We start from the raw sequence: 72,089 nt of genomic DNA, 5'->3' as shown, positions 1-72,089 counted from the left end.
TATTTATCGCTTTATGGACTGTTATTATACTTTCTGGAACCTTACTTATGCCTTTTCTCTCTTATTTTGCAAGGTTTATTTGAAGAGGGAGAATGCCGACAGCTGGAATTCTGGACTGGAAAAGGAGCAAGTCTGAGTCCTCTATTCTACGCAACTCCAAATGCCCTGAAAATCAACGTGGATTTTTTTGGGAATATATAAAAAATACTGGGCGAAAGAAGTGTCAGAGGGGAGCAGCCAGGGGCCCACAAGCCTGGTTGCCGCGACCTACCCCCTGGTCGCGGCAACAGGGCTTGTGGGCACCCTGGTGGCCCACTGGCCCCCCTCTTTTGATATATGAAGGGTTTCGTCCGGAAAAAAAATCAGGGTGGAGCTTTTTCGTGGATTCGCCGCCTCCACGAGGCGGAACTTGAGTAGATCCAATCTAGAGCTCCGGCAGGACGATCCTGCGGGGGAAACTTCCCTCCCGGAGGGGGAAATCATCGCCATCGTCATCACCAACACTCCTCTCGTTGGAGGGGAGTCATCTCCATCAACATCTTCATTAGCACCATATCCTCTCCAATCCCTAGTTCATCTCTTGTAACCAATCTCCGTCTCGCGACTCCGATTTGTACTTGTAAGGTTGCTAGTAGTTTTTATTACTCTTTGTAGTTGTTGCTAGTTGGATTACTTGGTGGAAGAGTTTATGTTTAGATCCTTGATGTTATTCATTACACCTCTGATCATGATTATGAATATGTTTTCTGAGTAGTTACTTTTGTTCCTGAGGACATGGGATAAGTCATGCTAATAATAGTCATGTGAATTTGGTATTCGTTCGGTATTTTGATATGGTGTATGTTGTTTTTCCTCTAGTGGTGTTATGTGAATGTCGACTACATAACACTTCACCATATTTGGGCCTAGAGGAAGGCATTGGGGAGTAGTAAGTAGATGATGGGTTGCTGGAGTGACAGAAGCTTAAACCCCAGTCTATGTGTTGCTTCGTAAGGGGCTGATTTGGATCCATTAGTTTAATGCTATGGTTAGACGTTGTCTTAATTCTTCTTTCGTAGTTGCGGATGCTTGCGAGAGGGGTTATTCATAAGTGGGATGCTTGTCCAAGTAAGGGCAGTACCCAAGCGCAGGTCCACCCACATATCAAACTATCAAAGTAACGAACGCGAATCATATGAACATGATGAGAATAGCATGACAGAAATTCCCGTGTGTCCTCGGGAGCGTTTTTCCTCTTATAAGACTTTGTTCAGGCTTGTCCCTTGCTACAAAAAGGGATTGGGCCACTTGCTGCACCATTCCTACTACTTGTTACTTGTTACTTTTCGCTTGTTACGCCTCACCTCACTACATCATCACTTGTTACCGCTACTTTCAGTGCTTGCAGTTATTACCTTGCTGAAAACCGTTTATCAGAGCTTTCTCCTCCTCGTTGGGTTCGACACTCTTACTTATCGAAAGGACTACGATTGATCCCCTATACTTGTGGGTCATCATCAACCACTGATGGCTACCAGGGGAAACTCTGTGTTTGGCCAACCGGGAGTTTGCACAATTTGTCGTGTCCTGAGAACGAGATACGCGGCTCCTATAGGGTTCATCGACACGTCGGGAGGTCTTGCCAGATTTGTCTTACCTTAGCGATATATCTTGCGTATAGGAATCCTGGTGAAACTTTGGGTCTCCTCAAAGTTGAGGTTTTCCTCTAAGGAGTTCGACAAGATCACGAGATTCGTGATACAGGATTACTTTGCGGCCCGTGACCGTTTGTGATGCACTAGTTGGAGCACCCCTGCAGGGTTTAATCTTTCGAAAAGCCGTGCCCGCGGTTATGTGGCAAACATGGATAATTTCTTAACATCCGATTCTAGATAACTTGAATTAACTCTAATAAAACTGCCAACTGTGTGCGTAACCGTGATTGTCTCCTTCGAAGACCTCTCTTCGATCGGGAACACGATGGGGTTATGTTTGATGTAAGTAGGTATTCAGGATCAATTAGTGATCATCTAGTCTTCGACCGCTCGCGTAGACCACCATATCAATAACTCTCATCTTTGTAGGTTAGCCACCATATAAGCTTAGGATGCTGCAACCTATACAATGAACCTTCCTCACCTAATAACTTGACTAGTTTCGGTACCAAGGTCATCCGATTGCTGAGTCCCCGTGGCTCACAATTTACTACAACACCCCAATAGGTACAGGTACGCCCGACGCAGGAGATCCAGATGGCATGCAGCTGGCATGGCAGTACGATGAGGAGAATGACCGACTGTACAAGAACTATCCACAGGACTAAGGCCATGGTCGTGATCGTGGGTTGATACATCTCCAACGTATCTATAATTTTCGATGGTTTCATGCTATTATCTTGTCAAACTTTGGATGTTTTGTATGCCTTTTATATTTTTTTTGGGACTAACTTATTAACTCAGTGCCAAGTGCCAGTTCCAGTTTTTTCCATGTTTTTGACCCCTTTCAGAGGAGGATTTTAAACGGAGTCCAAACGGAACGAAACTGCCAAAAAGATTTCTTCTGAAACAGAAAAAGATCGGGAAGCCTCAGAATCAGGGCAGGGGGCCTGCAGGGACCCCACAAGCCCCCTAGCCGTGGTCAGGGGGGCCCGCGCCTCCCAGGCTTGTGGGCTCCCTGGGCCACCTCTTCCCTAGGACTTTCGCCTATAATTCCCTAAAATCCCAGAAAAAATCAGGAGATCATCGAAAGTACTTTTTCGCCACCGCAAGCTTCTGTCTCCGCAAGATCCCATCTGGGGCACGTTCTGGTGCCCTGCCGGAGGGGGGATTCGGATACAGAGGGCTTCTTCATCAACACCATGACCTCTCCGGTGATGCGTGAGTAGTTCACCATAGACCTACGGGTCCATAGCTAGTAGCTAGATGGCTTCTTCTCTCTCTTGGATCTTCAATACAAAGTTCTCCATGATCTTCATGGAGATCTATCCGATGTAATCTTTCTTTTGCGGTGTGTTTGTCGAGATCCGATGAATTGTGGATTTATGATCAGACTATCTATGAATCTTATTTGAGTTTCTTGTGATCTCTCTTATGCATGATATCATATCCTTGTAATTCTTTTCGAGTTGTGGGTTTTGTTTGGCCAACTAGATCTATGATTCTTGCAATGGGAGAAGTGCTTGGTTTTGGGTTCATACCGTGCGGTGACCTCACCCAGTGACAGAAGGGGTAGCGAGGCACGCATCGTGTTGTTGCCATCAAGGGTAAAAAGATGGGGTTTTCATCATTGGTTTGAGATTATCCCTCTACATCATGTCATCTTGCTTAAAGCGTTACTCTGTTCGTCATGAACTCAATACACTAGATGCATGCTGGATAGCGGTCGATGTGTGGAGTAATAGTAGTAGATGCAGAAAGTATCGGTCTACTTGTCTTGGACGTGATGCCTATATGTATGATCATTGCCTTAGGTATCGTCATGACTTTGCGCGGTTCTATCAATTGCTCGACAGTAATTTGTTCACCCACCGTAATATTTGCTATTTGAGAGAAGCCTGTAGTGAACACTATGGCCCCCGGGTCTACTCCACACCATATTTTCAGCCTTACTCTTTTACTTCGTTGCACTTTCCGCCTTCAGATCTCACTTTGCAATCAATCTTGAAGGGATTGACAACCCCTTTATAGCGTTGGGTGCAAGCTCTTTTGTGTTTTTGCAGGTACTCTGGACTTGACGAGATTCTCCTACTGGATTGATATCTTGGTTCTCAAATTGAGGGAAATACTTACTGCTCGTGAGCTGCATCGCCCTTTCCTCTTCAAGGGAAAAACCAACGCAAGCTCAAGAGACGACAGAAGATCTCTGTCGCCGTAGCAGAAGAATTTCTGGCGCCGTTGCCGAGGAGGATCAAGTCAAGAACTCATCCACGTAAGTGTCGCAAACTCATCTCTTGCATTTACTTTGTTTGCCAGTTGCCTCTCGTTTTCCTCTCTCCCACTTCACCAATTTGCCTTTTTCGTTTGCCTTTTTCGTTCACCTTTTCGTTCGCCCTTTTCTCTCGCTTTCTTTCTGTTCGTCTGTGTGGGATAGTCTACATGTCCTCATGGATAGATCCACCACTTCGAACGATACTCCCGAGAGTGAAGTCCTCAACTTCAAACAAATTGAGGAAGAAATCTTAAAGGACGCTTGGTATAGGATTTGCAATGCTCAGAGTAGATCTACTCATAAGCAATCCACTACCGTCCTGCTTCATAGTTTTTTATGTGGGTGTTTCTCCTTGGAATAGGTATATTCTTGACACCATCGTAGGTGGAAATTTCTTGGGTAGCCATACCGTTGATTCTTATGGAGCTGTAATAAATTTGGTAGGCTCACCCCCACTCATGGTTAATGGAACTACCTTAACTCTGGAACATGTGATGCGTAGGCTGGACGTCATTAAAAATAAAGTTGCTACGATCGAACTCATTGAGAATTTGGATAAAAAGATCCACAATCAAATCACTCAGTACGGATCCAAGGTGGGAATTGTTTTGAAATTTTTTAAGGAGAAGGAACCCACAGTTAATGAAAAACTAGGTCATGATTCCGCTAGGATTGGCAAACTAGAGGATGTTATAACCAACTTGGGTTCCGCTTTTGCCGCTGTGCAGAATACTCCAAATTTTGCCCACAATAAAATCACCATGTCTGTTTTTGTTCCTAAAAGTAGTGGTGAATCATCCAGCAAGAAAGATGAAAACCTTAAGATGATAAGTGATCACGATACTTATGGTTTGAGCACCAAAGACGACGATACGTGATTTTATCACCTTATGCCTAGCTAGGGGCGTTAAACTATAGCGCTTGTTGGGAGGCAACCCAATGAATTTATTTCTTTTTCTTTCTGTTTTGTTGCGTCTACACTATCATAATTCTGTTATGATTGTGTCTTTTGTGTTTCTTTTTGTGTTTGATCCAAGCAAAACCTTTATGACTAGTCTTGGTAATGGTTGTTTAATCCTGCTGGAAAAAGACAGAAACTTTTCGCTCACGAGATGATTTTTCATTTTTATTCAGAAAGATATTTTGAGTTGATTCTTTTTGCGGCTGGTTGATATGCCTTTTTCCCAGGCATTCGTAATTTTTCAGAATTTTCGACGTACCAGAAGTATACGAAGTATACAGATTGCTAGAGACTGGTCTGTTTTGACAGATTATGTTTTTGTTGAGTTGGTTGCTTGTTTTGATGAAACTATGGTTAGTATCGGGGGGGTACTAGCCATGGAAAAGGGAGCATACAGTAGCCCAACACTAATATAAATAGAAATCAAGATTGCTACAGTACCTAAAGAGGTGGTAGTTTGTTTTCTTGTGCTAATGTTATCACGAGTTTCTGTTTAAGTTTTGTGTTGTGAAGTTTTCAAGTTTTGGGTGATGTTCTCATGGAAAAAGAGATAAGGAGTGGAAAGATCTCAAGCTTGGGGATTCCCAAGGAATCCCAAGACAAATCCAAGGACACCAAAAAGCCTAAGCTTGGGGATGCCCCGGGAAGGCATCCCCTCTTTCGTCTTCAATTCATCGGTAACATTACTTGGGGCTATATTTTTATTCACCACATGATATGTGTTTTGCTTGGAGCGTCTTGTATCTTAGGAGTCTTTTCTTTTTGTTGCATTACAATCATCCTTGTTGCACACCTTTAGAGAGAGACATGCACTCATCGTGATTTTGCTAGAATGCTCATTGTGCTTCACTTAGATCTTTTAGAGCACGGCGGTGCGTGACTTGGTACTTGGATTATGCTTTGAAAGTAGTCCCAAAGGTGATAGGTACATAAAGAGGATACAAAAACCTCCAATCTTCATGTGCATTGAGTAGAAAGAGAAGTTTTGATTCCTCACAATCAGTTTTGAGACGTGGATTTGATAATACTAAGAATTATGTTAGTAGGGTGTTGTGAATCTAGAAATACTTGTGTTGAAGTTAGTGATTCCCGTAGCATGCACGTATGGTGAACCGCTATGTTAGGAAGTCGGAGCATAATTGATCTATTGATTGTCATCCTTTGTGTTGAGGTTGGGATCGCGCGATGGTTAACACCGACCAACCATTCCCCTAGGAGTATGCGTTTAGCATTTTGTTTCGATGACTAATAAAAACTTTCGCAACAAGTATGTGAGTTCTTCATGACTAATGTGAGTCCATGGTATAGATGCACTTTCACCTTCCACCATTGCTAGCCTCTCTAGTGCCGCGCAATTCTCGCTGGTACACAAACCCACCAAATGTCTTCCTCAAAACAGCCACCATATCTACCTACTATGGCATTTTCATAGCCATTCCGAGATATATTGCCATGCAATTCCCACCGTTCCATCTCATGAATTGTGCCGTCACTCTCATATTGCCATTGCATGATCGTAAGATAGCTAGCAAGATGTTTCAACGTCATATGCCAAGCTAGACCGTTGCACATCCCGGTACACTGTCGGAGGCATTTCCTATAGAGTCATTTCTAAGCTTCGAGCTGTGAGTAAATAAAAGTGTGATGATCATCATTATTAGAGCATTGCCCCATGTGAGGAAAAAAAAAGAGGCCAAAGAGCCCAAAAAAAAGAGAAGATAAAAAAAGAGGCCGAGGATCCCAAAAAAAGAGAAAAAGAGAGAAGGAACAATGCTACTATCTTTTGCCACACTTGTGCTTCATAATAGCACCATGTTCTTCATGATTGAGAGCTTCTCATTTCGTCACCACCATATGCTAGTGGGAATCTTCATTATATAACTTGGCTTGTATATTCCAATGATGGGCTTCCTCAAAATTGCCCTAGGTCTTCGTGAGCAAGCAAGTTGGATGCACACCCACTAGTTTTCCTTTTGAGCTTTCACATACTTATAGCTCTAGTGCACCCATTGTATGGCAATCCCTACTCATTCACATTGATATCTATTAATGGCCATCTCCATAGCCCTTTGATATGCTGAGTCAATGTGACCATCTCCTCCTTTTTGTCTCACAACCACCACCACACTCTATTCCACTTATAGTGCTATATCCATGGCTCACGCTCATGTACTGCGTGATAGTTATAAAAAGTTTGAGAAAGTAAGAGTGCAAATATAGTTACTTGGCCAATGCCGGGGTTGTGCATGATTTACATTAGTTGTGTGAGGATGATGGAGGATAGCCAGATTATAGGATTTTGTAGGGATAACTTTCTTTGGCCATGTTATTTTGAAAGTTCATGATTACCTTGCTAGTTTGCTTGAAGTATTATTGTTTTCATGTCAATAGCAAACTATTGTTTTGAATCTTACGGATCTGAACATTCATGTCACATGAAAGAAGTTGCAAAGGACAACTATGCTAGGTAGCATTCCACATCAAAAATTCATTCTTTATCACTTCCCTACTCAAGGACGAGTAAGAGTTAAGCTTGGGGATGCTTGATACGTCTCCAACGTATCTATAATTTTTGATGGTTTCATGCTATTATCTTGTCAAACTTTGGATGTTTTGTATGCCTTTTATATATTTTTTGGAACTAACTTATTAACTCAGTGCTAGGTGCCAGTTCCAGTTTTTTCCATGTTTTTAACCCCTTCCAGAGGAGGATTTTAAACGGAGTCCAAACGGAACGAAACTGCCAAAAAGATTTTTTCGAAACAGAAAAAGATCGGGAAGCCTGAGAATCAGGGCAGGGGGCCTGCAGGGACCCCCACAAGCCCCCTAGTTGCGACCAGGGGGGGCCACGCTTCCCAGGCTTGTGGGCTCCCTGGGCCACCACTGCCCTAGGACTTACGCCTATAAATTCCCTAAAATCCCAGAAAAAATCAGGAGATCATCGAAAGTACTTTTCCGCCGCCGCAAGCTTCTGTCTCCGCAAGATCCCATCTGGGGCACGTTGTGGTGCCCTGCCGGAGGGGGGATTCGGATACGGAGGGCTTCTTCATCAACACCATGACCTCTCCGATGATGCGTGAGTAGTTCACCATAGACCTACGGGTCCATAGCTAGTAGCTAGATGGCTTCTTCTCTCTCTTGGATCTTCAATACAAAGTTCTCCATGATCTTCATGGTGATCTATCCGATGAAATCATCTTTTGCGGTGTGTTTGTCGAGATCCGATGAATTGTGGATTTATGATCAGATTATCTATGAATCTTATTTGAGTTTCTTCTAATCTCTCTTATGCATGATTTCATATCCTTGTAATTCTCTTCGAGTTGTGGATTTTGTTTGGCCAACTAGATCTATGATTCTTGCAATGGGAGAAGTGCTTGGTTTTGGGTTCATACCGTGCGGTGACCTCACCTAGTGATGGAAGGGGTAGCGAGGCACGCATCGTGTTGTTGCCATCAAGGGTAAAAAGATGGGGTTTTCATCATTGGTTTGAGATTATCCCTCTACATCATGTCATCTTGCTTAAAGCGTTACTCTATTCGTCATGAACTCAATACACTAGATGCATGCTGGATAGCGGTCGATGTGTGGAGTAATAGTAGTAGATGCAGAAAGTATCGGTCTACTTGTCTCGGACGTGATGCCTATATGTATGATTATTGCCTTAGATATCGTCAAGACTTTCCGCGGTTCTATCAATTGCTCGACAGTAATTTGTTCACCCACCGTAATATTTGCTATTTTGAGAGAAGCCTCTAGTGAACACTATGGCCCCCGGGTCTACTCCACACCATATTTTCAGCCTTACTCTTTTACTTCATTGCAGTTTCCGCCTTCAGATCTCACTTTGTAATCAATCTTGAAGGGATTGACAACCCCTTTATAACGTTGGGTGCAAGCTCTTTTGTGTTTGTGCAGGTACTCTGGACTTGACGAGATTCTCCTACTGGATTGATACCTTGGTTCTCAAACTGAGGGAAATACTTACTGCTCCTGTGCTGCATCGCCCTTTCCTCTTCAAGGGAAAAACCAGCGCAAGCTCAAGGGACGACAGAAGATCTCTGTTGTCGTAGCATGGGCCAGCATGAGGGATATCATAGTCTTTTCCTTGTTTCATGTAGTCCGTAGCTGGACTAACTTGTGTGAATAATTATGTGGATGTAAACCTTATATTATACCGTGTCAGATGGCAAATGTATGCCCTATTTGTCATTCTTCGTTTATGTATATGCTACGATTATCTCGCTAGCGAAACGCTTAGATGCGCCTCTTTCCCTTTTGGGGCATCGCCCCCAGAATAGGAAAGGGTCGCATCTTAGTCGTTACAAGTTGGTAATCAGAGCCTTACGACCATAGGAGCCTTTGTGTGATCGAACTTGGCCGAGTCGAGTCTAGTAAAATGTTTTGAGTCTTAGTTATATCGGAGAGTAGGTTTCTTTTTTCTCCTCTTCTATGCTCTGGTGAGGTTCTCGACTTAGGAAATCTTAATTCTACTCCTCTTCTCGCTCAAAAACAAATTTAGGATCACGCGGGTATTTTGAAATCTATATGATATCGATGTGACAGGGTTTTGTCTTGGTGCCTCCTGTTTGACTTGATTTCTTCCGGGGAGTTGAGCTCCAGGGGATTGTTGTGCACATCGCCATCATTCAGATTTCTTGGTATCTTAGAACGAAGGATGTTCGTAATTGCTTCAATACTACTAGTGGCGAGATAACCCCGATGTCCCCAGTACTGGTGCAGATTGTTCAGGACTACTGCCATTCTTTGTATCATTTTGATCACGAGGGTCTGTAGTAGATGAAGGTCCGAGATTCTGGTTATGTGTTGACGGATGTGATACACTGGACGGGTTAGTATATAAGTTGTGTGAAATATTACTCCTTGTATCCGTGTAGCAGATTGCATGACCAGATATTTCGGGAATTCATAGGTGGGATATCAAGTAGTGACTTATAGTACAATCTTCCTATAGATGCGTGATGTGAGGTTGGGATTCGACATTCAGTGGATACGTTTGTTCACGGTCGTCTTACAGCGGTTCTCGTTGTGTCTTAAAGAGTCCTTGTAGCTTGGTACGACTCAGGGACACTTTGTAAGTCGTTTGTACTGCCTTGCACAGGATGGCTACTATAAATTCAAGCCCATGCGATCATATCCACGATAATATCAGATGGAATCCCGATCATACGTTTGTTCCGAGCAGTTCTAGCTCATACTTGGTTTGCAAGTGGTCTTAATCAGAATTTTTTCGACATTCACTTTGAGGAACCATTCTTATTATTTTGTTTGAGTGCAATTGCTAATATTCCTGTTCAGATATTCCTGCCTTTTGATTCAGCTTTACCTTCAATATTATTCTCTGGGCTAATGTGTTGTCCGTCTTTAGGATGGCTCCTCCAACTCGTCAGAATCCGGGTCGTGAGGGTGCTGAGATGCCACCACCACCCCCTCCACCACCTCCTCCGCCGCCACCTCCTCCTGCAGAGGCTTGGCAAGCGGTGATGGCTGCAACAAATGCTAACACTCAGATGTTGATCCAGCTATTGCAAGAGAGGACTAATCAGCAGCAGGGCAATTTCAACCATGGTGGGAATCAGTTTGCATCTCTGAGTCAATTCCTGGCAAACCAGCCGGAGACCTTCACGTCGTGTGATCAGCCGTTTGATGCTGAAGACTGGATTCGGGACATGAACAAACACTTTGAGTGCAGCAATGTCCGTCAGAGGACTTCTTCAAGTTTGCAACATTCCAGCTCAAGGGGCAGGCAGCAGTTTGATGGTAGCAGTTGAAGGACTACAAGGGTGCCAGAGTGATCACTTGGGATGAGTTCTACAGAGATTTCAGGTCCCACTATATCCCGTCTAGCTTTGTGCAGGAAATGCGTGAGAAGTTCAAGCGCTTGAAGCAAGGTGGTTCCTTGATACGTCTCCATCGTATCTACTTTTCCAAACTCTTTTGCCCTTGTTTTGGACTATAATTTGCATGATTTGAATGGAACTAACCCGGACTAACGCTGTTTTCAGCACAATTGCCTTGGTGTTATTTTTGTACAGAAATCAAAGTTCTCCAAACATCCTGAAAATTTACGGGGAGCAGTTTTGGAAAATATCAAAAATATTTGCGCCAAGTTCCACCTCAATGGGTGGGCCAGTGGGCCACAAGCCCCTGCTCCGCCACCACCCCCTGGTGGCGGTGGGCAGGCTTGTGGGGCCCACACGGCTCTACCGCCCCCAATTCCATCTCTATAAGTTGCCTTTCGTCCCAGAAAAAATAAAAAGAGAAGTTTTCGTCGCGTTTGCGATATGGAGGCGCCGCCACCACCTGTTCTTCATCTGGAGGGCAGATCTGGAGTCCGTCTTGGGCTCTGGAGAGGGGAAATCGTTGCCATCGTCATCATCAACCTTCTTCCCTCTCCAATTCCAGGAAGCTCTTCGTCGTTCATGAGTAATCTATTCGTAGGCTCGCTGGACGGTGATGAGTAGGATGAGATCTATCATGTAATCGAGTTAGTTTTGATGGGGATTGATCCCTAGTATCCACTATGTTTTGTGATTGATGTTGCTACTACTTTGCCATGCTTAATGCTTGTCACTAGGGCCCGAGTGCCATGATTTCAGATCTGAAATTATTATGTTGTCACCAATATATGTGTGTTTTAGATCCAATCTTGCAAGTTGTAGTTACCTACTATGTGTTATGATCCGGCAACCCCGGAGTGACAATAACCGGAACCACTCCCGGTGATGACCATAGTTTGAGGAGTTCATGTGTTCACCAAGTGTAATGCGTTGGTACGGTTATTTATTAAAAGGAGAACCTTAATATCCCGTAGTTTCCTTTTGGACCCTGCTGCCACGGGAGGGATGGACAATAGATGTCATGCAAGTTCTTTTCCCTAAGCACGTATGACGACACACGGAATGCATGCCTACATCACATTGACGAACGGGAGCTAGCCACATATCTCTCCGTGTTATAGCTGTTGCATGACGAATATCATCCAAACAAATCACCGACCCATTGCCTACGAGTTTGTCCTACTACTGTTGCTACTGTTGTTACTTGTCTTGCTCAGCTGCTACTGTTGCTACTACTGTCGCTTGCTACTGTTGCTACTTGCTACTGCTGTCACTACTGCTACTCCTTGCCACTGCTATTGCTCGTTACACTGCTGCTACCTGCTACACTGTTGGTTCACCTAACGTTGACGGAAACTGAGAACTTCCGTCAACGCAGCAACGGAGGCGCCATTGATACAATCGTTAGGAATAATCTACCGTCAACAGATTGTTTCTGACACCGTTGTTATCATACTACTTTGTTGTTACTACTGTGCTTGCAGATACTAATCTTTCAGGTGTGGTTGAATCTGACAAATTCAGCTGCTAATACTTGAGAGTATACTCTCACCTCCTGATTGGTTTATCAACAAATTGGGTCGAATACTCTACCCTCGAAAACTGCTGCGAACCCACACGCTGGTGGGCCATCAACAACATTCTTCTAGTTCTGTTGTTGGGGAGTGCTAGCAGCATTCTTCTGGTGTCTTTGCAGGAGAAGGTTTGTGGTCATCAGCATTCGTCTAGCTAACGCCAGAGATTGCAATCAGCATTTTTCTAGCGCCGTTGCCGGGGAGGTATTGCTATATTCTCTGAGTCACTTGGGATTTATAGCCGCTGATCACTATGAAGAATCTGAAGGATCCGAAGACCAAACTCTTGCCCTCAACTACGAGGGGAGGTAAGGAATTTCCATCTAGCTCTGCACTTGATTCACCTTCACTTATGAGTAAGTTTGCGACATCACCTCCTGCTAGAAATCTTGATTTGTCGCCTGTGCTTGATGATGCTTGTGATACTACTGCTAGAGATACTATGCTTGATACTATGCCTGAGGATACTATGCTTGATACTATGTTTGATACTATGCCTGAGGATACTATGCTTGATACTATGCTTGATACTATGCTTGATACTATGCCTGATGCTATGCCTGATACTGCTAGAGATGCTATGCTTGATACTGCTTTGCCTGATGATGCTAGAGATGCTATTTTGCCTGATGATGCTATGCTTGATACTTCTAGAGATACTCCTTTGCCTGATGTTCCACTAGGAGTGTTCCTTGATGCTCATATTGCTAGAGTTACTGCCAATGCTCATGATGCTTCTGATACTGTCGGTACAATTGAGATAGAACCTGCTTTTGCTCCAGATAGATCTAGCTCTCCTAGTTATGAATTGCCTGATATACCTGAGGGTTACATTATGGAGGGAGAGATAGCTGAGGATTTTCTTGCGTGTAAGGATGCCTATGACGCTGAGAAATTACTTCTGAAGTGGAAGGAAAAATCTCGGGAAGCTAGGATGAAAAATGCCCCGAATTTGCCACTTCGCCTATCTTTATCATCGATAAGGATTATGAATTATCTGTCGACCCTGAGATAATCTCTCTAGTCGAATCTGATCCGTTTCACGGTTATGAGTCTGAGACGGTCATAGCCCATCTTGCCAAACTATCCGAAATAGCCAACCTTTTCACTAATGAGGAGAAGATCCGCCACCATACTATATCCTTAAGTTGTTTACTTTCTCTCTAAAGGATGACGCTAAAGCCTGGTTCACCTCTCTTGCTCCTGGATGTGTGCGCAGTCCCCAGGAGATGGTCTATTACTTCTGTGAGAAATATTTCCCTGCCCATAAGAAGCAAGCTGCCTTGTAGGAAATATACAACTTTGCTCAACTCTGAGAAGAGAGTCTTCCACAAGCTTGGGGGAGGCTCATCTAGCTACAGAATGCTTTGCCTGATCACCCTCTTAAGAAGAACGAGATACTTGATATCCTTTATAACGGACTTACCGATGCCTCTAGAGACCACCTAGATAGTTGGGCCGGTTTTGTTTTCAGGGAACGAACTTTAGAACAAGCTGAGACCCTACTGAATAACCTCTTGATCAACGATAATGCTTGGACTATTCCCGAACCACCTCCTAAGCCAACTCCTAAGAAAAGAGGTATTATATTCCTCAGCCCCGAAAATATACAAGAAGCCAAGAAATCTATGCAAGAGAAAGGCATTAGATCTGAAGATGTCAAAAATCTACCACCTATCGAAGAGATCCATGGTCTTGATAACCCGATACACGTAGTGGAAGTGAATTATCTGCGTAGGTTTGATGAGAGTGATATTCCTTTTGATAAACCTACTAGCCTATCCTTTGATGAATTTGACAACTTTGTTGCCAAACAACAGAGTTTCAATGATTATGTTAGCAGACATTTGGAACAAAGTGCGCGTATGCTTAGCCATTTAAGTGCTTGTGTAGACAGAAATGTCAATGCTCTGAAGCTTCTGAGTAAACATGCCTCTATGATTACTACTCAGGTAGAAAAAGTACTTAGAGCTCAGAATGACCTGCTCAATGAATTAAATGACAACTCTATCAGAGTCATTACTAGAGGAGGCAAAATGACTCAGGAACCTTTGTATCCTGAAGGTCATCCTAAGAGAACTGATCAAGATTCTCAAGGAATCAATGCTGGTACACCTAGTCATCCTAAGGAGAAGAAGAAGGATGATAGAAACCTGCATGCCAGTTCACCAAATACTGTCACACCTAAAGAACCTAATGATATTTCTGCGTCTGATGCAGAAACACAATCTGGTGATGAACATGAACCTGGTGACAATATGGACAGTGATGTTCATAATGATGCTCAACCTAGCAATGATGAGGATGTGGAGAGTGAACCTACGGTTAATCCTGATAATTCATGACCTAAGAAGTACGATAAGAATGACTTCACTGCTAGGAAGCCTGGTAAAGAAAGGGAGCCATGGGTTCAGAGACCTATACCCTTCCCTCCTAAGCCATCCAAGAAAAAGGATGATGAGGATTTTGAGCGCTTCGTTGAGATGATAAGACCCGTCTTTCTGTAGATGCAGTTAGCTGATATGCTCAAGATGTCTCTGTATGCCAAGTACATGAAAGATATCGTGACTAATAAATGGAAGATACCAGATCTTGAGATCTCCACCATGCTTGCCAACTACACTTTCCAAGGTGGAACTCCTAAGAAACTTGGTGATCCCGGAGTGCCCACTATACCTTGCTCCATTAAAGGAAACTACGTAAGAACTGCCTTATGTGACCTTGGAGCCGGTGTTAGTGTTATGCCGCTTTCTCTCTATCGTAGACTTGAGTTGGATAAGTTGACACCCACTGAAATTTCTCTGCAAATGGCCGACAAATCAACTGCTTTCCCTATCGGCATTTGCGAGTGTGCCTGTTGTGGTTGCTAATACCACTATCTTAACTGACTTTGTTATCTTGGATATCCCCGAGGACCATGCCATGGCTATCATCCTCGGAAGACCCTTTTTAAACACGGGAGGGGCTGTTATAGATTGCAACAAAGGCAATGTCACTTTCCATGTCAACGGTAATGAGCACACAGTGCACTTTCCGAAGAAACGATATCCAGTACATTGCATCAATGCTATCAAAAAGACTTCATCGATTCTCATTGGGAGCTTTGAATGCCCTATTCCTCGTGTCAAGATGAAGTATGATTTGCTTGTTGGGGAGATACATATCCCCATTGAGGTGACTTAGTGGCTATTCGAAAATTCTTCGTTCTCTCTTGCGATTCGAGAAGGTTTTGTCATAAGGACTTGATCAATCCCATTGACGGATTTCTTTCGATGACCATGAAACGGATGAATCAAGGAGTCACATACCTCTGTTTCGAGTTTTCCTTTTCTGTTGTTTAGAAGAAAAATGATAGAATTAGTTTAGTTTTTCTTGTTTTCTGTTTTAGCGTCCCGGAGAAAAATACCTCGAAAATAAAAGTTCTCCGATGGTCGTGAAAATTTAGTATGATTTTTTCTGGAATTTTTGAAAATTTCTGGGCCTGAGAGCTGGCCTGGGGCCCATACCGGTGGGCCACAAGCCCTACCACCTCCACCTACCCCCTGGTGGCAGGGTGCAAGCTTGTGGGGCCCACAGGCACCCCCTCCACTCATTCCAGCTCTCAGCCTCTTCTTCCACCTCCAGAAAAATTGTTTCGCAGCTCAAACCCGTGTTCTTGCTCATTTGGCTGTGATTTTCGATCTCCTTGCTCAAAGCACCGTTCTCCGAACTGTTTTGGGGAAATTACTCCTTGGTAAGTGACTCCTCCATTGGTCCAATTAGTTTTTTCTCTAGTGCTTTATCCTTCGTGTATTATTGCTACCTTGGTGACCCTGTTCTTGAGCTAGAAATGTTGATTTTAGCTGGTCCCAAGTAGTTTTAGCACGTGATACGGTCTCTAGGCACTAGTAGGAGTAGTTGCTACAAGTTGTGTTAATCCTTATTCACTTTTCTTTCGAAGTCTCTAAAAATTTCAGAATTTTTCAGAGCTAGAAAAGGGAAAAGATGAGGAGGTTCTTGAGAGGCTCTTCAAGCCGTAACCACAAGGAGGATGAGAAGAATCACCCCAAGTACGTAGTCCCTCAAGTCACAGAAGTTTGAGCGTGCGAGTGGCCAAGTGATGAATTTTTGCGCGCCGCCGGACTTTATGAAGACTTTGATTGCTTGGTGGAGAACGCAGGTCTTACTGCGTTCGTTGAAGATAAGTGCCCACAATATCTCCTCCTCACCAATATTTTCGTTCAAAGCTTCAACTTTTATCCGAGGAAGAATCCTCCCATGGTTGAGTTCATGATATACGATGTTCCCCAGTGCATGACACTACAGGATTTTTGCAATGTATGCAAATTACCTTTGTTGGGGATATCCGTGACCCTCGTCCACGGGACTTGGAGGATTTCATTGGTACTATTGCTGTTGGAGAGGAGAGAGGAGTGTCTCATGTTAGAATTGCTAGCATACATTTTCCTGTGCTTCGGTACTTCTCACTATTTGTGGGAAAATGTTTGATTGGCCGTGGGGAGGCTGGATCACTTAGTTCTCCAGACCTTGCGGTTCTGCGCGAAGGCCTTTATAATGATAAGACTTATAGCTTGGGCGCTATAGTAGCTCAAAGGTTGAACCTGAACCGTTCTAAAGGTGTTGTCTATGGAGGTATCTATGCTACCCGCCTTGCCAGACACTTTGAGATACCGATTAGCCTGGGAGAGGAAGGAGAGATGCTTCTCCCTGAGAGATATCTGGATTATGACAGCATGGTTTGCCATGATTTTCTGGATAGAGATGCTAGTAGACGGATGATTTATAACCTGTTGTTTAGTCAGGGTACTCGAGAGACTATTACTTTGTCTGCTCCTTCTTTGTTTGATCTTCATGCAGGCAGGTACACTATTATGCCCGCGGACATCTACGCATATTGGGGCTTGGCCCAACCACATGCGCCCGTGCCCGAGCCGCCAATCGAGTACCAGACGTCAGTTTATCAATGGGAGCCAAAGGAGCTCACACAGCAGTGGCATCCACAGTCTGCTCCAGAGTATCCCGGAGCTGGTTATTTCCCACCTTGGGAGTAGACCAAGCTAGGCCAAAAGCCTAAGCTTGGGGCAGTACGTGTTCTCACCGACTTTACATTCATGCTTATGCTTTCACTTTGTTAGCCGGTGTTTACAGTTTGCCTCTGTATTATCCATGCTAGTTTATTTTGGTTTTCTTGTTTTCTTGTTTTGTGTCCTGTTGAGAAAACCCAAAAAGATTTTTCTTTCTTCTTTTGCTTGTTGGGAGCTTTCCCGTGTAAATAGTTTTCTTTTTCTTTGTGTCAAGGTAGAAGATATTGGTTACAATGTTTATTGGTTCTTACATGCTTACCTGTTTACCTTTCAAAGAGCCATATTACTTTGTCTTCTCCTTTGTGTTTGCCTACAGATTCAGCTTAGTCCAATGCGCTTATTAGTGTTCACATCGTTCGATCATGAAAATGAAAGGCAACAATGATGATATATGATGAAGTGACTGAGACTGAAAAGCTGGTATGAACTCTACTATTTTGTTTTTGTAAATATGACTAGCTTGTCGACCCAGATTTAGCTTTGTTGTGAGAGAACCATGTTTGCAATGACAACTTAGAGATCATAGTTTCTGATGCCATGCTTATTTAGCTGAGAGCTTATAATGGTTTGTCTTGAATGCCAACATAGATTTTGAAATGACTATGATGTAGTATGATAGGATGGTATTCTCCTTTGAATGTTTCAAGTGGCTTGACTTGGCGCATGTTCATGCATGTAGTTGAAACAAAATCAACATAGCCTCTATGATGTTCGTGTTCATGGTGATTTATATCCTGTTCATGCTTGCATTCAATGTTAGTCAGACTCATTGCATCTTGATGACTGTTGTCGCTCTCTAGTTGGTTGCTTCCCAGTCTTTTGCTAGCCTTCACTTGTACTAAGCGGGAATACTGCTTGTGCATCCACTTCCATAAACCCAAAAGTTTTTCCATGAGAGTCCACCATACCTACCTATTTGCGGTATCTACCTGCCGTTCCAAGTAAATTTGCATGTGCCATTCTCTAAACCTTCAAGAAATAATCTGTTTTGCATGCCCGAACCGCTCATGTGGTGACAGAGGGCTATTGATATCTTCCATGCTAGGAGTGTTATCCTCAGCATGTGTTTATTCACTGTCATTCACGAGAAAGGGGCCGGTATTTGGAATGCCCAGTTCCACGCTTAAATCAAAAACATAACTGTAAAACAAGACTCCCCCCGGATTGATGTTAGTATGGACGGTACCCGAGGATTCGGCTAGCTGTGGAGTGTGATTGATTGGTGGTGGGGGAGTTAAAACTTTACTTTTCTGTTTGGGAACCGCATATAGCATGAGTAGCATGGTAGATATTGAGAACTCTTGGTCATTGCGTTGACAATGAAAGCATGCCACCCAAAATTATTATCTCTGTTTTCAAAGCTTGAGCTCTGGCACCTCTGCAAATCAATGCTTCCCTCTGCGAAGGGCCTGTCTATTTATTTTCCTGTCGAGTCATCCTCCTCTTATATAAGCACCATTTAGAGAGCACCTCTGTCATTTTTATGCTATGCTTTTGATTGATATTGAGTATGACTATGACTGGATCTTTGTTGCTATGAATTACAATGTTTAGTCAACCCTTGATCTTTGAAAGTGCTCTGCATTTATGTTTTGTGGTCTCAGAATGAGCTAGCGAGATACCACCTATTCATATTGCTTCATGCTTGTTTTGATTGAAGTGTTGGTATTTGAAACTCATTATTATTTGCTCGTTAGCTGATTATGCCATTGATATTAGTTTACTGTGAGACCTTTGTGTCATTTGCTTATGTGGTTAACTTGTGATCTTGCTGAAATTATGGTTATGAGTTAGACATAGTTGCAACAACAAGATCAAACAGAGTTTGTCAAAGTTTTTCTTTCTCTCTCAGTTTGTCAACTGAGTTGCTTGAGGACAAGCAAGGTTTTAAGCTTAGGGGAGTTGATACATCTCCATCGTATCTACTTTTCCAAACTCTTTTGCCCTTGTTTTGGACTCTAATTTGCATGATTTGAATGGAACTAACCTGGACTGACGCTATTTTCAGCACAATTGCCTTGGTGTTATTTTTGTGCAGAAATCAAAGTTCTCCAAACGTCCTGAAAATTTAACTGGAGCAGTTTTGGAAAATATCAAAAATATCTGCGCCAAGTTCCACCTCAGGAGGTGAGCCAGTGGGCCACAAGCCCCTGCTCCGCCACCACCCCATGGTGGCGGTGGGAAGGCTTGTGGAGCCCACACGGCTCTGCCGCCCCAATTCCAGCTCTATAAGTTGCCTTTCGTCCCAGAAAAAATAAAAAGAGAAGTTTTCGTTGCGTTTGTGATACGGAGGCGCGCCACCACCTGTTCTTCATCTGGAGGGCAGATCTGGAGTCCGTCTTGGGCTCCGGAGAGGGGAAATCGTCGCCATCGTCATCATCAACCTTCTTCCCTCTCCAATTCCATGAAGCTCTTCGTCGTTCGTGAGTAATCTATTCATAGGCTCGCTGGGCGGTGATGAGTAGGATGAGATCTATCATGTAATCGAGTTAGTTTTGATGGGGATTGATCCCTAGTATCCACTATGTTCTGAGATTGATGTTGCTACTACTTTGCCATGATTAATGCTTGTCACTAGGGCCCGAGTGCCATGATTTCAGATCTGAAATTATTACGTTGTCACCAATATATGTGTGTTTTAGATCCGATCTTGCAAGTTGTAGTTACCTACTATGTGTTATGATCCAGCAACCCCGGAGTGACAATAACCGGAACCACTCCCGGTGATGACCATAGTTTGAGGAGTTCATGTGTTCACCAAGTGCTAATGTGTTGGTCCGGTTCTTTATTAAAAGGAGAACCTTAATATCCCGTAGTTTCCTTTTGGACCCCGCTGCCATTGGAGGGATGGACAATAGATGTTATGCAAGTTCTTTTCCCTAAGCACGTATGACGACACACGGAATGCATGCCTATATCACATTGACGAATGGGAGCTAGTCACGTATCTCTCCGTGTTATAGCTATTGCATGATGAATATCATCCAAACAAATCACCGATCCATTGCCTACGAGTTTGTCCTACTGCTGCTGGTACTACTGTTGCTACTGCTATTACTTGTCTTGCTCTGCTGCTACTATTGCTACTACTGTCGCTTGCTACTGTTGCTACTTGCTACTGCTGTCACTACTGTTGTTCCTTGCCACTGCTATTGCTCGTTACACTGCTGCTACCTGCTACACTGTTGGTTCACCTAACATTAAAGGGAACTGACAACTTCCGTCAACGCAGCAACGGAGGCGCCATTGATACAATCGTTAGGAATAGTCTGCCGTCAACAGATTGTTTCTAACACCGTTGTTATCATACTACTTTGCTGTTACTACTGTGCTTGCAGATACTAATCTTTCAGGTGTGGTTGAATCTGACAAATTCAGCTGCTAATACTTGACAGTATACTCTCACCTCCTGATTGGCTTATCAACAAATTGGGTCGAATACTGTACCCTCGAAAACTGCTGCGAACCCACGCGCTGGTGGGCCATCAACAACATTCTTCTAGTTCCGTTGTCGGGGAGTGCTAGCAGCATTCTTCTGGTGCCGTTGCAGGAGAAGGTTTGTTGTCATCAGCATTCGTCTAGCTAACGCCAGAGATTGCAATCATTCCTCCGTGTAGAAGTACAACGTCGAGTTCCACGAGCTAGCCCGATATGCCTTGCAGGACATTCCGGATCAGAAGAGCAAGATCTATCAGTTCTGAGGTGGTCAAAAAGAGGATTTGCAGCTAGCCCTCGCCTTGTACGATCCTGATGAGTTTGACAAGTTCTACAACTTGGCTCTCAGGGCTGAGGCGGCTTTGCTCAGGGTGGAGAATTCGAAGAAGCGTTTCAAAGATTCCAGCTCGTCTTCCTCAACTCGGGTGGTTCAGAAGCAACAAAAATATTGGATGTCTCCTCCTCCTCCTCCTCGGCACACACAGCAGTTCAAGCAAGCAGGTGGTCGTGGTTCTTCCCACCCACCCAACCCAGCTTTCCACCAGAGGTTTCAACAGCAGAAGCAAGGGAATCCTCAGACACAGTTCCGTCAGGCGGTAGATGTTACTTGTCACAAGTGTGGGCAGAAGGGTCACTATGACAACAAGTGCACCTCTTAGTTGCATCTTCCACCACCTCCTCCAGGCAAACCTCCAAGCAATGCTATGGTGAAGTTCAATCCTACGTATGCGAGAGTCAATATGGTGAATGCAGCTGAAGCAGACAACTCCTCAGACGTGATTTTGGGTAAACTCCTAGTTAATGAATTTCCTGCAAAGGTTTTATTTGATTCTGGTGCATCGCATTCATTCATTTCAAGGCCTTTTGTTGCAAAGCATGAGATGTGTTGTGAAGAGTTGCCTAGATCCTTAACTGTGGTTTCTCCGGGGTTGCAAATGAATTCTCGCTTCATAGTTCCTGATGTCACTGTCAAGATGGGTAATTATGCTTTTCTGGCTTCTCCTATAGTCCTTGGCAACTCCGACAATGATTTGATCCTTGGGATGGATTGATTGGCTATGAACAAGGCATCTATTGATTGTGAAGCTAAAGAAGTGAAGCTAACTCATTCTTCGGATGACGTGATTATCTTGGCAGCGCGTGATGACACGGTCCGTCTGTTTTCTTTGAATGAGAAGGGTGAGATCTCTCCAATTTCGCAAGTCCTAGTGGTCTGCGAATATGAAGATGTTTTTCTGGAAGAACTGCCAGGAATGCCTCTGCACCGAGCAGTTGAGTTCGTAATTGAGCTTGAATCGGGTACTGAGCCTGTGTGCAAATGGCCGTACAAATTGGGTCCAGAAGAGTTGAAGGAGCTGAAGAAATGTGTCGGGTCATTTGGGATAATCTCAGAGGAGCGCAGTCCCGTCAGAAGAGCTACTATTATAGCAAGCATCGTGACATGTCGTATGAGCTCGATGACTTCGTCTATCTCAAATTGTCTCCTATGAAGGGCACTCAGCGTTTTGGCATCAAAGGCAAGCTTGCTCCTCGTTTTGTTGGTCCTTTCAGAGTTGTTGGCAAGAGAGGCGACCTTGCTTATCAACTTGAGCTCCCTTCAAACTTCGCAAATGTGCATGACGTGTTCCATGTCTCTCAGCTTCGGAGATGCTTCAAGACTCCCGAGCGCACAGTTGATCTTCAGGATATCGACCTTCAACCCAACCTATCCTATCGTGAGCATCCAGTTGCAGTTCTCGAGACGACTGAGCGCAAGACCCGCAATAAGTCAATCAAGTTTCTCAAGGTGCAGTGGTCACATCATTCCGATAAAGAGGCCACTTGGGAGCGTGAGGATCACCTCCGTTCCGAATTTCCAGATTTCTTTCAGTCCTAGATCTCGGGATGAGATCTTCTTGTAGTGTGGGGGAGTTTGTAATGCCCCAAGTGTAACCTTGCCATATTTGGAAACTGTAACATCCCAAAATTTATAAATTTTGGAATGTTAATATAATTATTAGATTGATTGTTTGTTTGTTTGCTGAGTGACTGAAACTTGTGTGAAATTTGAAACTTTTCGAAACTTTTGAATGAGAGGGAATAAAATGACTTTCCCCTTCTCCGATGAATTCAAATTCAATCCTTTAAAAGCAACGAGAGAAGATGACATGACTTCTTCAACCACAAAGAATTTGAACGGAGATATTTGCATTTGAATTCTCTTGCATTTCTATCCGTTTTCTTCGTGCAAGAAATGCCGGGAAATACATTCTAAAGAGCAGAGGAACATGACCCTCAAATACCCGGGCATTATGAATGTTATTTGCACCCTCAAACTTAGAGGATCATTTGAAAATTATTTGCAAAAAGAAATAATGCTTTTAGGGATTTTTGGAAAAATAATTTTTTCTGAAATTTTTATTTTTGCCGTGGAAAAATGCCCATCATCTATATTTTATTTTTCTGATAATTTTAGTATATAAAAACTCTTTATTCCGAATTGATTTGATTTCCTTTTTAACGTTTTAGTTTCCTAGTTTTGAAAATAGGAAGTAAATCACTTTTATTAGGAATACCTCCTGGCCCATTAAAACCTTTCCCTATTTTGGCCCAACAGAGATCATCTCCTACCTCCATCTCTCCCTCACGTACAGGAAACTTGCCATCCATGGAGAGGAGATCCCCACCTCCGGGATTCGCGAAGCTCTTTCCCTCCCAGCACCTCCCGTCGCCCCTATAAGAACCCCCACACCCTCCTCTATCCATTTTCCCCAAGAACCATACCTCTCCTCGCCTCTAGCCGCAGCCCCCGCCTCGCCGGAGTTCATCTTCAACAGGAACTCGCCGGAGGTCCTGCTGCCTCCTCCCGTCGCCCCACGCCCCGCCGGCACCACCAACCTTCGGCCGGAGCCCTCCTCCCCCGCCTGGACCCCTCCGCTGCCTCGGCCGGCCACCGGAGCCACCTTCCCATCGTCTTCTCCAACTCCGGCGACTAACTCCGGTGAGATTCACGAAATCCCGTATTGCAGTTTTTTCAGAAAATTGCAATCTTAGAAAATTCATATCTATTAGTCTATAACTCCGAATTAGGTGATTATTTTTGCGTTGGATCACAAATTTTATGCAGTTTCTGTAGATATATAATTTGTCTATGTTTGGATTTATAAAAATTGAGTTAGATCAGATTTGAATTAAAGCTTGTTTTGCTTATTCCGGGAGTTTAAAAATAGGTTTTAATTTGATTCTTTTTGCTGCTGCTTACTATTGATCATATATTTTAGTAGTTTCAGTTTCAGTTTTTTTTACATATTTTTACTTGGGGTTTTTACCAAAACAGATTCTGTTTTAGTTCTTTTAGGATTATGGCTATTTTTTTTTCTATAATTGTTTTTAAATTAATTTCTTTTATATTTCAGAAAGTTTATGTTTAGTTTCTGTTAGTTAAACAGTAGGTTCTCAACAAGTTTTTATTTTTATTTTATTTGTTATCATGAAATCAATTCTACTTCCCTGATAACTTGCAATTGGTTTCTCCACGGTTTCAAATCCCGTTTGGAAATACTTTTAAATAGTTTTGTGAAAAAAATACTTTATTTTATCTTAGTTAAACTTATATCTTAGTTCCTTGTTATTATTTTCTGTTGGACAAAAACCATTTAGTGTTTGATGTAGTAGAAGACTCCCTAGTATTATTTGAAGTTTCTTTCGGATTCTTATTCACTCTCTCTTTTGTTTTGATTGCTAGAATGTTTGCTAGTATGAGTGCTTATGTGAATGATATGTTTGTTATATAGATTTCATCGGAGAGTGACGAGTAGTCTATCAAGTTATTTTCTCGAGAAATTCTTCTTCGTCAACATCACCAGGCAAGTCATCTTTGATCATGTTATTTTACCTATGTTTTCGATGCATGGTAGATCACCTTCTTTGCCCAATTGCATGCTGCCTAGGTACTTGGAAACTTTAGTGTAAGAGTAGTATCATGTGGTAGGAACACAACACCCCGACACTTGGCCCCGGGACGACAATTTCTTAATGCTATGCTTGAGTAGACGGGTTATCGGTTGAGTGTATACCACGAGTGATGCGAGATTGATATAATAATCAAGACCGGACTAAGACAAGATTTTCAAGACCTCGGACGCAATGCAACTCTGGGTGAAGGACGGTTGATCGGCTCCCTGGAAAACCCAGTGGATGCCCGGGATGCTGGAGAGGTCATGTCATCCTGCGGAAAGCTTCACCCAGGCTCAAAGAGACGGACGGATATTTTCAAGACCCAAGGCTTACCTGCACAGCCACAAGTCATTATGGGCTCTGGCTTGGTTGGACAACGCGGCGACTCTGGACAGGCGGTGCTAGCAGATGTAGACGAACGGTAGGAATGGATGGGCACCGACGGGGATTCAGAGGGACCCGTTGAAAGACCATGTTTTGATCATCCGGTCTTCAAACACCCTGAAGTGCGAGGACATACGCGGAGGCGATCAAATCTTGTGGGGAACGTGTGCAAAACTCTGCAGAGTACTCAAACCTAATCGATTAGCCGTGTCCACGGTCATGGACAACTTGAGCCAAAGGAACTAAAGTTATCTGGATTTCTCAACACCATTAATTATATTTGATGTGGGAAAATTATTGACAACTCGGGTACGAGAACTGGTTGGCGGAACCATCTCGTTAACAACAAACCTTGTAGTAACATTTTTGTTTTCAACCCCTCTTGTTGTAGGATAAAACTGGCTTTATGCAAAACTTAGCTCCACCGACCAAATATGCATGTAGAGATAGTTGATTATTACTTTTCACCCCTCTCTTATGTGACTTGCCGGCATATTCAATATGCTGACCTACACGGCTGCAACGTCTTATGTTGTAGATATTTTTCTTCGACGAGTAAGAGTACGATTCAGGGTTACGGTCTACACTCAACTTGCCGTTGGTGTTTATTGGGATTCCACTCCCTTGACTGCTTCCGCTGAGATATTTAAGGTATATATCAGTTTTACGCTATTTACATGTGATTGCACTTTGATATATACATTGATGTACTGTGTGTGCCAGCATACTGATCCAGGGATGGCACAGAAACACAGAGGCTTGACTCGTTTTGAGTCGGGTCGCTACAGAAACCTTTCATGTTTGGATCCATGTGGTCATGCTATATGAGAGTTGTCATTTCATGTCTTCTCCCTTGCATCATACCATTCGTTGCATTCATAGCATTTCTTGTGTTGTTGTTGTTGTTGATCCATATGTGTGGTGTGATGAGTGCATGTGGTGTGATGATGTGGTGTTTGTACGCTTGGGTTTCAACCTATGTTAGTTTCAAACTAGATTTCAAATGAAACCCCTTCTTCTTATTTTCTTGAGCTCAAGTTTTACTTGCTCCATTCCTGTTTTAAAAATGTAGATCATTTAGTGCTTTTTCTTGTGGATGTGGAGATGTGACTAGGGGTTTTCAAAACTTTGTTTAAATGGGGATTTATTAACAAAATAGATTAAATTAATTCTGTTTTGTAATTAATTTATTTGCTCCAAAAATCCTCTTTGTATTTTATTTAATTGGGTCATAATTCCCTTATGACCAGGGTTGTTTTGTTTTTATTTTTGGAACCCCAACATGTCCTAGGGGATTTATCTTGCTGTGTATTTGTCTTAAATGGAAAAACCCTTTGGGTTTTTCTTTCTTTCTATCTGGCGCCAGTGGATGGGCTCTCTCCCTTCCAAGGCCCATCTCCCTCTTTTCCCTAGCGTGCAGCCCATCTCCCCCGTCCCTCTTCTTCCTGACGGCGTCTTCGTCTATCTCTGCTTTCGGTCAGTCCCGAGAGAAGAGCGCGCGCGCCGTCCCCCTCACGGACGTCGAGGCCGTCCCATTCGCCCTATCTAGTGCCTTCCCCTTCGGTAGTGGGTCTAGGGTTTCTCCTCGCCGCCGCCACCCCTCGTTCCCATCTCTCTCCCTCTCCCTCTGAAGGTAAGATCCAGAGAGCGGAGAGTTCAGAGAGGTCGCCGGCAGCCTCTCCCCGCGGCGTCTGAGGCGTCCGTGAGCATGGGGCTTCTCCCGCCGTTCCATTTCCGACGCTAGCAGGGCCGCTCCTCCTTCCTGGCGTCTCCCCCGCGTCGTCTTCGCTGGAGCAAGCTGCGGGTCGTCGCGGAGGCTCCTTCCTCTTCTTCCTCTATCCGGTAGCGAGCGCTTCCCCGAGCACGCAAGGGTGAGCAGCTTCTCCCCCTCCTTCCTCTTCCCTCGCGTAGAGTCTCCAGAGGCGCGCAGCGTCGCCGTTTCTGTCGCCGTCGCTGCCATGTCGAGGTGCTTTGGTGCGCCACCGTAGCGGGCCTCCTCCTACTGCGGTTGGCACGGGAATGGATCTCTGGTAGACCCCTCTTCCTCCCTTCTAGAGCCGCCGTGCCAATTTGGCCCGTAGCTACGCCGGCGTGGTTCCCCTGTTCCGGTCACCGTCGATCTGTCGAAGGAGCAGAGGGGATGCTCAAGAGAGCAACGCCCCCCTCTCTGGTAGACTCCGATCGTGTAGCACAGTGGTTGCTGTTTCTTGTGCAACAGTCAGGTTGTGGGTTCGATCCCTGGTGAAGTCCCCCTTTTGTTTTGGTTATTTGTTTAGCACAGTGGCTCGACAGCAGAGCTTAGCCGGCATGATTCCCCTTCCCTGTCGAAGTGGATGTGGCTAGCGCAGTGGTGAGGTGCTGGTTGTGCATCAGAGAGGTCCTGGGTTCGACCCCAGTGCACCTCTTTCTATTTTTTGCTTTTTTGCATTGTTGTTTCACTTGGCTTTGCTTGGGCAGCAAGTTGATTGTGTTTACATAAAAAACAAGTAGGTTTTACCACTTTTTATTTTAGCTTGTGTGTGTATGAGTGTGTGGGCAAGTTCTTGCATGTGTGGGCACTTGTGGGTGTTTGTGTGTATGTGGGCACTTGTGGGTGTTTGTGTGTATGTGTGCATGAGAGCATATGCACTAGTGTGTGTATGTGTGTGGGTTACCCCCACATACTTGTGCAAGTTTGCACAAACTCATGTGAGTATGTGCGTGTGTGCAAGTGCTTGTGCATGCACTAGTGTGTGTGGGTGGTATGTATGTGATGAGTGTGTGTATGTGCTTTAGTGTATATGTGAAGGGATGAGGATATACATATGTGTGTGTGTGCATGTGGGTGCACCCATGCACATGTGCATGATGGTCTACCCCCTCATGAGACCATTCTTGTGTGTGTGTGGGTATGTATTTGTGTGTAGGTGTTCATGCATGTGTGTGTGTGGGCATGAGTGCACCTATGCAGTTGTGCATGAGGTCTAACCCCTCATGCTTTCCAATAAGTTGATTTGATGGTGTATGAACCTTGTGTGTGTGCATAGGTAGGTATAGAGGTGCCATATATGCTTTATTCACATGTGATAATGCTCCTATATGCTTATAGTGATTTCTATGTTGTTTTTCGAGCTAGCTTTGTGCCTACATGTTCCATGCAAGTACCCATGTATTATATATGGATTTGGGGTAGAATCATCCCAGGAATCCATTGGTGGAATCAGATTTCACTTTAGAGCAACTTCATAAACTGTCATTTTTTCTGTCTTGATGCCATGTTTAGAGCTTGGTGTCATGTGGTGTGTTGGCCCTATGAGGATGAATCCTTGATGTGGCAGTAGTGGGTGAACCCCTCTACAACATGGAGTCTTTGTTTTATACATAGGAGTTTGTATGCACTTGTTGTGCCTTGTCAAAGTTGGCACTTGGCTGGAATTGTCACCTTTGTGAAAATCTTTGATTTTCACTAAGTGTGAGAATCTGCCGTTATTGTCTTCCCTTGTTGATGTGGTTGCACAAGCTCATGTGTTGGGAATCAGCCCAAGGAACAAACTAAGGTTTGTGAGATTTTGGGTTTATCTAGCTCTTTATTAAATTTCATGCTCTTTCATTTCCTGTAGATATAATTTTGGAGGCTGCCAAAATGCTTGAGAGCATAAGCAGCTGGTGAAAATTTGAGATTTTCACTAAGTCCCAGACATCTGTTATTTTTGTCCAAGTTTGTGTCCATAGATCTTCCCATTTGTGACTCCTTTGTATAAACTTCTTGCATAGGCTTGTAGAGCTTTTGAATGGCTTTTGCCACATATCTTGTTTGGCACATTTGGGTGGCTATAGGTACTTTGAGTGTTGTAGACAAACTGCTATGATGTTGTTTAGAACAGATTGCATGTTTTAGTTGTTTTGAAGCTTGTGTGAGCATTGTTGACGGTGTGGTGTGTTTCTTTGCACCACCCCACTTACATTTGTTTGTTTGATCATGTGGCAACCTGGGAACACCAGAAGAGTGTCATTGGAGTGTGCTTGTGGTGGATTTGAACTATAGGACTCCATATCTTGTTTTGTAGTTTCCGGTTGATCCATAGCTCTGTTCTCTACGTTCTGTATATGTTTTTGCATCGTTTTCTCGTGATGCACCTGTTCATACTATTCCCATGCATGTCAAGATAGCTTAGTGTGAAGTTCTGTCCAGAAGTTTATCTTCTCATCTCATGCATATGAAAGTGACTAGAATAGTGATGCATGCTTCCTTCTCATCTCATGCATCATATTGTTTGTTGCATAATGTTGCGTTGGTGTTCATTGGCTGTTATTTTTATCTTGGGTAGCACCGGGATCGAAGAGCGAGTACGTGGATTCTGGAGAGTACGTGCAGGACGATCAAGAGCAGTTCCAAGTTGAAGACATCACAAGCAAGATGACCGTGACCTTGATACCGTATCTAGCTTTGTTATGCTTAGATCAGTATTCTGAATGTTGTGCTCTTAAGTGAAGCTAAGTATCAGATTATCATTCTTATCAGTTTAGAATATGTTATAGAGTCCATTCTCTGTCTTATGGCTCGGTTTCAGTTATAATAGAACAATAACTCGTCATTGTAGCAGCCTTAGCAGCTCTACCTCGAGGGCAACGCGCTCTCCGGCGGCCTCGAGTTCCTGGAGGCCCTGGTGATCCGCGACATGGGGCGGATCGGGGTTACCGTCCCGAGAACCCTCTCGGGGCTCACGCGCCTCCAGCAGCTCTACCTCGAGGGCAACGCACTCGCCGGCGGGGTACCCGGGAAGATGTTGTCCAGGATGAGCTCCCTCCGCTACCTCTCGCTCGCCGGCAACCGGCTGGAGGGCACGCTGTCGCCGGAGCTCGGGGACGTTCGCGGTCTAGTCTGAGGAGCTCCTCGTCGCTTCCGTGGCTTAATGACACGGACATTCTCTCTTTTGCTTTGTTGTTCATTTATGATGTTGTGCACTGCAGTAGATAGGAATCCAGGGGAGAAGTGTAGGAACTGGGCATCGAGGACGTGACGCCGGAGCGGCTGTCCGGGCTCATCGCGGCTATGCCGGCCTCGTCGACAAGGTCCCCTCCATGAAGGCATTCCACTAGTACGGCACCTGCCCTCACCGCCACCAACCCCCTCTGTCAGTTCTTGCACCTCCTGCCTGTGCCGTCCCTCTAGTTTGCTACTGCTGTGGCTGCCGGGGTTGCGCCCGGTAGGTGCTCGACGAATTGCCTGCCTCGGATGTCATTCTTCCCTGTGCGGCTGCTAGGTTGGAAGGCCATGTGATCGCTTTAAAATGACGGATTCAAGTAGTAAACCAGCTATTTCTCTTGGATCCAGGCAGGGGAACCAGTCTAGTCATTCAAATCAGCACAGTCAAACTAAAAACTAAAGCTGATTCAGCTAATAGAAAACTTACTCGGGGAAAAATCACAGCACCCTTCTTCCGATTGCAGGTTGTTTGATGCGTGCGTCCGACCTGTTCATGTCGATCCTAGCTGAGTTGCTTTGCTAGAACTACTGTTTATAAAGATTAGTGGTTGAGCTGAGACGCATTGCCCGTGGACGTGGAGTGAGCTTTCTGTAAGATGCGATTGTTGATGCAGCTAGTATAGTAGAATTTAGAAGCTAGACGTAGTTCTTAGTTCTTGCTGTATTTTGGAATGAAGGTACCTGCTGATACATTTCTATTGATGGAAAATTCAGAATACAACAGTGCAGAGATATGGCCGTCCTTCAATGAACCTGCCCAGAATTTCAGGACGCGGATTTTTTTAGCTGTGTTGTGGGTCATAAAACGTGCTTGTTCTGCATCCACAAATGGTCCGACACACGTACGTACCACCCCAATCAGAAGAAATTGCTGAAAGTCTGGTTACACAATGCTAGCCCAAAGAAGTTATTGTAACAGTATCATGCATGATCCCTGGACTATATTGAGAGTTTGGTACCAAGGGAAATGACTGCAGGGCTTCAGGCTCCCAGACAGCATGCGTATTACTACGGTGAAACGAAAAATGTTTTGAGGTATGTGTATACAAAGCAATATCAGCATGTGGTGCTAGGATGCCATCAAAGATGTTTGCTGGATTTATTATATTGCCCTGTATTAGAGCTGTTTTTCGACTGCAATTTCTTCCTTACTAAGACTATACGTTCACTTCCACACGACCATGTATATTTTATTAGTCAGTGTATATGTTGCAAGATTGTTACCATTGGATATCCCTTCATACGCAATGAACATCTTTAGTATTATTAGTTCTGCTAATTTGATTATATCTCAAACGTTACTGAAAATGGTTTAATATGTTCTTTAACTACTTGTTTACAGGTGGTATTGTGGAAAGGAGACTAATGTTGATTCCTGCTATTAGTCTCACCATTGGCTCCCTTCAGTACAGTCTGGATGCCCAGAGGTTTGCTCTTCTTGTTCATTTTGTAGTACTACTTTACTCTTCTCACTAGCAAAATAAACCCACCCCTTGATAACGCTGACCAGTTGAAAACAGAACACTGTCTAGCTGAAGAGGATAACTGTGATTGGAATTGCACAGATTTGGCACAGCAGATTGATAGAATTTGGTAATGACCCAGCTTATATTTTACCGTAAAGTAACAAAATTGCCAAACATAAACTAAACTAGGGCTCTTCTTGTTCATTTTGTAGTACTACTCTTCTCACTGACAAAATAAACCCACCCCTGATAACACTGACCAGTTGAAAACAAAACACAGAACACTGACTAATTGTGATGCGAAGTTCAGGTAATTGAAACAGCAGCTTATATTTTTCATAATGTAAATAAAATTGATGAAAATAAACTAAATTAGGGCTCTAATTTAGTTTTTGGCTTTCTAATTATAATTGCTGAACATAAACCAGGATCCCATTCACTCATAGGATAACAGTGATCACACTGACTAATTGATGGCAAAAGAATAAGAGTGATGAATCGATCGTCCTGAGCCTCCCAGCGGGGCACCAGACCACTTGGTGGGTCCTGCCTTAATCTCTCTCTGTTGTGCTGCGGTTCGTAGCACGATTTTTTGGTTTTGGTTTGATGGTCCAACCCTCTCAACCATCGTTGTTGCCGTCGGAAAAAAACTGACTGCGACCGGTGCCGTCAGGATAAGCTTCAGGCCAGGTTATAAGACGTGGATTTTCGTCGTCGTCGTCTTGGGGTGGTGTCGCTGTCCACGGCACGTCCGTATGTGCGGCATTTTTGGGCCGACGGGGTTGGAATATGATGACAGTTGATGCCATTAGACGAAATTCCTGCTCCGCTATCACTTACTTTCTGAGCTGGACACTTCACTGTCTGTGTTGTATTGTAGGCAGTTCAATACTTGGGTGTACTGTACGTGCAAATGAATGCACAGCACACAGCACAGTAGTTGGTAGAAGTAGAAATGTTCTAGCTTGGTGTTCACTGGCCGTACGCAGGCTGTCCGTCACTGCCGATCCCACCTGCAAATGGATCTGCGCGCACCTGCCCGGCCGGGCACGACGATCTCGTGCCCTTCTTCAGTGCCCTGCTACAGCGCTCCCACCATTACTATAGTCGAATATGCATGGTGTACTTATATTTCTCTTATATTGTTTCCATATTATGCACTTATGCTTAGTGAAAACTGACAACAGTCAATAACCAGTGAGAGTACCTTACTATATCATGTCCAATAATAATTACTATGGTATTTGATGCTGCCTTCTTTTTTGACATGCTGAGTGCCCCCTTCCTATGGCATGATCATAATTTGTCATTGCATTAGGAGTCGAGTTGGGTGGGCTTCCAAGGAGAGGAGTATCCCATGCATTAAGAGCCGAGCTAGCTGTGCTTCCATTGAGAGGAGCACTCCTGAAGGTGTCAACATTTTTTTATTTATGCAGTTGTCCATCTAGAATGTCTGAAAGTGTAGCTCTCTTGTGATATCAGCTGACGCCAGTGACATTTGCCATTACAGAAGATGATTTTGTCCTGTGTCATGCTTCCAGGAAAAGTTCAAGCTCATACGAGCCAACGACGATGCTACTATGTTGGACGCTCTCTCACTCAGCACCCCCAATTAGACTGCTTCGCAGCTTGACAATCGAAAAGAAGAACTCTGTTCAGGTACATATATTCGGTAGTAACATATGGAGTCATCAAATATCTTGTGGCATGATTGCCCAGTGGGCAAGACTGACCGGCAAAATCTACTAAAGCAGAAAGGGTGTGTTGTTTGGATTACAGGCCTTAGTGGTACACGTAATTCAAGATTACCTAGGTTGTGAGGTGTGCTTCATGAAATGCGAGTGCATTTTTTGAGTTATTTAAGTATGGGTCATTCAACTACATTTTTTGCCTACAGACCGGTATATCTTACTTTAGATTAATCATTTCAGCTTCACACAATTAATTAAGGCCAAAAGGGGTCAATTTTAGGACTCTTCATAATTTAGCTGTCATTTTTTTGTATTATTATTGTTCAGTCCATCTTTATAGGTTACATCATATTAAAGTATTAAATTCATCACAAAATAACTTCCAAGTGCTCAAAGGGCAACTCTTAAAATTGCCAAGAGTAAAATAATCTCATGCAAGTTTTTGATCTGAGTCACTCATGTGTTTTGAAGTCAGCGAGGGATCCCCTTATTTCCTCTCGTGCTACTTCTGGTTCATATATTGCATAAAATTCGGAGATTTCACTTGATACAAGTGGAACATCTGGAGTTTTGTGCGAATACTTCCTATCATGTGAATCAGTGGTAGTTGGTTTAATTGGCTAGACTCAAACTTCTCGCATATGAGTTCAAAAACATTTGTCGCTTCAAGGTTTCCACCATGGATTGCTTGTTTTTGTGCCTTGTTTCTATTCTTGATCTGTATCTTGTAGCTCTTAAAAATATGGTTGTTTCTTCTACAGGACCTCCAGGCCTAAGAAAGTTGAAGTGCGAAGCCTTGAAAACAATTGTGTGAAGCTCTACTTATCCAAGAATGCATATTATATATTGTAATAATAGACATATCTGCTTTGTAACAGACTGGAAAAATTGTAATATACTACCTTCGTGTTAATTTGATGAATTTCACATGTTCTTTCTGCTCTATTTGAAATATTCATATCGTATGCGATTTGAAAATGTGTGAAATGAAAACCTGACTAGAACTTCTTGACATATGGGACAAATTATGAGAAGAACATGACAAGTGGGACCTACACACAAAACTGAAATTCAAAAGGCCAAGGCTGAAACTGGACCAAATGTATTTGGGCACTAAAAGGCCAGGGCCCAAATTATAATGATACAAAAAAATTCGAAAAAATACTAAAGTGGATGTAAATAGGCTAAGGCCCAAAAAGAAGCCCAATAAGAAAAATCCCAAAAAAATAAAATCGACCCATGTGATCAATTGAAATGGGTTGGGCTGATTTCAACCATGATGTTTTGATTTCGTCGTAATTTTGCCACGTAGGACTGCCACGTAGGACTGGGTTTGATTGCCAACGATGATTTAGGATCGTCGTAAAGGTTACGACAATCCAGGAATCGTCGTAGAAGTTACGACGATTTCGATCAAAACGTCGGTGTTGTTCATTTGTGACGCTCCGTTTTCGATGCTTGGTTTTTCGTCGTGAGATCGTCGTAAATTAAAAACCGTGACGATGTAGCGACGAAAAAATAGCGTCGTGTATTAGCATATTCCTTGTAGTGAGAATCACGTTTCCTTCGATATATGCTCGTTGCCTACCACTTGATAACTATGCCTCATGTTAATGCCATGAAACCCAAACACCTTCCCCTCCTAGCAAATGTTGTTTGGCTAAGTAGGCTTGCTCAGCTTCTAATGATTAGCTTTGCTAGTTGCAGGTGCCAGTTGTCTCATGTGATAACATGAGCACTTTTGATATCATTATGATTAAACTGCTATTTAATTAATGCACCTATATACTTGGTAAATGACGGAAGGCCTAGCCTTTTGCCGGGTGATTTGTTCCGTTATTGCCGCCTTAGTTTCGGCTACCGGTGTTTGTTTCCATAACTGATCGCTCCTAACACGTTCGGGGTTGTTATGGGTGATGTCTACTACGCAACCTTCTCCTTGTAGACGTTGTTGGGCCTCCAAGTGCATAGGTTTGTAGGACAGTAGCAAATTTCCCTCAAGTGGGTGACCTAAGGTTTATCAATCCGCGGGAGGCGTAGGATGAAGATGGTCTCTCTCAAGCAACCCTGCAACCAAATAACAAAGAGTCTCTTGTGTCCCCAACACACCCAATACAATGGTAAATTGTATAGGTGCACTAGTTCGGCGAAGAGATGGTGATACAAGTGCAATATGAATGGTAGATATAGGTTTTTGTAATCTGAAATTACAAAAACAGCAAGGTAACTAGTAACAAAAGTGAGCACGAACGATATTGCAATGCGTGGAAACAAGGCCTAGGGTTCATACTTTCACTAGTGAAGTTCTCTCAACAAAGATAACATAATTGGATCATATAACTAGCCCTCAACATGCAACAAAGAGTCACTCCAAAGTCACTAATAGCGGGGAACAAACGAAGAGATTATTGTCGGGTACGAAACCACCACAAAGTTATTCTTTCTGATCAATCTATTCAAGAGTTTGTACTAGAATAACACCTTAAGATACATATCAACCAAGACCCTAATGTCACCTAGATACTCCATTGTCACCTCAAGTATCCGTGGGCATGATTATACGATATGCATCACACAATCTCAGGATCATCTATTCAACCAACACATAGGACTTCAAAGAGTGCCCCAAAGTTTCTAGCGGAGAGTCAAAACGTGTGCCAACCCCTATGCATAGGTTCCCAATGTCACGAACCCGCAAGTTGATCACCAAAACATACATCGAGTACTCACATGAATCCACGTGTACCAGCCCATATGCATAGGTTCCCAATTGTCACAAACCCGCAAGTTGATCACAGTAGATAGACACGTGCAAGACATACATCAAGTGTTCTCAAAGACTCAATCCGATAAGATAACTTCAAAGGGGAAACTCAATCCATTACAAGAAGGTAGAGGGGGAAGAACATCATAAGATCCAACTATAGTAGCAAAGCCCACGGTACATCGAGATCAAGACATCTCAAGAACACGAGAGAGAGAGAGATCAAACACATAGCTACTGGTACATACCCTCAGCCCCGAGGGAGAACTACTCCCTCCTCATCATGGAGATCGTCGGGATGATGAAGATGGCCACCGGAGATGGATTCCCCCTCCGGCAGGGTGCCGGAACGGGCTCCATATTGGTTTTTGGTGGCTACAGAGGCTTGCGGCGCCGGAACTCCCGATCTAGGTTTCTTTCTCGAGGTTTCCGTATTTATAGGAATTTATGGCGGTGGAATTGTGTCAGTTGGGCCCACGAGGAGGTCACAAGCCTGCACGGTGCGACCTGGGGGGTAGGCCGCGCCCCATGGGCTTGTGACTCCCTCGTGTCTCTTCTGGCCTTCTTCCAAAGCTTCGGGGGTCTCTTTTGGTCCAAAAAAATCATCGTAAAGTTTCATTCCATTTGGACTCCGTCTGAAAAAGGGTCAAAAACACGGAAAAAACAGAAACTGGCACTTGGCACTGAGTTAATAGGTTAGTCCCAAAAAAGATATAAAATAGCATATTCATGCATATAAAACATCCAAAGTTGACAAGATAATAGCATGGAACCATCAAAAATTATAGATATGTTGGAGACGTATCAATGGGGACCCCCTTGATAAATCGTGTAGTGTTAAGGCTCGTCTGGCAGGACCCAACATTGGTTTTAATTTGCTAATCACCTGATAATAATTTGCATAGGGAATAGCTACCCCGGGGAATTAATCAACAACCCGGGCCAGTGCTCCTCATGAGTGTTGGTCCACCCTGTCAACCACCGGTGGCTACCAGGGGCAACTCTATGTTTGGCCTACCGGGAGTTTGGACAATCCGTCGTGTCCTGAGAACGAGATACACGACTCCTATCGGGTTCGTCGACACGTCGGGAGGTCTTGCCAGATTTGTCTTACCTTAGCGATATATCTTGCGTATAGTAATCCCGGTGAAACTTTGGGTCTCCTCAAAGTTGAGGTTTTCCTCTAAGGAATCCGAGGAGATCACGAGATTCATGATAGAGGATTACTTTGCGGCCAATGACCGTTTGTGATGGACTAGTTGGAGCACCCCTGCAGGGTTTAATCTTTCGGAAAGCCGTGCCCACGGTTATGTGGCAAACATGGATAATTTGTTAACATCCGGTTCTAGATAACTTGAATTAACTCTAATAAAACTGCCAACTGTGTGTGTAACCGTGACTGTCTCCTTCGAAGACCTCTATTCGATCGGGAACACGGTGGGGTTATGTTTGACGTAAGTAGGTGTTCAGGATCACTTAGTGATCATCTAGTCTTCGACCGCTCGCGTAGACCACCATATCAATAACTCTGATCTTCGTAAGTTAGCCACCATATAAGCTTAGGATGCTACAACCTATACACTGAACCTTCCTCACCTAATAACTTGACTAGTTTCGGTACCAAGGTCATCCGATTGCTGAGTCCTCGTGGCTCACAGTTTACTACAACACCCCAACAGGTACAGGTACGCCCGACAAAGGAGATCTGGATGGCACGCAGCTGCCGTGGCAGTACGATGAGGAGAACGACCGACTGTACGTGAACTATCCGGAGGACTGAGGCCTTGGTCGTGATCGTGGGCCAGCATGCAGAATATCATAGTCTTTTCCTTGTTTCAGGAAGTTCGTAGCGGGACTAACTTGTCTGAATAATTGTGTGGATGTAAACCTTATATTATACTATGTCAGATGGCAAATGTATGCCCTATTTGTCATTCTTCGTTTATGTATTTGCTATGATTATCTCGCTTGCGAAACGCTTAGATGCGCCTCTTTCCCTTTTGGAGCATCGCCCCCAAAATAGGAAAGGGCCGCATCTTAGTCGTTACAGTCTTTCCCTATTAAGTACTTGGGTGTGCCTTTGCACTAGGAAAAAATACACAGGGAAGATCCCCAACCAATCATTGATAGGATCATTAGATGTATTTCTGGGTGGTTAGGCAAACATCTTACCTACAAAGGGAGACTGATTCTTCTTTGTGCTTGCATTGTCAGTATTCCTGCTTAGCTTACGACAGTGATTAAGTTTCCAAAGTGGGCCATTGAGGCCATTAACTCTCAAATGGCACATTTTTCTAGGGGCATGTAGGGGACCAACACAAATATCACCTTGCTAATCGGGGATTGATTGCTAGGAAGAAATCCTTTGGGGGTTTAGGGTTACCTAACCTTAAAGAGTTTAATATGGCTTTTATTGGCCTCCTGGGGGAAGAGATTCTTTGACAACAACAAAAAAGACTGGAAAGATATCATCTCTTTAAAGTATAACACTGAATCCCCCAATATTCTTTGGTCTGAATCTGATAATCGATCTTCTTTCTGGAAGAGTGTAACATGGCTCTTAATGCCTCCAAGACATTCTATAGGTGGAAAATTGGTAATGGTAGGAGTATTAAGTTCTGGCATGATGTATGGGTTGGGGATTGTTCCCTGAAGGTTCAATTTTGGGAGTTATTTTACATTTGCAACCAATCTGACTGCAATGTCTCTCGGGTTTGGGATGGTGTAGAACTTAAACTTTCCTTTAGAAGATGTGTTGATATTAGAGGGGTGGATAAATGGAACCAATTACTTGATATTATTTGAAAGATTCCTCTATCTGAGTCCCCTGATGTTCCAATATGGATGTTGGAATCAAAAGGGCTATATTCTGTTAAGTCATTTTATAATGTTGTTAACTTTGGTGGGGTGGCTTCTACCATTGGTGACAAATTATGGAAAATTCTCTGTCCACAAAATATCCATGTTTTCCTTTGGCTAAGTGTGTATAATAAAGTTCTAACCAGAGATAATTTGGCTAAGAGGAAAAATGTTGAGGATCCTTCTTGCTTATTCTGTTCTGAACTGGAATTTGTACAACATCTATTCTTTGATTGTGTAGTGGCTAAATGCATCTGGAAACTTCTTGCGGATTCCTTTCAAATGCCAATTATGTCATGTTTCAAAGACATTTGTGCCTTGTGGCTGGTTCATGAGAAAGAGCCAGTTCATAACATGATTGTGGCTACCTCCTTATGAAGTATTTGGAGACTAAGAAATGAATTTTGTTTCCAGGGTCGAACATGGAAAAGTCTGTACTGCGTTCTTGTGAAGCTTCGAAGTTTTCTCCGGCAATTTTTTGTTCTCTATGACGCCACACAGGAGGTGGTACTGCGGCAATTCATCTCTAAACTTGACAAATTCAGAGGGGAACTTCTGCGCATTGCCTGGAGGAGCTGATTCTGAAGTTTCTTGTGTTGCTGTTAAATAGTTTTTATTCTGTTTAGCGGTTGTGACTTTGGCTAAAATTTCGTCTGAGATGTTTTCTTTCTGTGATGGTCTTTGTTAGTTTGATGGATGTAAACTCGGTCGTCTTATGCTTCATCAATAAAATGGAGCAGGGTGACCCCTTTTATTCATAAAAAAGCGAAGGTTACTCAGCTGAAAATAGAAAAGCAAGGTCTTCTAAAAAAGTAATCCTGCTAGCTGGCAGTACTACAAATACTTCTAACTCAGGCAAGCATATCAATCATAAATGGTGACGAACAGCTACAATTTAACCCTCAACACAGACTAGGAAAATGCATCAACTACAGTCACATGGGCTGCTTGGCCGTGTCTACCATTTTCATAGCCATGGCAAATTGACAACACATCTATTTCTGAACCCCGTCCACAAACAAACAAAATGCTTCACAATAGTAGTAGGAAACTATCAATTGCCGCACATGGTGAACAGGCTAGGAGCTAATAGGAACTAACAAGCCAACTAATAGTACGAAAATATCTACTACCCGTTTATATGTAGTGAATTAACACAATGAGGGGCATTAAAGGCAGATGGTGGACAAGCTAGGAGCTTGCAGATGTGACTCAAGAATCTGATGGTGCAGGAGCAGCAGAGTGACTCAAGAACAAGCTAGGAGCTGGCAGCAGGAGCTAATTTACATAATCTGATGGTGGGAAGACAATTACCGCTATTAAAGGCACATGTCAAGCCCACAGAGAAGCTGATGGCCACTGTGAAGACACCAAGCAGCACCAGGTTGAGTGGGTGCTTCTAGCGGTAGATGGACAATGAGCACAACACTGCATGCAAAATATTAAGAAGCATTTTAGTAACACATTATGCTCGAGCTGCAATTCACAAAGCAACCACGTCCCATTCTACAATAGTAAAGCAAAATTAAGAGTGCATGGGACATTCCTGCAAAAATAAAGAATTCACAAAGCTTTTCTGGGGACGAGAATTCACAAAGTTTCTTACACCAAAAAAGAGAAAACCCTCCCCGCAATCGATTGGATCAGAAATTCTAAGGGAAAATATGGAGGAGAAATGGTCTGAGGCCTCACCGACGAAGGGGAGGATGAGGAGGAAGACATAGAGCCCGAGGCCGGCGTACGAGGAGAAAAAGAAGCGGGGGATGGCGCGGACCTTGACAACGACGACCGTGACGACAACGATTAGGAGAAGATGCACGCAGAGGACGACGTAGACCTTCCGCATGAGCGCCCATCGCAGCTCCGGGCTCTCCCTCCCCCCCGGGTGCAGCGCCCCCTTCGGTGCCGGTCCAGCCCCTGTAGGAACGCGTTCGTCGCCGACTCTGCGAGGGAACATGTGCACACGTCCTCCATGAGAAGGAAGGAAGGAAGGAAGCGCCAGCTGGCGAAACCCTAGCGGGGAAGGGGTGAGGGGTCAGATGCGGTTACCGAGGGGGTGATGCAGCGGGAGAGCCCGCAGGAGGAGGGGCGGCGCGGTGGTGGTGGTGCGGGCGGCGTGGGAGAGACACAGAGGTGGGGAGATGGGGGAGAGAGAGAGAGGTGGGGAGTGAGGGAGAGAGATAGAGGTGGGGAGTGGGGGAGAAAGAGAGGTGGGGGGATGGGGTGGGAGGGGATCGGGCGCTACCGTTACGCGATCATCCCCTTTGCCGTGTGCTTGCCATCTGCTAGCAGACAACAAAGAGGGAGAGGCAGATGGCAAAGAGGTGGCGGCTGGTGGTAAAGATGGAGCTGGCGGCAACTTTCTTTGTCGTCTGCCTGGCGCATCTTTGCCGTCAGCCGACAAACGGCAAAGAACGCACTGATGGCAAATAGTATCTTCGTCATGAGTGGGTTCTTTGACGTCTGTTTTTTGGAAGCTGATGGCAAAGAGTTTTATTGCCATCTGCCGGTAGACGACAAAGATGAGGCAAACGACAAATTATCTTATTCCTGTAGTGCAATATTGCACGTTTTGATATGGCCATCGATTATCTTCAGGCTCAAAGAGATAACCATACTTTATTTCTCACGACATCTACCCAGCAAGCAAATTGGGTCAAAGCGTACTAACCCTAATTAAACTACTCGAGGAGCTAACTTGGTTTCGACAGAGTTGAGACACCGCCATCATGTTCGTATCGGTACGCTCAGCTGCAATATGCACATATCATATTTGAACATGACAGGAGCTGCAACGACAGTATGGCGCTGCAGTTGTTCGAGCCTTCCATTATAATTCATGCCGACCACACCTTAAATCATGAGGTCGGTGTTCCTTGGAACTGTCCTCAAATTTGTTTGCCTTTTGAGAACTAGTATTATGTGTACATATGTGCATGCAGACATGCTTCTTAATTTCCGTCCATAGTGGAAACTTACTTTCATGAGCACAAAAATTTCATTCTTACCGTCCGAAATGGTTCTCATTTTCCGGAAAAATATTTTCCTTGTTCACATCCATAGACCCACTGGCCGACTACCTTCACCACACGCGGCACGCCGACCTGCGGAGGGAAACGAAAGGTGATGCCATATGGTCACATCAACGTGCCAGACCTTCTGTCCCTGTGTGATGTGTATAACTCATACTACAATAGTTAGATTTTGGGCGTTTTTCAAACTCAACTAGATATTCTTTATTCTTTTGCGGGCTTACCATCAATCGGCCTGTGGTTGGAAAACGACTACGAGCTCAAGCACGGCCAATTGTGCACAAGTCTGAAGTCGAACGGAGAAAAGTCAGCTAGGCATCTGAAATTTGTTGAATTCAATTCGATTCAATTTAATTTAGCAGCTGTCTCGGAATGTTTATGTACGTACGTTGCAGACCATCAGATTTGTGTGATGCGATGTCGCTTTCCGATCTGGCCCCACGGCAGAACGGCTCCGCAAATACGTGGGGTTTTTCTCCAGCCTCGAGTAAACTAAAAGCCACAGGTGAAGAAGCCACGTCGGTGCGTGGTGGTTAAGATACGATTGCTCCCGGGCAGGCATCGTCTCGTCTCCTCCTCCTCCAACATCCCACGCGCTCCCGGGTTCCTAATCCTTCCGACTAGTCCTTCTGGGGCGGGCGGAGCTCAGATCCCCGGCGGGCGGATTTCAGATCGGGAAAGGTCAGATTCTTCCTCCCCACCCATTGTCGCTCGGATCGATTCAGGGCTTTCTCTCCCGATTTCTAGGAGGAGGGGGTCCTTTTGGCGCCCCGGCCGTTGCTTCTCGCGGGTGTTCTTGGTTCTTGCGGGGACCGTCCTCGCCATTTTCCTCCCTCCCCCGGTAGGATTGCCCGTGTTGTATTTTCTCTGCGATTTTCGAGGGGCCGTGTTTGCATCATGCAGCTGGATAGAGAACGATAACACTGTTTGTTTTCATCTAGTGATAATCAATGCGTGCGTTGAGAATTTGGCGTCGTCTGTTGTTCAGTTCTGAAAAAAAATCCATTTCTCCCTGTATGTGTATGAGATGCCGTGCTCTGTTGTTTGTCTGTCTCTGCAATTAAGTAAAAGCAAGGAATCTTTTTTATTGGTAGTTTTATTGAAGTTTGATGAGCCAGCACAACAGTGTCGTCAGCTTCAGTTCACATGCTCGATTTATTTTACACATGCAACTCCATTGATAGTCCGATGCTAGATACTCAGTATCTGCGTGTACCGGATACAGGAAATGGCTGACAGCGTCCCTATCTCGAGTTGATCTGACAGTATTTGTTCCATCCCTATATGCTTTTTCTAATGAACATATTCAAATAGTTAGGAAATCCAAAGCAGTACACCTGTTACATATTCGGATTTCAATCTGTTTACAGGCCCAGCTCGAAGGAGGAAAAAATGGTGAAGGATGTCCATGAGCCACCAAACGGCGTGTCTCTGAACAGTTCACATTCGCAAAGCATTGTCAATTCAGTGAGTTATTTCTTCCAAGATTCATTTGTAAGATGCCACCAGATATGTTCCTTACCATGACACTTTACTGACAATTGAAATGTTTGATACCTTCTGTTCTGAGAATATGCAAAAGGTTTTGTGTCTCGGTGTATTAGAAGGAAAAAAACTACTGTTATTCATCTTCACTATCAATAACAGTTGCTTGCTCTCCGTTCTCAAGCAAATCCTTGTAACATGCGGCCCAAAAATACTTAATAGTGTACATAAAGACAGATGATCATTGTGCACGTCATCCATTCTTAACTCTTTTAACCACCAATTTGAACACGTGGATCAAGTTCAAAAGAAAAGGAAAAAAAGGGAAAATAGTACGACTGCCATTCACCCTTTTTTTGCTTATTTAGTGCCTCCGTCAGATTTGAGATTCAAATGGTGCCTTGACTTGTCAGGAAAAGGTTAATCCTGGACAGATTCCAGAGTTGACATGGGAACACAAGCTAAGCCATGTTAGATATGATTTGCCGGCATTCGGACTTACATGGAGGGAGATACGGCAGATGGTATGTCTTCTCCTTTATGGAACTCCTAATCTTATGGTCTGCTGAAATTTATCTGAGAATAATTGTTTTAATGGTCCAGCTGTTTTTTATAAGAATAATGATGATTATTGGCAACCTTAACTAGAATTCTTATGTTCTGCTTTTTTTCTGACGTTTTTTGGGTTCTTACTAGGATTGTTGTTGGCTGTTCTTGCTTTGTTCTTCACATTTCTTGTTATATTTTCTCCTTGCCTTAGATTCATTTCATTGTTGCAGGCTGGTCTTGGTTTACGTCTTGGTCAACACATCCTTGAAGAAACTTCAAAAGGACGAGTACGCTTTCACATGTTTGCTTGTACTACTCATTGTTCTGTGGAGTTTTCCCCGTTTACAGATGCTCTTTCTGATCGTTGTTAGTTTTGTACAGACTGCTATTATTGATCCCATGAAGAAGCGCACTGCAAGATCTGGTCAGGGTGTTCCACTTGGAGGAATTGGGTATACCTTCTTGACTTCTCTCAGTGAACATGCATTCCTTATTGATGTTGAGTGTGGAATCCATCATAGTTTTTATGTTATCATAGAAAACTTATTTTACTACTTTTAAGTTGTTGAACTGTGTGCCATACAAGTGAGCTTAGCGGACTTTGAATGCCTTTCCATCCAGTGCTTGTCTTATCATGTTCCTGCTTTACTTTTTTGCTTTTATGTAACATGTTCCAATAAGTTCGATGAGCAAATGGGTTTGATATATTTGTTCACTCTACTTATTTCCGAGGCTTCTGTTGATTCTATTTATTCATCCATTCTCAATGATCTGAACTCCTTGGGGAAAACGATATATACTTAAAGCCTATTTATTGATCAGTATGCTGATAAATCATGTTTGCACTTGCAGTCGCCTGCATGTAATTTATTGTGCTAACTAGGGATAAAAATTGGAATTGGAGGCAAGTATCATACTGAAATATGGACGAGTGTGTTCTGCATTTGTACTTTTTCACTACTGATGAATAAAATTATTGTATCCCCTCGTAGAATTTATGTTTATTTTCTCCAAGAATTTTTTAATAGTGCATGCTTCAAAACTCTTCTTTTGTTTAATGGAGCTTTCAGTACACTATCCTCTAATTGTTGGAAGATTGTAGTGCAGGAAGTATTGGAAGAAGCTGCAAAGGTGAGTTTCAACGCTGGCAATTGTTCCCAGGAGCTTGTGAAGATAAGCCAGTAATGGCAAATCAATTTTCTGTAAGTCCTAAATATTCTTCTTTTCCATTCCACTTTGGCACATATATGTGCTCTTTTTGTTTATATCATTGCTGTTGTAATCGACATGACCATGATAGAAGCTGCTATCAAGGTAGCGGTTTGGTCTACTGCAACAATATATTCATAAAATTATATATAAATCACTGGTTAAGCAGGGGTCACATTAAGTTAAGTGGGCTACCAATGCAGCTTGTATTGTGGCCCAAAGATTATATAATTTTCTTTTTCTGCCTCCCTGCTGTCTGATAGAAGTTTAAACATTACGGACTAAACTCCTAACAATGTTTTCTTACGGGCTAAACCTAACCCTTTGAGAACAAAATAGAGGAAGAACAGACAAAATCCTCACAAGTGGTAAAAATATGAAGACACCATTCTTTGAAGGGACTACAAAATGTTATAATGAGTATGATAGTGAAACCTTTATACCATTCTTTGGGGGTGTCATACTTGATTATAACATTCATATGTTTGGATCAGTAAGATTTTACTTGAAATGAACAGAACAATAGTCTCATAAGTAAATGGTCTATTTAAACGCTCTCCAACTCTTACCCGCATGTTGCAGCCATGCATTAGTTGCCAAGTGAGATATATGACTACCCTGTTATGCTAGTTCCTATGAGTTAGAAAATAAATAAACAAACATATTTATATTGGAAATTTGACATGATATCTGAATACATTTTGTTTTAGGCCTTCATTTCCCGCAAAGACGGCAGAAAATATTCTACAGTGTTGCATCCTGGGAAATCGGATTTGCCAAAGTAAGTATATGACAGTGTGTTTCTTAGTTTATTGTTTATGGGAAAAGCTAACCATCAGCCGGCGGATTATAATGACCGCATCAGCCACCTCCCCTGTAAGACACGCGTCCAAGTGACTATGCGGTTCTGCAACAAAGACTATGTTTCTGAAACATATACGATGTTGCAGTGGTCTACTATAGATTTATGTTCTGACCATCCGGCCGCCGCCAGCCGCCCATGCCGCCCATGAACATTGCAAAAAAATTCCGCAACTTGACCTTTGTTGTAAAAATTCCTGAAACATGACCTTTGTTGCAAAAAATTCTCCCGCAGAAGTACCTATGTTGCAGAAAGACGAAGAAAAAAAATCCTGCAACAAGCAAATTGTTTCTGAAACTCGACCGTTGTTTCAGGAATTAACGGGTCCAAAGTTTATTTTTTGCAACAAAGCGAAAGTTTCTGCAACTCAGCCATCGTTTCAGGAATTATGGGGTGCCTGACCGGAGCAGATCTGACGGCTACGTGTAGATCGGACGGCCCTCCAAGTGGTGGATGTTTAGTAAACATCCACCGGTGGATGCGTAGCAGGCCCCATTGTTTATACATTGAGTTAGTCTATATAATAGATTTAGAGAGTAGCATTTTGATGTATCAATCTTGTACATGGAAAAGATTCCTTAGATCTTCTTTAATTGCAGAGGAACTAACATTTCAGGAATTGGATCCTGGGATTGGAATCTGAATGGAGGGAAATCTACTTATCATGCACTTTACCCTAGGGCCTGGACCGTTTATGATGGTATTGCAAGAACCACAGAAATCTTTTCTGAGGAACTATGTTTTTTTTTTGTAATCTTGTATTATTGTTACTAGGAGAACCTGACCCGGATCTCAAGATAGTGTGCCGTCAGATTTCTCCAATTATCCCACATAATTATCAACAGAGCAGCTATCCTGCTGCAGTATTCACTTTCACAGTAATATGCTCCTCCCCCTGGATTCCATAAATGCACTTATTAAATGGTTGGTTTTAACTTGATCACCTGTACATCTTAATTTGATTTTCTAATTTAAAAACAGGTAACTAATTCAGGAAACACAGCTGCTGATGTGACTTTGCTTTTTACATGGGCTGTAAGTTCTTATTTGATATTCCACGTTTTTATTCTACTTCTGGACCTTTCAACTGGGAGATAAGTTTATATCTCTGCAGAACTCTGTTGGTGGAAAATCTGAACTCACAGGAAATCATTCTAATTCTAGTATGACGTAAGACACTGATGAATGGATTTTTTTTGGTTTATTTTCCACCTTGTTATTGAATAAATAGTTGGATTCATATTTCATCATAAATCTAATGACAACAGAGAAAAGGATGGCGTGCATGGTATACTGTTACACCACAGGTAACTTCCTACTTCAAATCTATGTAGAATACATCATCTCTTATCAGAAATGATATTGGTCATGTAAACTTTAACTCGGCCATTTACGACTTTCTTAATTGAGAGCAGAACAGCTGATGGACGGCCACCGGTAGCTTTTGCCATAGCTGCACAAGAGAAAGAGGATATTCATATCTCTGAATGCCCTTACTTTGTGATGTCCGGTAGCTCTGATGAATTCACAGCAAAAGATATGTGGAATTCAGTGAAAGAGGTTTGTTAGAAACTTATTTTGGAAGCATAAACTATAAAATTTAAACTCACTGTGTCGTAGTTATAATTTGGAAAGCCACATCCCCCCCCCCCTCTGCTGCATTAGCTTTACACTGCTGGGTCATTCTGCAACCATCTCTAGTGCACCTTCTTGAGTTGATTTTGAAGAAGTTTCGCACATTCATGTACTTTGCATGCCAAACCTTTGCTTGGCTTCTTCTGTGATGGATGGAAGATATGTCCAGTTTATATGAAGTTTTAGTTATTTTCACATCCAAATTTATGATGTGTGTTCCATGCTTGACTTTTAGACTTCGATTCTGAAGAATAGAAAGATCTTTGATTAGGTGCCTCTTTGCAAGAGATTTTGGAGAAATACGGTACTGTCAGAGTTAGAGCTCCAAAAGGACAGTTCTTACAGTTTCTGGGACCCTTTGTGCTCTTTGCTTAATTGGTAGAGTTTGCTCAATATCTATTGCTCTCTGTTGTTAATGTGGGCTGCCCTCTGTGTATTTGTTTCTCTTGTCTTGTTCCCATCCTAGAAGATCCCTTATTTGTACTTTTGTACACTTCTGTTACATTATGCACAGTAGCTCCTGTAATATATGAACACAATGCATTGAAGATTTTAGAATAGTTCAATCTGCTAGAAAGTAGGACAATGGCACGGAATTAGAAATTTAATATTTTGTGTTGTATGAGCCATTTCAGTTCGGAAATCCGAATATTGCATTAATGTTTGCAAGCCACTTAAATTTGGAACACTGGACAGACTTTTTTTTAACAGAACTTAATTTTGACATGCAAAAATGGTTCACCAGACAGCACGAGGTTCTGTATGCACTTTACTAGAGCTGTATATTTTTCGCTACTCCTAGATGAAATTATTTCGTATGAATTGTGGGCTTGGTGTGTATAGTCCACAAGCAAAGCGAGATCTGTTTACCAATATAGAAAACCTAATTTGTATTCTAACTTCATGCTTACATCTGTTCTAATTAGAAGTGCGCCAAATAAGTTTGATATGTAAAGATTTAAATATTCTGTTTTGGCCAGTATGAAAGTTTAGTAAATACATTTATAATATCTGGCTCGACTTCCTTTCCATTTTGGCAGCATGGATCTTTTGATCTTCTTGATCCCGTCAAAGAATCGACGTCCTCCAGACCAGGAACATCAATAGGAGCAGCTATTGCAGCTTCAATTAAGCTTGCTCCCCAGGCAACCCAGAATGTTTCGTTTTCACTTGCTTGGGCTTCCCCTGAAGTAAAGTTTTGCAGTGGAAAAACCTACCATAGGTTAGAAAGGAAGCCAAAACAAATACTTGCCGGAGAAGGATAAAATAGTAGAAAGAAAAACTATACTGACTTCTCTGTTGGGTTTGCAGGCGTTATACAAAATTTTATGGCACAGATGTTGATGCAGCTGCAAGCCTTGCCCATGATGCCATTCTTGGTACTACCAATTCCCCACTGCAAACTCTATGGAATACTGCTTGTTCTTAAGTGTGCACTGCATAGTAAAAGAACCTCATAGTTTTACAAATATATTATTTCGGAAGAGAAGATTCCGTGTTCTCCAATTTGTATTGTGAACTGACCAAAACTGGCTAGTTCTTCGGTTTTCGGCTGGTTTCCCCCGTTAACTGGTCAACTCTTTTTTACTTAAGGAAGAGGCAGACCTCCTGCCAGTTGCTTGAAAAACTGAACTTGTCAGTTCTCTGCTAGTTTCATCCAAGCTGCTAGCTGAGGTCCCTATCAACATCTTTCCTCATCGGTTGCATTTGAATCACAACAAATAACGTTTACCATGCACCAAGCTTTTGCACTTGAATCACTGGTTGTGCGAACATTTCTTCCTTGTTTTGATGCATGCCATTTCATGATATAAAATCTATTGTGAAATTGGTCATTGAACAGATTAATTTGTTCGTGATGTCATCTTAGATAATGTTGTACAGGAAGGGGCAGACTGCAGACCTGCATTTTACTGTATTACTATGGTAATTATATTTCAGGTTTATATTTGTTACTGAATTTCATCATTTACTCTGGATAACTATTAGATCATAGTTCCTGGGAAACGCAAATTGAGAATTGGCAGCATCCTATTTTGCAAGACAAGAGGTTTCCTGCATGGTATGTTTCAAATTTTATAAACCAACAATTCTGGGAGTACAAAACACTGATGCATACCATAAATTTTCTTCAACAGGTATCCTGTCACACTATTCAATGAACTTTATTATCTTAATGCTGGAGGAACTATATGGACTGGTATTTTTCCGAACTTTTTTTCTTTTAAATTATTAACTGAAGACAACTACCTTTCATAAGTATTAACATAGATGCATCTCCACAGATGGATTGCCACCAATTCAAAGCTTAACAGCAATTGGGGGGAAAAAGTTTTCTCTTGACATGTCAAATGAAGAAACAGATGATGACAGTCAGATGAACCCACAGACTAATACTGCCACTGATATTCTTCATCAAATGGCATCAGTACTTGAGAGAATTCATGCATCTCTTGCATCAAGTTCTGCTATAGGGACAACGTTGCTTCAGGGTGAAGAGAACATTGGCCAGTTTCTGTACCTTGAGGGAATTGAATACTATATGTGGAACACATATGATGTTCATTTCTATTCATCTTTTTCACTTATCATGCTATTTCCAAAACTTCAACTCAGCGTTCAGAGAGACTTCGCTGCCGCTGTCATGATCCACGACCCTGAAAAGCTCAAGCTCTTACATGATGGAAAATTGGCTGCAAGAAAAGTTCTTGGAGCTGTTCCTCATGATCTTGGTCTATATGACCCTTGGATCAAAGTGAATGCGTACACACTCCATAACACAGACCGGTGGAAGGACTTGAACCCAAAGTTTGTACTACAAGTTTACAGAGATGTTGTGGCCACAGGCGATAAATCCTTTGCCCGAGCTGTTTGGCCATCTGTTTATATGGCGATGGCATATATGGAACAATTTGATAAAGATAAAGATGGGATGATTGAAAATGAGGACTTCCCTGATCAAACTTATGATGTTTGGTCCATGGCTGGTGTAAGTGCATACTGTGGTGGTCTTTGGGTGGCTGCTCTTCAGGCTGCATCGGCCTTGGCACACGAAGTTGGTGACAAAGCTTCTGAAAAGCTTTTCTGGAACAAGTATGAGAAGGCTAAGTCTGTTTATGACAAGAAGCTGTGGAATGGTTCTTACTTCAATTATGATGATGCTGGCACTAAAGCTAGCACCTCCATTCATGCTGATCAGTTGGCTGGACAATGGTATATCACTTAATCCGCTGACTGTAATGTTTACTATGTTTGTTCTGGTTTCCAAGTCTGCACTAATCTTATTAATCAACTTTATTGCCTAATGAGAGAAACAGAAACAAGTTAGCCACAAAACACATTTTTATTGGCTTCCCTTGTCCAAGCATTCACCAGTATTATCATGAATTTATGTCCATGCTAATTTCTAGCTCCTTTTACCTTGATTATGAATAACTAATAATTTTTGAAAAATACATATTACTGTATTTATTCTGCTTTGTGAATAGCTGTAAATTTGGTCAAAACAATATGAATAATGTACAACTTTTATCATTGTTTATGAGCAGCCTGAAGAATTATGCTGGTGAAAATGTGCCATCTCTCATGTCCCAAATTTCATACATATTTCTTGTTGTCCTGCATACATGGGTAGGAAAGCTTGCAGACTTGCAGTAATACAATACTGGCGACAAATCATAGTACCAGGGTGTACTCCAGTTCCATTTCTATACGTAATCACACATGCATAATAATCTATTTCTGTTCAGAAGTTGTTTCTGTCACATGTCTAACACGTCATTGACATTTGTACTTTAAGTCGATTATCTTATTCATGAATTAACTCGTCGAACGGTGTGACTTTCTTCAAGGTATGCCAAAGCCTGTGGCCTATCCTCAATTGTTGACAAGGACAAGTCACAAAGTGCACTTGAAAAGATATATGCTTTCAACGTAATGAAGTTCAAGGATGGTAACAGGGGAGCAATAAATGGGATGTGGCCAGATGGTACATTGGACATGTCCACAATGCAATCTAGGGAGATATGGCCAGGCGTGACATACGCCCTTGCTGCATCTATGATTCAGGAAGGCATGGTTGATGAGGGTTTCAAAACAGCTGAAGGGATCTATAATGCTGCCTGGTCTACGGAAGGGCTTGGGTGAGTATTTTGCGTGATGAATATCTGACTTGAGGCGCATAGGCTGAATCTGTTTTATGATAATCTTCGCTAGCCTATATCCTCGCATAGTTGACAATGCATTATTTTATCGAAATTCTGGCTACCATTCCGTTGTCCAAAAATGATGACAATTCGAGTTTTCAGGTACGCATTCCAAACTCCCGAATCTTGGAACAATGACGATGAGTACCGGTCCTTGTGCTACATGCGCCCACTCGCCATATGGTCGATACAGTGGGCACTCTCAAACCCAAAGCTCCACAAGGCGCCTCAGACAGACATAACACAAGATTCTTTTCCAAAGAACCAGTTCTCATATGCACGAATAGCGAAGCTCCTGCAGTTGCCTGAAGATGAATCGTCCAAGAGTCTCCCTCGGGTTATCTATGAGATAGTTCGGAACAGGTTTAGTTCATGATCTATGGGACGCGACATTGCCTGAATGTTAAATGTACTATTGGAGCAACAATGTTTATTTTGATTGTTCATTGCGGAAACATGTTATCGTGTATGGAGTTAATGGTAATAAAAGATGAGTTGTGTGTACCGAGCGCAGTAGAAAATAGTACGTTACATTTTGATTGTTCTGCGATGCTCGTCATCGAGGTCAGAATTGCCTGTTCTTTGTCGTTGCCGGTCGATTCTTTGGCTCTGGCCAACATGGTTTCCGCATGTCGGTCGTTTGGAGGGGCCTTGACGGGTTGTCTACATTGAAATTGGAGTCGCTTGCTTGCAGAGAGGTGATGACATTGCTGGCAATCTCGACGGTGTCCTTGCTTCGGCGGTGTGTGTGGGTCTTGTAGGTGCCAGGTTGGCTGGGGTGCCTTTCTCGTGTTGTAACGGTTTTAGCCTATTTTTTCGTAAATTAACTTAACAACTCTCTTCTGCTTTCTTAAGAAATCGAGATATTTAGGGGTCGAGTTTCGAAAAAATATACTCTTAAGAGGTGAGTAATTTGGGGGCTCACTTTGCTCAATAGTTTTGAATCGAAGTTATAGATAATTTGAGCTCATTTTAGGGAACAACACGCAACCAATCCCTATAAAATACTGCTTTACGGTGCTCGCAATTCAAAATTTAGGGGAGCATAGAAACAGGAAATTTGAGTTTGATGAAATTTGGTGGAAATTTTGATAACATTTGTTGCAATCTATGAGTCAAGCAGGGATTCCCTTAAATGAGCTTAAGGAATTTCCCTTGAACCAATGTCGGATTTAGAGAACTTTCATTCAGTTTTTTACGGGAATTTAGCCTGCCTTGTTACTCTAATGACCCAAAACGTGTTACATTTCTTTAGAGCACCTCTAGTAGACTCCGTATATCGCCGATCCACAAAAGTAGTTTACAGTTCGTGAAAAAATGATTTTGCGGGCCGGCGTGGAAGGCAGAATATCCTTTTTTACGGGTCCAGTTTACGGTGTCTGCTCGGCCGTCGTGCGCCGTCGACCCGTAAATCAGTTATTTGCATTTCAATTTCGATCATGAAAAGACATTTTCTTTGCTTCTTTATTTTCTTCAAAGGCATTGGATACATAATAATTTATCAAATCTTTGCTAAAATAACAAGACCAAAAAAACAAGAATCACAATTAGGCATTTTAGAACATATCCAACTTCCATTATACTGCTCCCATTAGTTGGACCAACATCTTCTCCATGCATTCATTGTTGATCTGCGGATTCTTGATCTTACATTCTTCATTCTTCGGCTTTGATTCTAAAGAATTAGACGTTGCTTCTCCTTAAGTTTCTTTTCTAATTGCACATGCAGCCGCATCATTAGCCTCAATTATACTAAAGAGTGCACTAGCATCCATTAAGTTTCTTTCTATCAATAAATCGCTGTATTCTTCTTTCCAATACCAAAATAAGTATCCACCTTCCTACACACATAAACATCTCAATAAGCTACCAAAATTGAACCAAATAAGTTGACAAAGCCGAACGGAAACAAGTAACATACCCCGTCATTATTGCATTTGAAGAATACCCATCCAAGGTGTTGCCGCGTGCTAGATGTGAGCCGAAGCATTGTCTCTGTGCAGTCGTCGCACTGTATGAGCGGCATCCGCAAGGCGGCGAGCCGCTGCGTGAGCACTGAACCCGGGCGATGGTCGACCGAGCCCTTGCCGGCAAACCGACGACGACGACTAGGGGACGAACCAGTACCTGCATGCGGCGCTGACACTGGTGCTTTGTCGGGGCTGTGCGGGGTGCTTCCCGACCAATCCATGGCTTGGCACATCAGGTGGTGGCCGAAAATGCCAGATCCGGCAGGCACGACAACCAGTCGCTGATCTGCAATTTCCCGGCCGGCCGAGGCAGCAGGAAGGGGTAGAGGTCAATCCCGGGCGTGTGGCGGCCCGCTGGCGTGATCCCGGCGGCTGGAATGGTCGGAATCATAGGCGGTAGCCCAGCGGCGGTGGGTGGGGGAAAAGCGTGGGCTGAAATGTCTCACCCACCAACCGCTCCCGCTATATACAGGGCACCGACGGGACGAGGGGGAGAACCAGTGTTTTTGCGGGTTGGGATGGGAATTTTGCCGCGCTCCACAAAAATATTTACGGATCCGACGCGTTTGCGGAGTCTGTTCAGGCTAATTTTTTTCACATACCAGCATATTAACAGTTATTTTATGAATCGGGACATTATACGGGGTCTGCTAGAGATGCTCTTACAGGAATACTCCTTTCGTACTATAATAACTGTTTCAACTCTATACTAGGTCTAGTATAAAATTATACCAAGCTTGAAATAATTATTTTAAGACAGAGGATATATGCTAAACCTAGCATTTGCCGGTTCGGTTCGTACAAAGCGCTAAAATGTTGAAATGAGACCATAGCCTAGTGTAGTAAATAAATAATCATAATCCACTGTCATACCGAACAACCTTCGGTATTTCTTTTTACTACCTAAATACGTATGTTTTTTTTGTTTTTGCGTGAAGTTATACTTAAGTAGTTGTCCTTAGTGATTTAATTAAATAAATACATGCCTTGTCACTTGACATGTTCAAGATTCTGGCTGAAAATGTCACCTACTCTGAACTCATTCCTCTCTATGCTCAGCCGAATACCGATCACTATAAAAATACTCAGTCTATAGCTTGCCTGTCATCTTGTGGATGCATACAAAGTGGCAGGAAAAAACAATTAGCTATAGAACAGAGAATTTGATCGGTATCAGTAGAACGAGTCTAAGTGAGGCGTAGCACGCCTTAATCAGTTAACGCCTACAGGGACAACGGATTTTGCAAACTTGCAGAGCCTAGACAAACCATGAGCCAAAAGGCTTATATTGTCTTCTTCTTTTTTTCCATTCAGATCGTCGTGAAATTTTACCCGAATTACGGCATCATGCTGCGAGCAAGGTCGGGGCAGAACGATGCTGGAACCAACTTTTTTCCTTTTGAGAAAACGCAGTAAACTTAAAGTCTCGATGCATTGATAAGAAATACTTTTGTAGAGAAAAGGCCATTAGCCCGATTTTAAATTAAATGAAACCATCAACCAGCTAGAAAGGATACAAATGGCGTTGTGAAAGAAAGGTACAAATTTGAAAGCAAGCTGAAAAATTACAAGCAAGGAGCATTCAGGCACAACTACTGCACATAGCAGAGGGAACAATCGCACCCGCTAAAAAATGAAGCATCTTGATCAAACCGAAGGCTCCTTGCAAATTGGATCAGCATCTGAGAACCCGTCGAGGAAGCACCGGACGGTGTGAAGCAACGAACACGTGGCCGCAGAATGGGCACAAGGCCATGCTGTTAAGTCAATCGGAGAAAATTACACGTTGGTACCACATTTGAGGCCGTGTTGATGAATTGATACCAAGATTGATAATTTTTATGCGTCAGTATCAAGTTTCGGACTATAAGTTGCAAATCAAACTAAACTGTGTATTTCGATGTATCGACGTTGAAACTGGCGACCAGGCCCCACGCCTCAGGTGCCATGCTGGCCAACCGGCACGCGATCATGCGCTGACTAGGACTGGTGCGGCTCGAACGGTTTGGCTATCGTCTCCCGTGTCCTCGTCCTCGTCTGTCTAGAACCCTAGTTCTCCCACTCCGGCAATAGCGGCGGCGACCCCGGGTGGTGCTGCCGTTGGCAGTAGCGGCGGAGGCAGAGGCGACTTCGCCGCAAACTTTCTAGGCTTCGGTAGCGCTGCGTCAGAGGGAATCAGTGGCGGGAGCGGCGGCTACTCCACCCCATCTGAGTACTCCAGCGATGAAGACGAATTCATGGAGCCAACTATCTCAATGGAGCAGCGAGTACGGTTAGCGCATCAATGGGTGGCTAACCCTAGCATTAGCGAGGATTTGACTCATGGAGTTGGCGGTGTCATGTAAGTTTCTTCCTTCCTGCCTTTGTCATTTCTAGTTGGGGATTAGGGTTAGGCAGTACTAATTAGGTTAAATTGCATGTGATTTGTAGTTTGTATGAAGACATTTGGAATGTTAGGATTCATTTTGATGGTGATGCTTAGGACACTTTAGAGAGGAAGTTATGCAGTTCAAATGTGATTTATTTGAACATTGTTGCACTGATGGAAACACAAGGGTTTACTATTTATGATGAACTGTATTACATGAAGGGTCCAGGAGAGCACGGCTTGGAATTAGTTGATAGTAATATGAAATTGCAGTTGATCAAGAGGCGGAATGAGGAGAGATTTGTGCTTGATTTGTTAGTTAGGGCTACTCCACCACCTACAAGTGCAGGAAAGAAGCAACAATTAGATGCAATTGTTTATTATGAGCCTGTTATTTCTGATCTATCTAAGCCCCCTATTTATGCTGTTGATCAGCAAGGTGTTGTATTTGAAAGTCAGAGTAGCTCCTCTAGTTCATTAGTAGGCCTTGGTTTTTTAACACAAGAGAGCAAGATTGTTAAAAATCCAAGGTTGAAAGCTGTTGTGGAAGAACAAAATGAGGGCTATGATGGTAGTGTTGCATCTGAAGAGGAAGGCCATTATGACAGTGATAACAACCCTTATTATATGGGGAGTTCTTGGCTGCTGAGGACATAGAGATGGAGGAGGGGGGAGAATCAGAGAGGAAGAACTACAAGAATTAGAAGAGGAAGAAACAGAGGATGAAGACTCAGAAGGGGGAAAGCTACATTATGAGGGTGACATGAAGGTTGAAGATTTATTTCAGCTGGATGAGGATGATACAGTTGTTTCAGAAGAAGAAGAAGTTGTATCTTTGCCCCCAAAGAAGAAGGCAAAGCTGCCAGTTAGGAGAGGAACAACAACAAGGTCACATAGCAGTGTTTTACAAGAAGTGCAACCTGATTGGAAACCCACATTAGATGAAGAAGAGAAAGGTTTACTGAAGGATAGTGAAGATGATGGGTATGAACCACTAGCATTTGTGCTACCTCAAAAAATAAAGAGTAGGGCTAAGAAGAGGCCACCGAGAGTATGGTACAATGAGCATGTGGAGCAACCACACCAGCAGTTACAACTACACATGTGTTTCAGGGATCAACATCAATTTAGAGAAGCTTTGTTGAGTTTGCACATCACTCAATGTAGAGACTTCAAGTACCACAGGAACTCAGATCAGAGGATCATTGTGCATTGCAAAGAAGATACTTGCAATTTCTGTATTGTGGCAACTATTATAAAAGGTGAAAAAACACATGCAATGAAGAAGATTAGACTACAACACACTTGCCCTAGTAGTACAAAGACAACAAGAGTAAGTGCGAAGTGGCTTGCAAGGCATTATGAGCCACTGTTCAGATTATATGTTAGTACTAGCATCCATACTGTGATAGATGCTTGCATGGAAAAGTATGGAGTGGATGTGCCCAAGCCTATGGCATATAGGGTAAAAAACTTAGCTATTCAGGCTGTGTTGGGAGACCACAAGAAGCAATACCCAATACTAAGAGATTATGCACAAACCGTAATGGATACTAACCCTGGTAGGAGAGTTGTAGTCACTACAGTAACTCCAACACCAACTGAGAAAATTCCACATCTAGGACCAAGATTTCATGCCATGTTTTTCTGCCTCAATGGTGCAAGGGAGGGATTTCTCCAAGGGTGTAGACCATTCATTGGTAAATTCCATTACTTTGTTAGTTCTATTGCACATATGAATGCATTTGAAACTTATCTGTTTTGAATGTTCTCTTTAATTGCTCTTTCAGGTCTTGATGGATGCTTTATTAAACTAACAACTGGCGCACAAATTCTTGCTGCCACTGGTAGAGATGGAAATAACAACATCTACCCACTTGCATTTGGCATTATTGTACAAGAGGACACACCTAACTCGTGTTATTTTTACACTAACTAAAAATCTGTTTAGGAGGATAAGATGGACAGTTTGGTCCATATACTATAATGTCTGATAGAGAGAAGGTATGTGAATGCATCTTCCACTGCATGTTGCATATATCTTTTTTCCAAAAATAGTTGGCATCTATTAGACAATAGCTTAGTTTCTTAAATTTGTGCACCAGGGGCTCCTAAATGCAGTGAATGCAGTATTTCCTAACTGCAACCAAAGATTCTTCCTAAGACACATATAACTTAAGAAACTTGTGTGCAAAGTCGGCATGATGCCGAGCGAACTTAAGAAACTGGATTGTGCAACAAAAATGTAATGAAAAATAGTATTCATTCAAACATGCAACTTAAAAAAGTACATATTTGCAGAGATATAGAAGAAACTAAGATATGTTCACGTGTTCTACACTAAAACACAACTTGAAGTGGTAGTAAGTAAAGAAAATATATCTGCAACCTCTAGATATGTTCTTACTTCCATCTACACACACATGAGTACATTCTGACTTGTGGGGGGGGGGGGGTCAGCACTTCCATCGTGTTAACCTGCAAAAAAGGAAAGAATTAAAAAATGATTAGTGTGCCAACTATGGAGTCGATATCTACAACTTAAAAAATGACCCAAATAATTTCAATAACAACACCCTGTAAATTATGTAAGTATTAGAGTTGATTAATGCAACCATGTTAATATGATTGTGCAAGATACAATTGATTTTGAACTTATGGTGTTTTTGATTTCTATGCAAGTTTTGCATATGGTACAAGTACCAAAAACATGATTGATCTCAATGAGCTGCCTCCTGACCTAAATGAGCTTCCTCGTGATCTAAATGATCAACATGCCAAGATACTACCGGGGGGTCGTAATTTTGATGTGTCAAGAAAAATGCAGATTCAGTTTGTTGCACGCAACTGTGGATTGGTCATGTTCCTGCAGGACATGTTGATATGGTAGGGAAGTCGTCGGGTCCTACTAACCATGTAGTGGTTTCCTTATGCTCGGAAAGTCATACAAGAGATAATATGGGCACGAAAGATGCAGTAGCTGGTCCAACTGAGACTGAACTGAGAGCGGGAGGAGTTGATGGAGTTGTGCATGCAGATGAAGGGTGATGAGGCAGGATCTCAATCAATGGATCCCTATGTTGGCATGTGGTTTGATAGTCTCCAAATTGTTAAGGATCATTACAACAGCTATGTGCTTTGAATGGGTTTCACGGTAAAGATGAACACTTCAAGATGGTCATCTTATTCCAACATATTGGAAAAACAACAATTTGTTTACAAGAAAAATAGAAATCCAAAAGGTGATGATGGAGGAGCAGAGAGTGTTCTGATACTGGGCACTATACCAGATCCTCAGAAAGTGGATCACGATGAAGAAAATGAAGATGAACCACCTGTTTTTAATGAAGAGGAGTCTGATCCCAAGAAGAAGAAGAAAAGGAATCGAGAGACCATAAAGCAGATTGAATGCAAAACCAAAATGTTGATGGAATTGAAAGGTGGTAGGTGGGATGTGACACACTTTGTTCATGATCATAACCACGCACTAGTCAACAAACCCTCGTTGACCAAATAGTTGAGGTCTCACCAAGGGATACCTCCACAAGAAGCAGAGTTCTTATGCATATTTTATAAGTGCAACCTGTGTAGAGGTGAGTTTTTTCTATGGCTTTGTTTCATGATTTCCCTTTTGTGCAATGTATAGGTGTGTAACTCCTATATGTTAGCCTGCAACTTGGCTGTGTAACCTGTGCAACTTGTAGAAAAATATTTTGTCATGCTATTTTCAAAATAAAAAAAATCTATTTATAAGGCTTTGTGTTGATTGTTGTCCATCTTCTATTTGCTTAATGTGCAACTAGGCATCTCGATATGCACTGATATGCCTTAGGGTGCAACTAAGCTGGCCAATGTATGCAACTTTTAAAAAATAGAACTGATATTCAATCTGTTCAACTTAATAAAAGATATGTTGTCGTGATATTTTGTAAAAGAATCGATTTGAGACTATTTGAAAGTTATAAGCTGATTGGTGTCGGAAGTCCTATTTTGTGCAAGTGGTGGTCCATCTGCACAAATTATTTTGTTTTTGGACATTATTGTTCTACTGGTGGAGCATAAAAAATAGAAAAACTTGTTGTACAACTTGATGTTGTTATTTGTGCAATTGCATGATCCCATGTGTGCAATTCCTGCTTTGCATCCACACAACTAGTACTAATAAAAGGAAAACTATTTTGTGCTATGTAGGCCGTATGATGCATGTAATGTCGGAATTTCATGGTTTAGAGTTAATGGTTCCCTACGGGCCAAAATCAATAACAAACCTTTGTACGACCTTCCGAAGAGATGAAACAAAAGAGGGTGGCTTGATTGAGACAATTGCATGATTCAAATAAATACAAAAAACTGATCTAGATTTCTTCTATAAGGTCAAATACGATGAGTAACATAGAGTTGTCAACATATTTTGGGTAGATGGGGTAGCACGGAAAAATTATGCTGAGGCATATCATGATTGAATATCATTTGACACGACTTACATGACAAATATGTACAACATGCATTTTGCTCCGTTCATTGGAATCAACCGTCATGGTCAATCTTTCATGTTGGGATGTGCATTTGTTTGACATGAGTCGAGCATTGACTGGGTCTTCCAAACGTTCCCTGAGGCTATGAATGGAAAGCAACATGATAACTTCATAACTAATCAGGATGTGGCGATGGAACAGTCAATTGAGAGTATATTCCCCACCGGTGTGCATTGCTTTTGTCAATGTCACATCATGAAGAAAGCCCAAGAGAAAGTTGACTGTCTGCTATGCCGGAATCCAGGTTTGTTTGAAGATTTCAACTACCATTTTGATTTCAGCTTCACATTGGAGGAATATGAACAAAAATGGGATGGATTAATGATGAAGTACGAGGCAATTACACACACTCACTTTGAGAAGTTGTACGAATATCGAGCAACTTGGTTGTCGTGCTACTTCAAGTACACGTTCTGCACCTTCTGCAATCTACACAACGTAGTGAGGGGGTTAAATGTTGTCCTTACACGATATATGCCATGGTTTTATCACGTCACATGTCCTCATGAAAGGACTTAATGGTGAAGCCAATGCAACTATGTGGCGACTCAAAGGGGTTGATCGGGAACGAAAGACGAGTTCACCCAGGTTTGGCCCCTCCGATGGAGGTAAAAGCCTACGTCCTGCTTTGTGTGTATTGATGGTCAAATCGATTACAAGGGTGTGGTTTCGTCTAACCTAGCTCTAGATTGATTCTAACTTAAGTCTACCAGCCCTAGATACTCGCCTTTATATATAAGTCGAGGCCCTAGGTTTACAAGAGTCTGGGTCATGTTATGATTCGTGACCCGGTATGTCTCTAACTCGCCTTGCTCCCTAAGCAAGGAAACTCCTGGCGATCCTTCTCCCTGATGGGAGAAGAGCCGCCATCTTCGTGTCTTGGGCCACAATCGGCTCTTGTGGTAACTGCCTTGTGCCTTCTGCTTAGTATGTCAGGACCCATCTTGAATATAAACAAGAGCCTCCACCATCTTGACCCGACCTCTTAGGGCGGGTCATATGGCGGCATAATATCCCCAAAAATATGTGAACCCACATTACTAGACTCCAAAATTTGTGAAGAAATATGAGAAATGCAAACTCACATTCTTGCCAAGGAAGGGTGCAATGAGTACACGACAGAACACCTTGAGGTTGAGCTATGGTTGTTGTTTTTGATAGAGAGGCAAGCTTACAATTGCTACACTAGAGACTATTATCACAATTTCTGGGAGGAGTTTGAAATGATTGGACAATATAATGCTTTCCGAGTTGGTGCTCAACTTTATGAGCTCAGGCCGAACCAGGAAATGGTTGCAAAATATGGCTCTAGAAGATACTTGGGGAGGCTCGGGTGGGTGAAGGTTTGTATTCCTGTGAGTGTTGCAAGATGCAGAGGGATGGAATACTCTGTTGCCATATAGTCAAAGTTTTCACGCACCTTGGAGTTGACAACATACCGAAGCATTACATCCTTAATCGACGGACACCTTTGGCTCTTCAAGTGCATCGGGAACCGGTTACCGTTCTCTAGGTGAGATGCCCCCCAAGTCAAAGAAGCAAATAAGGGAAATAAACATGACACCGGATTTTCAAAAGCTAGCAAAGTTTGCTAGTGGATCTGATTCAACAAAAGAAATTGTTCGCAAGCCCGTGTATGCAACCTATACACAAATCAGTCACCTCAACAAGTCTAAGAAAAAAACCAACTATAGATCGAGGCCCATCAAATGATGGCAACCCTCGCGAACCTCCTCTGCCGTATGGCCTTATAGGAAGTGCTCCATCGCTTGACCCAACTGTTGGGGAACGTCGCATGGGAAACAAAATTTTTCCTACGCGCACGAAGACCTATCATGGTGATGTCCATCTACGAGAGGGGATGAGTGATCTACGCACCCTTGTAGATCGTACAGCAGAAGCGATGTGAGATCGCGGTTGATGTAGTGGAACGTCCTCACGTCCCTCGATCCGCCCCGCGAACAATCCCGCGATCAGTCCCACGATCTAGTACCGAACGGACGGCACCTCCGCGTTCAGCACACGTACAGCTCGACGATGATCTCGGCCTTCTTGATCCAGCAAGAGAGACAGAGAGGTAGAAGAGTTCTCCGGCAGCGTGACGGCGCTCCGGAGGTTGGTGATGATCTTGTCTCAGCAGGGCTCCGCCCGAGCTCCGCAGAAACACGATCTAGAGGAAAAACTATGGAGGTATGTGGTCGGGCAGCCGTGAGAAAGTCGTCTCAAATCTGCCCTAAAAGCCCCATATATATAGGAGGAGGGAGGGAGACCTTGCCTTGGGGTCCAAGGGACCCCAAGGGGGTCGGCCGAGCCAGGGGGGAGGACTCTCCCCCCCCAAACCGAGTCCTACTTGGTTTGGTGGGAGGGAGTCCTTCCCCCTTCCCACTTCCCCTCCTTTTTTTTTCTTTCTTTGATTTTTTTCTTCCTTGGCGCATAGGATTTGGTGGGCTGTCCCACCAGCCCACTAAGGGCTGGTGTGACCCCCCCAAATACCTATGGGCTTCCCCGGAGTGGGTTGCCCCCCCTCCGGTGAACCCCCGGAACCCATTCGTCATTCCCGGTACATTCCCGGTAACTCCGAAAACCTTCCGGTAATCAAATGAGGTCATCCTATATATCAATCTTCGTTTCCGGACCATTCCGGAAACCCTCGTGACGTCCGTGATCTCATCCGGGACTCCGAACAACATTCGGTAACCAACCATATAACTCAAATACGCATAAAACAACGTCGAACCTTAAGTGTGCAGACCCTGCGGGTTCGAGAACTATGTAGACATGACCCGAGAGACTCCTCGGTCAATATCCAATAGCGGGACCTGGATGCCCATATTGGATCCTACATATTCTACGAAGATCTTATCGTTTGAACCTCAGTGCCAAGGATTCGTATAATCCCGTAAGTCATTCCCTTTGTCCTTCGGTATGTTACTTGCCCGAGATTCGATCGTCAGTATCCGCATACCTATTTCAATCTCGTTTACCGGCAAGTCTCTTTACTCATTCCGTAATACAAGATCCCGCAACTTACACTAAGTTACATTGCTTGCAAGGCTTGTGTGTGATGTTGTATTACCGAGTGGGCCCCGAGATACCTCTCCGTCACACGGAGTGACAAATCCCAGTCTTGATCCATACTAACTCAACTAACACCTTCGGAGATACCTGTAGAGCATCTTTATAGTCACCCAGTTACGTTGCGACGTTTGATGCACATAAAGCATTCCTCCGGTGTCAGTGAGTTATATGATCTCATGGTCATAGGAATAAATACTTGACACGCAGAAAACAGTAGCAACAAAATGACACGATCAACATGCTACGTCTATTAGTTTGGGTCTAGTCCATCACGTGATTCTCCCAATGACGTGATCCAGTTATCAAGCAACAACACCTTGTTCATAATCAGAAGACACTGACTATCATTGATCAACTGGCTAGCCAACTAGAGGCATGCTAGGGACGGTGTTTTGTCTATGTATCCACACATGTAAATGAGTCTTCATTCAATACAATTATAGCATGGATAATAAACTATTATCTTGATACAGGAATTATAATAATAACTATACATTTATTATTGCCTCTAGGGCATAATTCCAACAGTCTCCCACTTGCACTAGAGTCAATAATCTAGCCCTCACATCACCATGTGAATTACATTGTAATAAATCTAACACCCATACAGTTCTGGTGTCGATCATGTTTTGGCCGTGGAAGAGGTTTAGTCAGCGGGTCTGCTACATTCAGATCCGTGTGCACTTTGCATATATTTACGTCCTCCTCCTCGACGTAGTCGCGGATGAGGTTGAAGCGTCGTTTGATGTGTCTGGTCTTCTTGTGAAACCTTGGTTCCTTGGCTAAGGCAATGGCACCACTGTTGTCATAGAACAAGGTTATTGGATCCAGTGCACTTGGCACCACTCCAAGATCCGTCATGAACTGCTTCACCCAGACACCCTCCTTAGCCGCCTCCGAGGCAGACATGTACTCCGCTTCACATGTAGAATCTGCTACGACGCTTTGCTTGGAACTGCACCAGCTTACTGCACCCCCATTAAGAATAAATACGTATCCGGTTTGCGACTTAGAGTCGTCCGGATCTGTGTCAAAGCTTGCGTCGACGTAACCTTTTACGGCGAGCTCTTCGTCACCTCCATACACGAGAAACATCTCCTTAGTCCTTTTCAGGTACTTCAGGATATTCTTGACCGCTGTCCAGTGATCCACTCCTGGATTACTCTGGAACCTGCCTGCCATACTTATGGCCAGGCTAACATCCGGTCTAGTGCACAGCATTGCATACATGATAGAGCCTATGGCTGAAGCATAGGGGACGGAGCGCATATGCTCTCTATCTTCATCAGTTGCTGGGCACTGAGTCTTACTCAATCTCGTACCTTGTAACACTGGCAAGAACCCTTTCTTGGACTGTTCCATTTTGAACCTCTTCAAAACTTTATCAAGGTATGTGCTTTGTGAAAGTCCTATCAGGCGCTTTGATCTATCCCTATAGATCTTAATGCCCAGAATGTAAGCAGCTTCTCCTAGGTCCTTCATAGAGAAACTTTTATTCAAGTAACCTTTTATGCTCTCCAAAAGCTCTACGTTGTTTCCAATCAGTAATATGTCATCCACATATAATATTAGAAACGCCACAGAGCTCCCACTCACTTTCTTGTAAATACAAGATTCTCCAACCACTTGTATAAACCCAAATGCTTTGATCACCTCATCAAAGCGTTTGTTCCAACTCCGAGATGCTTGCACCAGTCCATAAATGGATCGCTGGAGCTTGCACACCTTGTCAGCATTTTTAGGATCGACAAAACCTTCGGGTTGCATCATATACAACTCTTCCTTAAGAAAACCGTTAAGGAACGCCGTTTTGACATCCATCTGCCAAATTTCATAATCGAAAAATGCAGCTATTGCTAACATGATTCTGACGGACTTAAGCATTGCTACGGGAGAGAAAGTCTCATCGTAGTCAATTCCTGGAACTTGTGAAAAACCCTTTGCCACAAGTCGAGCTTTATAAACGGTCACATTACCGTCAGCGTCCGTCTTCTTCTTAAAGATCCATTTGTTCTGAATAGCCTTGCGGCCCTCAGGTAGTATCTCCAAAGTCCATACTTTGTTCTCATACATGGATCCTATCTCGGATTTCATGGCTTCTAGCCATTTGTTGGAATCTGGGCCCACCATTGCTTCTTCATAATTTGCAGGTTCATTGTTGTCTAACAACATGATTGTTAAGACGGGATTACCGTACCACTCTGGAGCAGCGCGTGATCTCGTCGACCTGCGTGGTTCAACAGAAACTTGAACTGGAGTTTCATGATCATCATCATTAACTTCCTCCTCAACCGGCGTCGCAATCACAGGGGTTTCCCCTTGCCCTGCGCCACCATCCAGAGGGATGAGAGGTTCGACAACCTCGTCAAGTTCTATCTTCCTCCCACTCAATTCTCTCGAGAGAAACTCCTTCTCGAGAAAAGTTCCGTTCTTAGCAACAAACACTTTGCCCTCGGATTTGAGATAGAAGGTGTACCCAACTGTCTCTTTTGGGTAACCTATGAAGACGCACTTTTCCGCTTTGGGTTCCAGCTTCTCAGGCTGAAGCTTTTTGACATAAGCATCACATCCCCAAACTTTAAGAAACGACAACTTTGGTCTTTTGCCATACCACAGTTCGTATGGTGTCGTCTCAACGGATTTTGATGGTGCCCTATTTAAAGTGAATGCAGCTGTTTCTAATGCATAACCCCAAAACGATAACGGCAAATCAGTAAGAGACATCATAGATCACACCATTTCTAACAAAGTACGATTACGACGTTCGGACACACCATTACGCTGTGGTGTTCCAGGCGGTGTTAACTGCGAAACAATTCCACATTGTCTTAAGTGAGTACCAAACTCGAAACTCAGATACTCACCCCCACGATCAGACCGTAGGAACTTGATCTTCTTGTTACGATGATTTTCCACTTCACTCTGAAATTGCTTGAACTTTTCAAATGTTTCAGACTTGTGCTTCATCAAGTAGACATAACCATATCTACTTAAATCGTCAGTGAAGGTGAGAAAATAACGATATCCGCCGCGTGCCTCCACGCTCATCGGACCACACACATCGGTATGTATGATTTCCAACAAGTCACTTGCACGCTCCATTGTTCCGGAGAACGGAGTTTTAGTCATCTTGCCCATGAGGCATGGTTCGCACGTGTCAAGTGAATCAAAGTCAAGTGACTCCAAAAGTCCATCAGCATGGAGTTTCTTCATGCGCTTTACACCAATATGACCCAAGCGGCAGTGCCACAAAAATATGGCGCTATCATTGTTTACTCTAACTCTTTTGGTCTCAATGTTATGTATATGCGTATCTCTATCAAGATTCAATATGAACAATCCTCTCACATTCGGTGCATGACCATAAAAGATGTTACTCATAGAAATAGAACAACCATTATTCTCAGACTTAAAAGAGTAACCGTCTCGCAATAAACAAGATCCAGATATAATGTTCATGCTCAACGCAGGCACTAAATAACAATGATTTAAGTTCATCACTAATCCCGATGGTAGTTGAAGTGACACGGTGCCGACGGCGATTGCATCAACCTTGGAACCGTTTCCTACACGCATCGTCACTTCGTCTTTCGCCAGCCTCCGTCTATTCCGCAGTTCCTGCTTCGAGTTGCAAATGTGAGCAACAGAACCGGTATCGAATACCCAGGCACTACTACGAGAGCTGGTTAAGTACACATCAATAACATGTATATCAAATATACCTGATTTTTCTTTGCCCGCCTTCTTATCTGCCAGATACTTGGGGCAATTGCGCTTCCAGTGACCCATACCCTTGCAATAGAAGCACTCCGTTTCAGGCTTAGGTCCAGCCTTGGGTTTCTTCGACGGATTGGCAACTGGCTTGCCGCTCTTCTTCGAATTGCCCTTCTTGCCTTTGCCGTTTCTCTTGAAACTAGTGGTCTTGCTCACCATCAACACTTGATGTTCTTTACGGAGTTCAGACTCTGCGACTTTCAGCATCGCAAACAACTCGCCGGGAGACTTGTTCATCCCTTGCATGTTGTAGTTCAACACAAAGCCTTTATAGCTTGGCGGCAGTGATTGGAGGATTCTGTCAGTGATAGCTTCTTGCGGGAGTTCAATCCCTAGTTCAGCTAGACGGTTTGAGTACCCAGACATCTTGAGTACATGTTCACTGACAGACGAGCTTTCCTCCATCTTGCAAGCATAGAATTTATCGGAGGTCTCATACCTCTCGATCCGGGCGTTCTTCTGAAAGATAAACTTCAACTCCTGGAACATCTCAAATGCTCCATGACGCTCAAAGCGACGTTGAAGTCCCGGCTCTAAGCCATACAAGACTGCACATTGAACTATTGAGTAGTCCTCCTTACGTGCTAGCCAAGCGTTCTTAACATCCTGATCAGCCGTAGCGGGTGGTTCATCTCCTAGCGCAGCATTAAGGACATAATCCTTCTTTCCAGCTTGTAAGATTAGCCTAAGATTACGAGCCCAGTCTACAAAGTTGCTTCCATCATCTTTCAACTTAGCTTTCTCTAGGAACGTATTAAAATTGAGGATGACACTTGCGTGAGCCATGATCTACAACACAAATATATTCAAAGTGGACTTTAGACTATGTTCAAGATAATTAGAGTTCAACTTAATCAAATTATATGCTAAACTCCCACTCAAAAAGTACATCTCTCTAGTCATTTGAGTGGTTCATGATCCACTTACGCTATCCCAAGTCCGATCATCACGTGAGTCGAGAGTAGTTTCAGTGGTAAGCATCCCTATGCTAATCATATCAACTATATGATTCATGATCGACCTTTCGGTCTCATGTGTTCCGAGGCCATGTCTGCACATGCTAGGCTCGTCAAGCTTAACCCGAGTGTTCCGCGTGCGCAACTGTTTTGCACCCGTTGTATGTGAACGTTGAGTCTATCACACCCGATCATCACGTGGTGTCTCGAAACGACGAACTGTAGCAACGGTGCACAGTCGGGGAGAACACAATTTCGTCTTGAAATTTTAGTGAGAGATCACCTCATAATGCTACCGTCGTTATAAGCAAAATAAGGTGCATAAAAGGATTAACATCACATGCAATTCATAAGTGACATGATATGGCCATCATCACGTGCTTCTTGATCTCCATCACCAAAGCACCGGCACGATCTTCTTGTCACCGGCGCCACACCATGATCTCCATCATCATGATCTCCATCAACGTGTCGCCATCGGGGTTGTCGTGCTACTTATGCTATCACTACTAAAGCTACATCCTAGCAAAATAGTAAACGCATCTGCAAGCACATATGTTAGTATAAAGACAACCCTATGGCTCCTGCCGGTTGCCGTACCATCGACGTGCAAGTCGATATTTCTATTACAACATGATCATCTCATACATCCAATATATCACATCACATCATTGGCCATATCACATTACAATCATACCCTGCAAAAACAAGTTAGACGTCCTCTAATTTTGTTGTTGCATGTTTTACGTGGTGACCAAGGGTATCTAGTAGGATCGCATCTTACTTACGCAAACACCACAACGGAGATATATGAGTTGCTATTTAACCTCATCCAAGGACCTCCTCGGTCAAATCCGATTCAACTAAAGTTGTAGAAACCGTCACTTGCCAGTCATCTTTGAGCAAAGGGGGTTACTCGTAACGATGAAACCAGTCTCTCGTAAGCGTACGAGTAATGTCGGTCCAAGCCGCTTCGATCCAACAATACCGCGGAATCAAGAAAAGACTAACGAGGGCAGCAAAACGCACATCACCGCCCACAAAACCTTTTGTGTTCTACTCGAGAAGACATCTACGCATGAACCTAGCTCATGATGCCACTGTTGGGGAACGTCGCATGGGAAACAAAAATTTTCCTACGCGCACGAAGACCTATCATGGTGATGTCCATCTACGAGAGGGGATGAGTGATCTACGCACCCTTGTAGATCGTACAGCAGAAGCGATGTGAGATCGCGGTTGATGTAGTGGAACGTCCTCACGTCCCTCGATCCGCCCCGCGAACAATCCCGCGATCAGTCCCACGATCTAGTACCGAACGGACGGCACCTCCGCGTTCAGCACACGTACAGCTCGACGATGATCTCGGCCTTCTTGATCCAGCAAGAGAGACGGAGAGGTAGAAGAGTTCTCCGGCAGCGTGACGGCGCTCCGGAGGTTGGTGATGATCTTGTCTCAGCAGGGCTCCGCCCGAGCTCCGCAGAAACACGATCTAGAGGAAAAACTATGGAGGTATGTGGTCGGGCAGCCGTGAGAAAGTCGTCTCAAATCTTCCCTAAAAGCCCCATATATATAGGAGGAGGGAGGGAGACCTTGCCTTGGGGTCCAAGGGACCCCAAGGGGGTCGGCCGAGCCAGGGGGGAGGACTCTCCCCCCCCCCAAACCGAGTCCTACTTGGTTTGGTGGGAGGGAGTCCATCCCCCTTCCCACTTCCCCTCCTTTTTTTTTCTTTCTTTGATTTTTTTCTTCCTTGGCGCATAGGATTTGGTGGGCTGTCCCACCAGCCCACTAAGGGCTGGTGTGACCCCCCCAAATACCTATGGGCTTCCCCGGAGTGGGTTGCCCCCCTCCGGTGAACCCCCGGAACCCATTCGTCATTCCCGGTACATTCCCGGTAACTCCGAAAACCTTCCGGTAATCAAATGAGGTCATCCTATATATCAATCTTCGTTTCCGGACCATTCCGGAAACCCTCGTGACGTCCGTGATCTCATCCGGGACTCCGAACAACATTCGGTAACCAACCATATAACTCAAATACGCATAAAACAACGTCGAACCTTAAGTGTGCAGACCCTGCGGGTTCGAGAACTATGTAGACATGACCCGAGAGACTCCTCGGTCAATATCCAATAGCGGGACCTGGATGCCCATATTGGATCCTACATATTCTACGAAGATCTTATCGTTTGAACCTCAGTGCCAAGGATTCGTATAATCCCGTAAGTCATTCCCTTTGTCCTTCGGTATGTTACTTGCCCGAGATTCGATCGTCAGTATCCGCATACCTATTTCAATCTCGTTTACCGGCAAGTCTCTTTACTCGTTCCGTAATACAAGATCCCGCAACTTACACTAAGTTACATTGCTTGCAAGGCTTGTGTGTGATGTTGTATTACCGAGTGGGCCCCGAGATACCTCTCCGTCACACGGAGTGACAAATCCCAGTCTTGATCCATACTAACTCAACTAACACCTTCGGAGATACCTGTAGAGCATCTTTATAGTCACCCAGTTACGTTGCGACGTTTGATGCACACAAAGCATTCCTCCGGTGTCAGTGAGTTATATGATCTCATGGTCATAGGAATAAATACTTGACACGCAGAAAACAGTAGCAACAAAATGACACGATCAACATGCTACGTCTATTAGTTTGGGTCTAGTCCATCACGTGATTCTCCCAATGACGTGATCCAGTTATCAAGCAACAACACCTTGTTCATAATCAGAAGACACTGACTATCATTGATAAACTGGCTAGCCAACTAGAGGCATGCTAGGGACGGTGTTTTGTCTATGTATCCACACATGTAAATGAGTCTTCATTCAATACAATTATAGCATGGATAATAAACTATTATCTTGATACAGGAATTATAATAATAACTATACATTTATTATTGCCTCTAGGGCATAATTCCAACACCAACATGCCATGATATACCAACTTCACATACAAGCTTTCCCCCGTCAAATGGACCTACAAGCCAGGCCTCAATGCATGCTCAACCTGGCCCTGTTGCACAAACATATTACAAATCAAGGCTCCACACCTTCCCAAGCTGGCATTGTTGGCCAAACAGATTTTGTATTCCACTTGTATGATGTAGTCCCTAGATATCCACCTAGGTCAACTACAAAAGGCACAGCGTAAAGTAGGTGCTACCATTCGTCACTTGAGCTACATCTAAAGAAGAAGAACAAGTGCAACCATTGCAGTTCTACTGATCACAATGCTGGTAATTGCTTACAAAGATTGTGTTGAAGATTGAAGAAAGGAAATAAGTACTTTTATGGAATATTACCTCCATGAGACCGGATATATAGTGAGCATGTTTTGTTTTTCATTTGTAGCTAATTGTTTCCTTTGAATAATATCTATAATTTATGAAACACTATGTAATGCCCCAGATGTAACCCTTGCCATTTTGGGAACCTTTCCTATTTTGGAACCATGTTTTCAATGCTATAAGAGTTATCATTTCATGTGGCTTTGTTTTGTGTCTCCATCTTGCATCACGGCATTCATTGCATTCATTGC

The 72,089-nt window shown here is 43.3% G+C and overlaps 1 protein-coding gene and 1 long non-coding RNA gene across 6 annotated transcripts; both read left to right on the top strand.

Annotated features, from left to right (window-relative positions):
• Nucleotides 1–29,708: 29,708 nt before the first annotated feature.
• On the top strand, nucleotides 29,709–34,242 carry LOC123451178. 2 transcript variants are annotated; one of them, XR_006632104.1, is made up of 5 exons: nucleotides 29,709–30,219; nucleotides 30,822–31,142; nucleotides 31,450–31,534; nucleotides 32,892–32,983; nucleotides 33,084–34,242. It is a non-coding gene; the product is annotated as an uncharacterized LOC123451178 (long non-coding RNA). The 2 variants fall into 2 exon arrangements; XR_006632105.1 differs by lacking the exon at nucleotides 30,822–31,142.
• Nucleotides 34,243–42,413: 8,171 nt separating this feature from the next.
• Nucleotides 42,414–52,368, top strand: LOC123447845 (non-lysosomal glucosylceramidase). Of its 4 annotated transcripts, none has more exons than XM_045124540.1 (20): nucleotides 42,414–42,600; nucleotides 43,290–43,386; nucleotides 43,818–43,928; nucleotides 44,184–44,240; nucleotides 44,335–44,405; nucleotides 45,056–45,155; nucleotides 45,873–45,943; nucleotides 46,624–46,724; nucleotides 46,799–46,902; nucleotides 47,006–47,059; nucleotides 47,139–47,194; nucleotides 47,293–47,331; nucleotides 47,440–47,584; nucleotides 48,700–48,881; nucleotides 48,971–49,038; nucleotides 49,649–49,721; nucleotides 49,798–49,859; nucleotides 49,945–50,872; nucleotides 51,511–51,801; nucleotides 51,967–52,368. In XM_045124540.1, exons 2-20 carry the CDS (start codon nucleotides 43,312–43,314, stop codon nucleotides 52,238–52,240), a joined length of 2,862 nt encoding a protein of 953 aa, XP_044980475.1. In that variant the 5' UTR covers nucleotides 42,414–42,600; nucleotides 43,290–43,311; the 3' UTR covers nucleotides 52,241–52,368. The 4 variants fall into 4 exon arrangements, with proteins under 4 accessions (XP_044980475.1, XP_044980477.1, XP_044980476.1 ...); XM_045124541.1 differs by lacking the exon at nucleotides 42,414–42,600 and adding an exon at nucleotides 42,740–42,760; XM_045124542.1 differs by lacking the exon at nucleotides 51,967–52,368 and having other exon boundaries at nucleotides 51,511–51,805.
• The last annotated feature ends 19,721 nt before the right edge of the window (nucleotides 52,369–72,089 follow it).

This window comes from Hordeum vulgare, chromosome 4H, assembly GCF_904849725.1.
Source record: "Hordeum vulgare subsp. vulgare chromosome 4H, MorexV3_pseudomolecules_assembly, whole genome shotgun sequence".
Classification (NCBI taxonomy): Eukaryota; Viridiplantae; Streptophyta; class Magnoliopsida; order Poales; family Poaceae; genus Hordeum; species Hordeum vulgare.
Note: the sequence above shows the minus strand (reverse complement) of the source record. Positions and strands in the feature narration are given on the sequence as shown.

Excerpts from the sequence above, each read along its gene's own strand:
- LOC123447845 (XM_045124540.1), top strand. The coding sequence starts at position 43,312 with ATGGTGAAGGATGTCCATGAGCCACCAAACGGCGTGTCTCTGAACAGT. Across the intron at positions 43,929-44,183 it reads GGAGGGAGATACGGCAGATG|GCTGGTCTTGGTTTACGTCT; the intron begins GTATGTCTTCTC and ends TCATTGTTGCAG. Across the intron at positions 44,241-44,334 it reads AAGAAACTTCAAAAGGACGA|ACTGCTATTATTGATCCCAT; the intron begins GTACGCTTTCAC and ends AGTTTTGTACAG.